General features: G+C 37.4%; 1 long non-coding RNA gene across 2 annotated transcripts; it reads right to left on the minus strand.

Annotated features, from left to right (window-relative positions):
• Window positions 1–3,339: 3,339 nt before the first annotated feature.
• Window positions 3,340–41,033, minus strand: LOC128665173 (uncharacterized). Of its 2 annotated transcripts, none has more exons than XR_008403015.1 (4): window positions 40,994–41,033; window positions 39,203–39,266; window positions 29,934–30,055; window positions 3,340–3,563 (listed from the first exon to the last, which is right to left on the minus strand). It is a non-coding gene; the product is annotated as an uncharacterized LOC128665173 (long non-coding RNA). The 2 variants fall into 2 exon arrangements; XR_008403016.1 differs by lacking the exon at window positions 40,994–41,033 and adding an exon at window positions 40,761–40,993.
• Window positions 41,034–72,089: the final 31,056 nt, after the last annotated feature.

Here is a 72,089-nt window from a genome sequence, read left to right on the forward strand (position 1 = left end):
CCAACCTTGGCCACTTCCATTAAGGCCAGACCTTTTATTATTTTATTTTTATTATCGGTTATTTGTAGAGCACCAACAGATTCCGCAGCTCTAGAGACTTCTATCTCAAGGTCCGTTTTTCCATCAGGATCTCAAATCATTAGATTTGAAGGTATGGAAATTGAACGCTTAGTGCTTAGTCATAGAGGTTTCTCTGACTCAGTGATTAATACTATGTTGCAGGCTCGTAAATCTGTTTCTAAAAAGATTTATTATCAAGTTTGGAAGACTTATATTTCATGGTGTTCTTCTCATAAATTCTCTTGGCATTCTTTTAGAATTCCTAGAATTTTACAGTTTCTTCAGGATGGTTTGGATAAAGGTTTGTCTGCAAGTTCCTTAAAAAGGACAAATTTCTGCTCTTTCTGTTTTATTTCATAGAAAGATTGCTAAACTTCCTGATATTCATTGTTTTGTGCAGGCTTTGGTTCGTATCAAGCCTGACATTAAATCAATCTCTCCTCTTTGGAGTCTTAATTTGGTTTTGAAGGCTTTACAGGCTCCTCCGTTTGAGCCTAAGCATTCTTTGGACATTAAATTACTTTCTTGGAAAGTGTTGTTTCTTTTGGCCATCTCTTCTGCTAGAAGAGTTTCTGAATTATCCGCTCTCTCTTGTGAATCTCCTTTTCTGATTTTTCATGAGGATAAGGCAGTTTTGCGGACTTCATTTAAATTCTTACTTAAGTTGCGAATTCTAACAACATTAATAGAGAAATTGTTGTTCCTTCCTTGTGTCCTAATCCTAAGAATTCTTTGGGGAGATCTTTACATTCTTTGGATGTGGTGAGAGCTCTGAAATATTATGTTGAAGCTACTAAAGATTTCAGGAAGACTTCTAGTCTATTTGTTATCTTTTCTGGTTCCAGGAAAGGTCAGAAGGCTTCTGCTGTTTCCTTGGCCTCGTGGTTAAAACTTTTGATTCATCAAGCCTATTTGGAGAATTACAGCTCATTCTACTAGATTAGTTTCCACTTCCTGGGCTTTTAAGAATGACGCTTCAGTTGATCAGATTTGCAAAGCTGCTACTTGGTCATCTTTGCAAACATTTACTAAATTCTACCATTTTGATGTATTTGCTTCTTCGGAAGTAGTTTTGGTAGAAAAGTTCTTCAGGCAGCTGTTTCAGTTTGATTTCTCTGCTTTTGATTTAAGTTTTTTTTCCTCACATTTATGAGAATTAACTTATATTTTGGGTTGTAGATTAATTTTTTCAGTGGAAAATTGCTGTTTTTATTTTTATCCTTCCCTCTCTAGTGACTCTTGCGTGGAGTTCCACATCTTGGGTATTGCTATCCCATACGTCACTAGCTCATGGACTCTTGCCAATTACATGAAAGAAAACATAATTTATGTAAGAACTTACCTGATAAATTAATTTCTTTCATATTGGCAAGAGTCCATGAGGCCCACCCCCGTTTTTATGGTGGGTATGATTTTTTTGTATAAAGCACAATTATTTCCAAATTCCTTTGTTGATGCTTTTTACTCCTTTCTTTATCACCCCACTTCTTGGCTATTCTTTAAACTGAATTGTGGGTGTGGTGAGGGGTGTATTTATAGGCATTTTGAGGTTTGGGAAACTTTGCACCTCCTGGTAGGATTGTATATCCCATACATCACTAGCTCATGGACTCTTGCCAATATGAAAGAAATTAATTTATCAGGTAAGTTCTTAAAAATCAATTAGTTGCTATGGTAACCTGACCTTACACTATAAAATATACATTTAATGTCTACACTCCTTGCCTGTGATCACCTCTAAAGAGAAACAAAAACAAAGATACCCATATTTATAATACATATTTTTTTAACTATAAACAAATACTATTTTTTATTACAATTCTATTTTCCACTCTATTAATATACTGTATGTAATATGTATTGCTGCCCTAGGCATAGGTCTAGTTTGAATTTTGTAGATTTGTGCTTGCATATATTTTTATATGTAAATACCTACTGTTATTTCTATAAGAACATGAGTGCAACTATTCCTATACATTGGACAGCAATAAATATTACATATTAAAAAAATTATTCTACATTGAAACACTTGCATTATTTGCATGTTTTAAAATTTCAATGGGAAATGGGTCTCAAAAAGCAATTTTTTTCTCTTTTACACCTAGTTGAGCTGGGTGTCATTTCTTTCAATGTATCGACAGCCTTCGGCAGTCTATTAGATGTAGCCACCAATCAGCAAGCACAACCCATGTGCTGAACCAAAAATGGGCCAGCTCCTAAGCTTACAATTCTGCTTTTTCAAATAAAAATACCAAGGGAACAAAGAAAAACTTATTAAAGGAGTAAATTATGAAGTTGCTTTAAACTGCATGCTCTATCTGAATCGTGAAAGAAAGAATTTGGGTTTCATATCCTATTAATATCATCTTTTTAATATTGAAGGTCCATGAGTGGCCTCCTGAGTCCTAACTGGAAGGTTAACTTGTGTACAGGCATTCTAAATTAGTATTTTATACTATATTTATTGCTTATGTTTTAATTTGAAGGCACAAACTGTTGTGAGACCATTATTATTGCTTAATTGTGTATTAATTAATTGTGTATCCTTGTGTTTTGTGCTCTTGATATTTGATAACTGTGCATTTACATACAAGATGTAAACTTATTTATTTTCATTTGCATGTACACCTTTATAGTAACCTATATACAAAATAAAAAATAAATAAGACTTGACTGATATGTTTTTCTAAGTGATGGCGAACCTTGGCATTACAGATGTTCCAGAACTACATTTCCCATGATGGCATATTGGACTTTAGAGTACCTGAGCATCATGGGAAATGTAGTTCTGAAATATCTGGAGTGCCAAGGTTCACCATCACTCTATCAACACAACAGAATTGTCTTGTAATTACAAGGCATGTCCTTCCTATTATGTATTTACACAGTCCACGTAAATACATAATAGGAAGCACATGGGAAAAGAAAACATGATTTATTTGTTCATTATTATTTATTTGTAAATCCTCAAGAAATTCCCTATATCTGCTTAATAAATTGTTTATTATATAAAGTTAAATAAATGTTCTGAGTTATAGCTGTGTAGTTGGATTCAGAGAAAGTGGGACAGGCAGGCTAGAAAGGGAGGAAACAGTTTATTTGTGTGTGTGTGTATATTATATATATATATATATATATATATATATATATATATATATATATATACTGTATGTATATATATATATATATATATATATATATATATATATATATATATATATATATATATACTGTATATATTTGTGATTTAGTTTACAACAGTATAAACACACATACACAACATTTTAAAATATTTTTTATTTAGTTTTATTAAAGAAAATACAAACTGTGAGTTATACAATAGGCAATGTATACAAAGAAACAAAATATACATGTCATTGACACACATGCACGTGTCTTGTTCACTATGTGGCAGCAGTCTTCTCAGCAATGTATCACCTTGCAAACAGTTCTGCCTTATAGACATAAGCCTGCTCATCTAGGATCCTTTGTTGAAAACATACCTAAGGGAACAAAGGAAGTTTGATAATAATAAATAATAAAGTTTTTCTTTGAAATTGCACTTTTATGATTCAGATAGAGTAAGCAATTTTAAGAGTCTTTCCAATTTACTTCTATTTTAACATTTTGTACTGTCTTTCTATATGCACACTTTCCGAAGCACCAGCTCCTAATGAACATGTGCACAGGTTTACAATGTGTACGTATACTAGTCTGTGATTGGCTTATGGGTGTCATATGATACAGAGGGACGGAAAATGGGGGGGATACATTTGTCAGAAAAAAATCCACTGCTTATTTGAAATTCAGAGTAATTGTTATTACATTGCCTTTTTTATTATGCACACATTAATTATGCAATTCTACTGTATTTAAAGGTCCTTTAAACTTAATTTTTATATTTATGCTTCTTTAATTGTCTGTGGAAGGTTGAGAGATGGCATGAGTGAGGGCAGGTTATCTGTGGGGGAAGGAAGGAGGATAAGCAAAGAAATGGGGTTTGTGAGGGTAAGAGACAGACTGAGGGAGATTAAGTAGGGGTCAGGGAAAGGGGAATGGGTCAGAGAGAAAGTGTCTGGAGAGGGTGATTTAAAAACAAGAGTTTCTGAGAGTGTCTGAGAAGAGGGAGCAAAGAGAGAAGAATGTCTAGAGCGAGGGGGGGGGGGGGTGAGAGGGGATCAATGGGAGGAGATCATCAGGATAGGAGGTTGAAAAGAGGGTCAGATAAAGGTGGATGTCAGAGGAGAGGGAGATGGAGAGGGGTCAGAAAAAATAGAGGACAGAATTGGAGAGGGGTTAAGGAAGAAGAGGCAGTGATGAATTTTAATGCATGGGAACGTGGTAGAGAGAAAAGAAAAACAAATATACAAACTGTTTCTAATTTTACACAAACTCCCTCATAAACATAAGCATTATTAACAAAAGGTGTTATTAAACACTCACAAATGTAGTTTGTGCCAAAAAAGATTATTTAAACAAACATCATTTTTACAAGCGTAAAGTTACCAGAAGAAGAGGCTTATAGAAAAATCCGTCTACAAAGGTTGGTAATGTTCATTTAAAACTATCTTTCAACAAGTGGTAGGAATAGCTCTGAAATGAACCTTCTGTGAATTTCCTTGTGAATTGGATATTGCAGACCCAGCAATTCTCAAACACTTAGTTGATTAAATATTTACATTTTAAATTTGTATTTAACAACTTATTTACGTCTATGTCATACTCCTATGTTTTATAAAAATATTTTTCTTCATGTTTTTAATAATTATTTAACCGAATATGTGTTTTACATGTTTTAAACACACTTCACAATTAGAAGTATCCTTTGTAAAGGGTATTTTGAACCTCTGACTGCCAAAACGTTGAGCCCATTAATTGCCACAAATGACAAGCTGAAAGCCGTTTATGTGTTCAGTGTTAACTATGTGCAAATTATATATTTTTTGGCTTCAGTAGACTTGGATGGGAGACAAAACCAAATTTCACAGCCATAGTTCAACAAGCACTAAACAAAAATCCAACAATTGTATGAACTGCAAGGTTGTTGTTTTTTTTGTTTGTTTTTTTGAGAAAAAAAATATAACAATGTTAACTTTTAATGATGGTACAGCAGAGATATAAATAAAATGCACTGCTGGACATCATCATCAATACTTTTCATCATACGTGTGCGCACTTCTTTAATGATTAGAAATATGCACATGAAGCTTAGTCTAAATGTAATTGTGTTTAGAATTCTGTTCACAGGAAAAAACAAAAACAAACTTGCTTATATAGAATTTGAGTTCCTAAATAAACACAAAAAGCTATGAAATTCTGGTCTTTCCATATAACCTTAGGAGATTTTTTATGGTATCAATTACATCATTGATGACTCACACATTCTGTCATGACTGACATCATATATGGAACCATCACATGACCATTTATTTATTAATATTATTACTTTATTATATACTATTAAGCCCATGAAAACTACAGATCAGTTAATATTAAAAAAAAAAGTTGTGGAAAGCGAAAGAGAATAATAATATCATATAAGCAGAGTTAATTCCCCACAAGGCTATTGACATTAGTTAAAAAAAAGAAGAAACAATTGATGTGATCACTGAATACTAATAATGCCTATAACATCATCAATCCTTATTAGTACTGTACTGTATATTGTGAAATATTAAGGCTATTATAATGAATCACTGTGCTACTGATAGAGCATCTAAAACGAATCAGCATGGTGAGAAATATTACGCCGGCCCCCACATGGACACACTTCACCAAATTAACTAATAAAAAGGGGGCTGAACAAAGCAGGCCCACACTTAGCATTGGGCAAGATACATTTGTGGGGCCCCTCAACCCAGCACCCTTATTCCCTTCCCTCTGTAAGCCCCACACTCTGTATGGCTCACCCATTTCCCAACATTCAGTGTACCCTAATATAATACCCATTATAAAATACCTATATGAAGATTAACACTATAAATGACACCTCCTAATACCATAAGCACTTCTTCATAACTAAATACAAGATATACATTGCACCGTCTCCTACCCTCACCCCTGATATTGCAGAACCCTGCATAGGTGCTCCTTTTGCTCTGCCCAAAGGGCAAGCCTGGTACCAGGAAATCCTGGCAAGTTGTGAGCTTACCTCCATAGAAAGTAATGAAGCTCACTAGAATGCAGTTTCTCACAGGGGAGAGGCAATGTGACAGGCAGCACCCGTCATAGTAATATTTTTCCAATTGTCTTTAACCATGCATTTGTTTCTAGGTCCTTGACAATTTGTCCCCTTCGACCATGGCTTGCAAATCATGCACTCATCCTCAGCCCTGGCATAATCCTACCCATGCAGATGTTCCTGCACTGCTATGCAACAAGAGAAAAAGTCTCAATGTATAACTGACTTTCTACAAGTTCATCTTGAACTCCTATTATTCTGCTCTTCAACATATCTACTATTTCTTCAAATGCAAAACACCTGTCCTTCACTTTAAGTACCTTCCTCTGCCCACCCCCACCTTCTATTACCACTTCCCTCTCAGCTCAAGACTTTGCTAGCTGCTTAAAAACAAAATAGATTCCTTCAGAAATTAAATAATCTGTCAACACACTACCAGTCTCCAGCCCCTTCAACTATTTGCAAACATCCAACACTCACATAGCCACAAATTCTGCTTTTCAGCCCTGACCTGAGGATTAACTTCCAAGATCACTACGTGTCTCTGTGATCTCATCCACTAACAACTACTGACCTCCCTCTCTTCTACTCTTACTCCAGTTCTCACACATATCTTCAATCTCTTCCTTAGTACTGTATTTCCTTCATGCATTAGTCACACCTATCCTCAAAAAAAACTCTCAATCCATCCTCCCCCTTCAACTACCACCCTATTTCCCTACTCCCCCTTGCTTCAAAACTTCTGGAAAGGTTAATATATATATATATATATATATATATATACCACTACAGAAATTGATAAAATATTTTCTACGGATAAGTCCAACTATTCATTATCAGCCCTGTTTGAGGAGATGGAAAAACTCCTCATAAGAGAACATAAGCTCCAATGGGATATTTGGACTTTGGAAACATATGTTAAATTGAAAATCATACCACGGGGCTTAAGACTCAATAAGTTCCCAACCTTTGATGTATCTGATGTTGATTTTATATGCACATGGAATGACATTTATCTGACTGTTCTATACGTTTAATGGTTTTACTAACCTCATATAAATCCAATTTGCTTAAAATGATTAGGGATGAAATTGGTATATTACAGACTGAAATGAGCACTAGACTGTTAGATCCTAATTTTCCTAAATTTGACGGGATCTTGAAACTGGGTGTAGCAGAGGTTAAAAATTTAGTGTTGGAAACTAAGCATTCAAAATTTGTTAGAGATCAGTCAGATTACACTAATAACAACAGTGTCTACATTTGGAAATGCTCTGACAAGGCCACGTATAGAAGGAACAATAGAGGTAGATCTAGGAATAGACGTAATAATGGTAATAATAATAACAAGAATAAAGGACAAACACAAAATTCAGATATTAAGAAAGTCACTTATTCCAATAGTGAATTTGAATCGGGAGACGATACAGGGGCATCAGGAAGTGAAGAACCCCCCAGAGGTATACTTAAAAATATACAACAACCACCCCTGGTCCAACAGACACATGCTAGTGCGAGTCAGACACAAGCAGTCAGACACAAGCAGTCAGACCTAAGATTAAACAATCTGGTCCCCCTGTAGTTTCCTCTAAATATGTATATGTTAGTGATACAGTTTATGATGTACACACTGAGGTGTCTAATGATGACCAGAAAAAACTTGAACAGGTTTTTTCCCTTCCCCAACAGCGAACAGGAATAGGACAGGTAACCCAGAGTCAATATCAGTTGAGGGGGAACAGGGGGAGGCAGAAATACAAGTAAACAATGTTGTGAACCTATCCAGTCATACACTTACCAAGTCACAGATTTCCCTTCTTAGTCGAGGTTTACATTTTTCCCCTACACGTCATTTTGATGTATTTAATACCATTCTGGATGTCAATAGGTTAATAAGAAACATGATTTTTCAGCCTCTGGAACCGATCGTCTATCGCCTCCTTCGACTGAAATAAAAATGGGCACCTCTTTTGGGGAGACTTGTGACCTGGTTATTCTTGAACTTTTGGCTGGGGAGGGTAATGCCTCTAGTGGGAATGATACAGTTAATGCCTCAGGGGTCTTTAAAAACCAGTCCCAGTTTTATCCCATCCGTAGTAGGGGTAACACATTAGAGACCTTCTTCAAAAGAGTGGAAAAAGATTTAATCAGCCTCAAATCAACTGTTGGTTATGATACTCCAAATCTGACTAACTCAGAGAGAACTGCACTTAAAGAACATAAAGAGATGAATGACATAGTAATTCACTCTGCAGATAAAGGCTGTTCACTAGTTGTGATGGATAGGATAGATTATACTAATGAAGCACTATGTCAACTGTGTAATACTGATGACTATATTCCGTTATACACTGATAAAAAACACATGTTTTCCGGAGAGAGCTCATGGATATCTTGGACGATGGTTTGGAGGATGGGCACTTTGACCGTATAACCTTTGAGTTCTTAGTTGTGGACCATCCTGTAGTGCCCATCTTCCACCATTTGCCCAAGTTACATATGTCTCTCACTGAAATAAAAGGACGCCCTATAGTGAGCGGTATTAATTCCTTTACTGAGCATGTTTCCCAGTGGGTTGATAGTCTTTTACAACCCCTTGTTCAAAATTTGCATAGTTATATACAGGACACAAAGAGTGTTATATACACCTTAGAAAGCTTTAGTTGGAAAAATAATTGTTTTAAACGGGCCACTATTGATGTAGTGGCCTTGCATTCTTCCATTCCACACAATGAGGGTTTGGAAGCCATAGCTTTCTTTCTTGAGCACTATTCAAATTTTTCCTGTGAGTTTGAAAAATATATACTCAGAGTTTTGAAATATTTACTTACTCACAACTTTTTTTGTTTTGAGGGTGATTTCTATCTCCAGAGGCGTGGGACGCCGATGGGGGCCAAATTTGCCCCCTCCTATGCCAACCTTTTTATGGGTTGGTGGGAGCTGTCCCATGTCTATGGAGATGGAAACCTCTTCAGAAGTTCCATTTATTTTTATGGACGATATATAGATGACTTGCTTTTGATTTGGCAAGGTACAGCATCTGAGTTTACATTATTTGTTGAATATCTGAATCTCAACAAGATCGTATTACAATTTACAAGTGAGCTAAAAGACAATATCATCCATTTTCTAGACATTACCCTAAATGGAACTACTGAGGGGAGGATTTTCCCTGAAATCTATAGAAAACCTATAAGCGGCAATGCATTGCTACATGCGAAGAGCTGCCACCCTAAGCATGTTAGGGTGACCGATCCAGACGTAATAACCTTAGAATTATCGGTCTTCCAGAAGACAGTAACTATCTGGATCTGATGCATTTTGCCACGGTCATTCTCCCCCAGAGCCTTGGAATCAATATTGATATTCCAGTACAGATAGAGAGGGTACATAGAACAGGTCCAGCTCGCTACACGAAAAAAGATAATATCTCTGCTAGGCCCATAGTATTAAAGTTTTTAAAATTCCAGGACAAAGTGCATTTTCTTAGGCAGTATAGGAAAGCATACCCATTTATGATAGATCAGCACAAAATCTTGATTTTTCAAGATTTTTCCAGTGAGACGGCAGCAAGGCGGAAGGAGATGTCTCCATTCTGTTCTAAGTTACTTAATGCAAATTATAATGTCAAGATGATATACCCGGCCAAGCTAGTACTAACAATAGATGGGTCACAGGTTGTTCTAAATACTAGTAATGAGGCCCAGGTTTTTTGTAAGGAGCAGAGTATAGAATGAATAGCGGGCTCCAAGATTCGGTAGTCAGAATCTGTCAGATTTGGTAACATGGGTTCGAAGAAAATGAATATAATTGCATGTTGGATAGATGTATATTTAGGTATATTTGTTATTGGGTCTTATTCCCCTTTTTTTTTTTTTTTTTTTTTTCTTCCTTCTCTCCCTCTTTTTTTTTTTTCTTCCTTCTCTCCCTCTGTTCCTCTCTGTCCTCTCCCTCCGTCTCCCGCCTCTGTGGTAAGGTATTCGGGTTTCCCGTTTTAGTACTATAGCTGCCAAGAAAGAGCTGGATATGAGTCCTTTGAATTTTTTGTCCTGGAATGTAGACGGGACAACTTCGCCAATAAAGAGGAAAGCCATTATCAAACAATTAGGCGTATATAAACCCAACCTTGCAATGCTACAGGAAATTCACTTAAAAGATTCAGAAATAATGAAATTAAAAATGAAGTGGTTGGGAGATGTTATCGCTATTCCCGGGGAGAATAGGAAGAAAGGATTAGCAATTCTGGCTAATAAACAACTAGTTTACAAGATGGTAGGCCTGGAGGAGGACGTGGGAGGTAGATTTCAAATACTTAAAGTAAGAATTAATTCAACTCTATTTGTAATTTGTAATGTATATGGGCCTAATGCAGTAGATAGTCAATTTTGGAATGGAATTACAGATAAGTTGTTGGAATATATTGGACAAAATTTAATAATTGTGGGGGACCTGAATCTCATGCCTTCTCCTAATCTGGATAGAGCTGGGAGGAGGGATTTATATAGGAGGGATAAAAAATCTCGGATATTTCAAAACTTTTGTTCTAAACTCGGGGTGAGAGATATTTGGAGGGTCCAACACCCTGATACCAAGGCATATACATGTATGTCCTCTAGTTATCAGAGTCTATCCAGAATAGACATATTTCTAATAGCAGAGGCTTTGATGGGCTTGGATTGCAAGACTGACATCAAAGAAATTGTCCTGTCAGATCATGCAATTATCTCTCAGGAATTTGGTCGCAATGCATTTAAAAAAGGGGGTAATAATAGGTTATTTTTTCCTAACTACTTGGTAGCAAATAGTCAATTTCAGATCTTTTTAAAGAGTAAATGGGCAGAATATCATAGTCTTAATAAGGGTTATCTGGATAAAACAGAAATTTATTGGGAAGCAGCAAAGGCTGTACTTAGAGGACATATTAAAGCATATTTATGTAGACTAAAGAAAAAAATTAGGCAAAAAGAGCTGCAACTTTCAAATACAGTGAGAAATATGTATAATGCCTATATTGCTTCTAGATCCAGCGGAAATTGGAGTAGATATATCAATGCCAAAACCAAGTGGGATATTTTTTTAAAACAAAAGGCTACACAAGAGGGGTTAAAACAAAAAGCCATATATAGAGGGTTTACTGGAAGGGCTGCCAAATATTTGGCTAGAATCACTAAGCCGAAAGTAATTTAATAGCAGCCATTAGACAGAATGGGAGTAGATTTATGCAAACAGAAGAAATAAAAGAAGTTTTCTACAATTATTTTCAGGGTATATATAATGCAGAATCCTGTAATCATGCAGATAGGGTAGCATTCTGGTCCAAGTTAACGCTACCTAGAATTTCGCAAGAAGATATACAAGATTTAAATCTACCAATTACAGAGCAAGAAATAAATTCGGCTATTAAACAAGCAAAACTCAATAAAGCCTCAGGACCAGATTGTCTCCCTACGGAGTTTTACAGAATTTTGCAGGAAGAGGTGACTCCAACATTATGTAGTCTGTTTAATAAATATTATAGTGCACAAGTAAAATGCTCTAAATATTTCACTGCATCCAATGTGGTGCTTATCATAAAGAAAAAAAAGGACCCAGAGTTGGTAGATTCTTATAGACCTTAAACTCAGACTATCAGACTATAAGTTGTTAACATCAATTATAGCTAATAGATTACAACCGTTGCTCAAAGGTATCATACATGAGAATCAAGTAGGTTTTATGCAGGGGAGAAATCCAGTTAAAAGCCTACGAAAGACCATGATTATTCTGGATTATCTCTGGAATAAATCACGCAAAAAGAACAGGAAAGGGTTGGATGCTGCTATCATATCCTTAGATGCTGAGAAAGCATTTGACTACATAAGTTGGAGTCACTTATTCATGACAATAGAGAGATTTGTCTTTAGAGGGCATTTTAGTAACTTTGTCCAATCAATATATAGCAATCCAGTCTCTGCTCTTATTATAAATAATGCATCTACAGATCTTATTTCCCTGACTAGAGGCACAAGGCAAGGCTGCCCATTATCCCCTCTTTTATTTAATATTTCACTCGAACCATTGGCCATCATGTTACGGGACCAATTAGACGGCATCAATATAGGGGAACATAAGTTTATTCTCTTGTTGTATGCAGATGACCTGTTGTTTTTTTTAAATAACCTAGAAATCAATCTGCCAAAGCTTACAATGATTATGCGACTTTTTGGCTCAGTCTCGGGTTATAAAATTAACTTTACCAAATCCGAGCTATTATGGATAACGAAACCAGAGAAAAGTAGCATGAAACATCCCTTTAAGGAAACCAAATTTATAAATTATCTAGGTATAGTTCTGAGTAGTAACCCACTGGAGTGGTATGATATGAATATTCCAATTTGCCTGAAGGTAATGCAGAAACAATTAGAAAGTTGGACTAACCTCCCGATCTCACTTATATCACGTATCATGCTAATAAAGACAATATTATTTCCTAAAATATTGTATCTCTTACAGAACATTCCTGTGATGCTTAAAAATAAGGATATATTGAAATTTAACCAAATGTGTTCTAAGTTTATATGGAAAGGGGGTAATCCGCGGATTGCTCTGATAAGATTAATGAATGATAATATGGCAGCAGGATTATCATTTCCTAATATCAAATATTATTACTGGGTCTCTCTACTTAAATATGCCATTGACTGTATCACTGGGAAAGAATATGTCACTCTATATCAGTTTGAGTCTAGTATTATTGCCCCATTTAACTTGAATGCTTTGCTACATTGTTCATTGAGGGAATTGCCCTGCAATGTTGACAATCTAATGACGTTTAAGAACGTTGTCTGGGCATGGCAAAAATTCTGTGTTGAAATTCGGGTTAATCCCAAAGCAACTGAATTTTTAACAATTCAGGGAAATCCCGAATTTCAACCAGGATATGATTCTCAAGTCTTCCAGGGTTGGCGGGAGAGGGGTTTAAAATATCTCAAACAGTTATTATTAGCAGACGGTGTAATTGACTCATTTTACTCTATTTGCACCAAGTATGGAATACAAAGTAAGGATGTTTTTGCCTATCTAAAGATTCAGCATTATTTAGCAGATCTGCAAAAACAACACAAACCAAATTGGTCTATGGGCCCATTAGCGGCAGGAATAAAAATATATCAAGCAGGAAGATTCTCAATTTCAACTTTTTTATACGATCCTGAATGCAAATAGCAAACTAACGGCTAGATTTAGAGTTCTGCATTAGCCGTCCAAACCAGCGTTAAGGGGTCCTAATGCTGGTTTTGGCCTCCCGCTGGTATTTAGAGTCAGTCAGGAAAGGGTCTAACGCTCACTTTTCAGCCGTGACTTTTCCATACCGCAGATCCCCTTACGCCAATTGCGTATCCTATCTTTTACATGGGATCTTTCTAACGCTGGTATTTAGAGTCTTGGCTGAAGTGAGCGTTAGAACTCTAATGACAAATCTCCAGCCGCAGAAAAAAGTTAGGAGTTAAGAGCTTTGTGGGCTAACGCCGGTTCATAAAGCTCTTAACTATTGTGCTCTAAAGTACACTAACACCCATAAAATACCTATGTACCCCTAAACCGAGGTCCCCCCACATCTCCGCCACTATAATGACATTTTTTAACCCCTAATCTGCCGACTGCACACCGCCGCAAACTACATTATCCCTATGTACCCCTAATCTGCTGCCCCTAATATCGCCGACACCTACATAATATTTATTAACCCCTAATCTGCCCCCCTCAATGTCGCCGCTACCTACCTACACTTATTAACCCCTAATCTGCCGACTGAACCTCGCCGTCACTATAATAAATGTATTTACCCTAAACTGCCTCACTCCCGCCTCAAAAACCCTATAATAAATAGTATTAACCCCTAATCTGCCCTTCCTAACATTGCCGACACCTAACTTCAAGTATTAACCCCTAATCTGCCGACCAGACCTCGTCGCTACTATAATAAATGTATTAACCCCTAAAGCTAAGTCTGACCCTAACACCCCCTAAATTAAATATAATTTAAATCTAACAAAATAAAATAAATCTTATTAAATAAATGAATCCTATTTAAAGCTAAATACTTACCTGTAAAATAAACCCTAATATAGCTACAATATAACGAATAATTATATTGTAGATATTTTAGGATTTATATTTATTTTACAGGCAACTTTGTATTTATTTTAACAAGGTGCAATAGCTATTAAATAGTTAATAACTATTTAATAGCTACCTAGTTAAAATAATTATAAAATTACCTGTAAAATAAATCCTAACCTAAGTTACAATTAAACCTAACACTACACTATCAATAAATTAATTAAATAAACTACCTAAAATTTTCTACAATTAAATCAACTAAACTAAATTACAAAAACAAACAAACACTAAATTACAAAAAATAAAAAAAGATTACAAGAATTTTAAACTAATTACACCTACTCTAAGCCCCCTAAAAAAATAACAAAGCCCCCCAAAATAAAAAAATGCCCTACCCTATTCTAAAATAAAAAGTTAACAGCTCTTTTACCTTACCAGCCCTTAAAAGGGCCTTTTGCAGGGCATGCCCCAAAGTAAACAGCTCTTTTGCATTTTAAAAAAACATACAATACCCCCCCAACATTACAACCCACCACCCACATACCCCTAATCTAACCCAAACCCCCCTTAAAAAACCTAAAACTAAGCCCCTGAAGATCTCCCTACCTTATCTTCATCCTATCCGGCAAGAAGAGGTCCAGAAGAGGCTCCGAAGTCTTCATCCTATCCGGCAAGAAGAGGACATCCGGACCGGTAGACATGTTCATCCAGGCGGTGTCTTCTATCTTCATCCATCCGGCGCGGAGCGGGACCATCTTGAAGCAGCCGACGCGGATCCATCCTCTTCTTCCGGCGACTCCCGACGAATGAAGGTTCCTTTAAGGGACGTCATCCAAGATGGCGTCCCTTGAATTCCGATTGGCTGATAGGATTCTATCAGCCAATCGGAATTAAGGTAGGAAAATTCTGATTGGCTGATTGAATCAGCCAATCAGATTCAAGTTCAATCCGATTGGCTGATCCAATCAGCCAATCAGATTGAGCTTGCATTCTATTGGCTGATCGGAACAGCCAATAGAATGCGAGCTCAATCTGATTGGCTGATTGATTGGCTGATAGAATCCTATCAGCCAATCGGAATTCGAGGGACGCCATCTTGGATGACGTCCCTTAAAGGAACCTTCATTCATCGGGAGTCGCTGGAAGAATAGGATGGATCCGCGTCGGCTGCTTCAAGATGGTCCCGCTCCGCGCCGGATGGATGAAGATAGAAGACGCCGCCTGGATGAACATGTCTACCGGTCCGGATGTCCTCTTCTTGCAGGATAGGATGAAGACTTCAGAGCCTCTTCTGGACCTCTTCTTGCCGGATAGGATGAAGATTTCGGACCCTATTCTGGACGGATCGGTGATACCCGGCGTGGTGAAGATAATGTAGGGAGATCTTCAGGGGCTTAGTGTTAGGTTTTTTAAGGGAGGTTTGGGTTAGATTAGGGGTATGTGGGTGGTGGGTTGTAATGTTGGGGGGGGTATTATATGTTTTTTTAAAATGCAAAAGAGCTGTTTACTTTGGGGCATGCCCCACAAAAGGCCCTTTTAATGGCTGGTAAGGTAAAAGAGCTGTTAACTTTTTATTTTAGAATAGGGTAGGGCATTATTTTGGGGGGCTTTGTTATTTTTTTTAGGGGGCTTAGAGTAGGTGTAATTAGTTTAAAATTCTTGTAATCTTTTTTATTTTTTGTAATTTAGTGTTTTGTTTTTTTCTGTAATTTAGTTTAGTTGATTTAATTGTAGATAATTGTAGGTAGTTTATTTAATTAATTAATGTATTGATAGTGTAGTGTTAGGTTTAATTGTAACTTAGGTTAGGATTTATTTTACAGGTAATTTTGTAATTATTTTAACTAGGTAGCTGTTAAATAGTTATTAACTATTTAATAGCTATTGTACCTGGTTAAAATAAATACAAAGTTGCCTGTAAAATAAATATAAATCCTAAAATAGCTACAATATAATTATTCGTTATATTGTAGATATATTAGGGTTTATTTTACAGGTAAGTATTTATCTTTAAATAGGATTAATTTATTTAATAAAATTTATTTTATTTTGTTAGATTTAAATTATATTTAATTTAGGGGGGTGTTAGGGTTAGACTTAGCTTTAGGCGTTAATACATTTATTATAGTAGGGGCGAGATCCGGTCAGCAGATTAGGGGTTAATACTTGAAGTTAGGTGTCGGCGATGTTAGGGAGGGCAGATTAGGGGTTAATACTATTTATTATAGGGTTTTTGAGGCGGGAGTGAGGCGGTTTAGGGGTTAATACATTTATTATAGTAGCGGTGAGGTCCGGTCAGCAGATTAGGGGTTAATAAGTGTAGGTAGGTAGCGGCGACGTTGGGGGGGCAGATTAGGGGTTAATAAATAGAATATAAGGGTCGGCGATGTTGTGGGCAGCAGATTAGGGGTACATAGCTATAATGTAGGTTGTGGCGGTGTACGGAGCGGCAGATTAGGGGTTAATAATAAAATGCAGGGGTCAGCGATAGCGGGGACGGCAGATTAGGGGTTAATAAGTGTAAGGTTAGGGGTGTTTAGACTCGGGGTACATGTTAGGGTGTTAGGGGCAGACTTAGGAAGTGTTTCCCCATAAAAAACAATGGGGCTGCGTTAGGAGCTTAACGCTGCTTTTTTGCAGGTGTTAGGTTTTTTTCCAGCTCAAACTGCCCCATTGTTTCCTATGGGGGAATCGTGCATGAGCACGTTTTTGAAGCTGGCCACGTCCGTAAGCAACGCTGGTATTCAGAGTTGAAGTGGCGGTAAATATGCCTGTACGCTCCCTTTTTGGAGCCTAACGCAGCCCTTAAGAGAACTCTAAATACCAGCGTTGTTTAAAAGGTGCGAGGGAAAAAAAACACGCGTAGCTAACTCACCCCTTTGGCCGCAAAACTCTAAAACTCTCAAAAATCTAGCCGTATGAGTCTTGTGGAGCGAGGCAGAGAGTTCCACAAGATGAGAGCCAGTCTGGAGAAGTCCTGTAACGGGAGTGTGATGAGGTAACAAGAGAGGAGAAGAGTAGGAGGTCATGAGCAGAGCGAAGGGGACGGGAGGGAGAGTATCTGGAGACAAGGTCTGAGATATAGGGGGGAGCAGTGCAGTTGAGGGCTTTGTATGTCCTAGTGAGAATTTTGTGTTTGATCCTAGAGGCAAGAGGAAGCCAGGGAAGGTATTGGCAGAGAGGTGCAGCAGATGAAGATCGATGTGTAAGGAAGATGAGCCTGGCAGAGGCATTCATTATGGATTGTAAAGGAGCTAGGCAGCAGGTGGGGAGACCAGAGAGGACAGAGTTGCGGAAGTCGAGGCGGGAAAGGATGAGAGGGTGGAGATTTTGGAAGAAGGGGGGAAAATAAGGACCTCAGTTTTGGAGAGATTTAGCTTGAGGTAGTGAGAGGACATCCAAGAAGATATGTGAGAAAGACAGTTAGTGACACGGGTTAGCAAGGAAGGAGATAGGTCTGGTGCAGAGAAGTAGATTTGGGTGTCGTCGGCATACAAATGATATTGGAAACAGTGGGACTTTATTAGGGAACCTAGTGATGACGTGTAGATTGAGAAGAAAAGGGACGAGAAGGGGACCGAGGACACAGCCTTGTGGTACTCCGACAGAAAGTGGTGACGGGGCAGAGGAGGCCCCAGAGAAGGCTACAATAAAGGTACGGTTTGACAAGTAGGAAGAGAGCCATGAGAGGGCTGTGTCACAGATGCCGAAGGATTGGAGGGTTTGGTGCAAAAGAGGGTGGTCAACAGTGTCAAAGGCTGTGGACAGATCAAGGAGGATAAGCAGAGAGAAGTGGCCTTTTGATTCTGCTGTAAGTAGGTCATTGGTAACCTTAACGATTGCTGATGGGGACGAAATCCAGAGTGCAGTGGGTCAAGGAGGGAGTTTAATGTAAGGAAGTGGGATAGGCATGCATATACTAGTTTTTCGAGAAGCTTTGAGGCAAGAGGGAGTAGGGAAATAGGGCGGTAGTTGGATGGGGAGGTAGGATTAAGGGAAGGTTTTTTGAGGATAGGTGTTACCAGTGCATGTTTCAGAGATGATGGAAATATACCGGTGCTGAGGGAGAGGTTGAAAATGTGTGTGAGTATAGGGCTAAGGGTAGCAAAGAGGGAGGGGAGTAGCTTAGAGGGGATAGGATCAAGGGGACAGGTCGTGAGATGAGAGCGCAGTATAAGTGCTGAAACCTCTTCCTCAGTAACAGGGGAGAATGAGCTAAGTTTAAGGTTATGTGGGTTGTGGTTGATTGAGAGCATTTGAGGGGTGAGAGAATGGAATTATGTTGAGAGCTGATTTCGTTTCTGATGGAGTCGATTTTGTTAATGAAGTGGCTGGCAAAGTCTTGAGCTGACAGAAAAGTTGTATTAGGAGGTGGGGAGGGCAGAGAAGAGTATTGAAAGTGGAGAACAGGCGTTTTGGGTTTGAAGAAAGATTAGAGATAAGAGTAGAGAAGTAGTGTTGCTTATGGAGATTAAGGGCAGAATAGTAGGAGTTCAAGATGAATTTGTAATGAAGAAAATCAGCTGAACTCCGAGATTTTCTCCAGTGCCACTCAGCAGTATGGGAACATCTGCGTAGGTACCGTGTCAGAGGAGTATGGCAGGGCTGAGGATGAGTGTATGATTTCCAAGCTATGGTAAGAGGGGCCAGATTGTCAAGGACGGATGTAAAGGTGGAATTATAGTGGCAGATAGATTGGTCAGGGCAGGAAAAGGAGGAAAAGGATGAGAAGAGAGGTTCGAGGGAATTAGCAAGCTGTTGCTGATCTAATGACATAATGCTTCTGTGAAGTTTGGTGTGAGGAGTATAAGGAGGGAGAGTTGTAGGGAGGGATGATATGTTGCACGTAAGGAGATGGTGGTCAGAAAGAGGGAGTTTGTGAAGGTTGAGAGAGTGCATCGATAGCTAAAGATCAGGTCAAGGGAGTGACCGTCTGTGTGAGTGGGAGAATCAGTCCATTGTGACAAACCGAAAGAGGAAGTGAGTTACAGAAGTTGTTTTGCAGATGAGGCAGTGGGATTGTCAAGGGGCATGTTGAAGTTGCCAGGAATGAGGGCAGGGGTGTCTGAAGAAAGGAAATAAGGTAGCCAGGCAGCCAAGTGATCTAGAAATTGAGTTGAGGAGCCATGGGGTCGGTATATGACTGCAACACGTATAGAGAGAGGAGAGAATAAGCAAATCATGTGGGTTTCGAATGAGGAAAATGTGAGGGAAGAGATGGGTTGTATTTGTTGAAAGGTGCAATGAGAGGAAAGTAAAATACCTACACCACCTCCTTGTCTATTAACAGACTTAGGAGTGTGGCTAAAGTGGAGACCCCCATGTGACAGAGCAGCAGTAGATTCTGTGTCTAGGGGAGAGAGCCAGGTTTCTGGTGGTGCCAGAAGGTTGAGGGAGCGAGAGATAAAGAGGTCATGTATAGAAGTGATCTTGTTGCAAACAGAACAAGAGTTCCAGAGTGCACAAGTGAAAGGGATAGTGGCTTTTGGTGCAAGAGGAATGTGAGTAAGGTTGGCTGAGTTTTGTTTTCTGAGTCTGTGGGATGGTACACATGGATGTGCATGCCTAAGCAGTTGTTGGGGACCAGGATTAGGGGAGATATCACCAGCAGTTAGTAAAAGCAAGAGGGAAAGTGACACGAGATGAGATACAGATTAGCAGTAATGACACTGCTTTTGAGACGAGGTGCATGGGGGAGGGAGAGTGTTTAGGAATAGGTAAAGTTCATGAGTACAAAAGTAAGGTGAGTTTAAGAGAGATGGCCTAATGAACAGTGCAGGTGGAGAGGGAGAAGGAGTAATTGAATAATGTTTTGTTATAGAGACAAGATGCAGCAAAAAGGAATGTGAATATATTGAGCATTTTTACAAAAGTGGGAACCAAGTAAACACATAAGACACAGTATTACAGTAGCAATTGCATAAGGAAACAATGAGATACATAGAACATAATATTACAGAAGTACGTGCCTTGTGTCTTGCCCCTTGCCCAATCCTTGTTAAATTCCTGTATAATTCTATTGTTAATGCCTCACTTATAAAATGTTCACTTTGAAAATGTGAACATATGTTGTTGTAGCAATGCACAGCCCAGTGCAATGCACATCCCAAGCTGATGTTAAAATATATAGGCAGGGAAGTCAGCTGTGTCTACTAAATTACTTGATTGATAAATCAGAGACAAATGAAGGGCCAATTTGAAAGTTAGATTCTGGTCTGGTCAGGGTGAGTTAAGTAAACAGACAATACAATTTGTAGGAGGTTAAAACTATGGCATAAGACAGCTATAAATTTGACAATAATAGCAAGTATTGATAAGGATTGAACATCACATGGCAATTAACAAAACATTAGAAGTAAGACATTGGATAACAGTACAACAAATGTAGGACTAAATTAACAACCTAAAATCATTTGCTCTATGTAAATATACACACACCAAGAGAGAGTAACAGGAAAGGTAAAACACCAGAGTGCAGTGAATACTATGCAGATCGTCAGGGAATATATTCACGTACCAAGAGAGAGTTACAGGAGAGGAAAAACACCAGAGTTCAGTGAATACTTTGCAGATTGACAGGGAATATATTCACGTACCAAGAGAGAGTTACAGGAGAGAAAAACACCAGAGTGCAGTGAATACTTAGGCTGAAAGAAAGTATTTACACCGGACTTAGGAAGATAAGACAGTACTTGCCGACTGACTTGTTCACACTTCTCACCGTTGTGAACAGGGCAAAATGTAAAGGACAAGGGGTAGTCAGTGGCACCTTAGGCTGACTGTCATTTACAAAAACTAATATGAAAATTGCTAATAAAAAATATTAAAGGGTAAGCTGTGAAGGAGTTGTGGGCTAAAATTGGCCAAATGTACAAAGGGTTACAATTATTCGCCAAATTGATACGGCTCAAGGTGAACAAAAATCAATACAACTAGACAGGATTATGGCTAAAAGTTTCTAGTAAATAATGAGCTGATTGAATAAAAACTCAAAAGTGTGCAACATTCATCATTAAAGGATATTTAATAAAGATTAATTAATAAAACAGGTGGTTAATAATGCATATCATAAATACACTGGTATGGACAAAAGTAAATTCATATGAACATCAATATTAAAAATTGCAATATAAAAGACTCAAAAGAGAGTGAAGAGGTTAACGTGTTCAAGTGGATTAAGTATTGAATCCCAATGAACACTGTATCAGCGTCTAAAAAGTTCAACTGTTGGAGCTGTTAAACTTAGTAACAATGTATAATGTTGTTTGCTAACTCGGTATTTGTAAATCTCCACGGTCGTTAGGTGTAATCTGACCAGGAATATGGCAATAGTTCCGTTTGACACAATGTTCACATACAAAAAAGGATATCCTCCAATGGTAAAAGTGAAACAGTTAGTGCAAGTACAAACAAAGATTCGGCTTAGCCGTGTATGTATATCTGTTAGGATCTTCAGTTGTTTGTATAATTTACTGTCTCAAGATTGTGATTTTTACTCACTTATAGCTTTCAGCGTCTTAGCTCTACTCGCTCGTTTCCTCTGTGTGATGATAGATTTGTCGTGTCCAACCAATAGGGACCGTTGGAGTGCGCGCACTTATTTGAAAAACTGATTTCTTGAAGATGAATACTCCTACCGGCTCAGTTTGTGCTATTTGGGCACGTAGAAAGAGTCGGTCCTGGGAGTAACTTTGTATTTCCTTGCAGCAGGAGCAATCTGTGTGGACGTTTATGCGTTTCAGCTGTAAAACCTTTATTGCAGTGAATACTTTGCAGATTGACAGGAAATATATTCACGTACCAATAGAGAGTTACAGGAGAGGAAAAACACCAGAGTGCAGTGAATACTTTGCAGATTGACAGGGAATATATTCACGTACCAAGAGAGAGTTACAGGAGAGGAAAAACACCAGAGTGCAGTGAATACTTTGCAGATTGACAGGGAATATATTCATGTACCAAGAGAGAGTTACAGGAGAGGAAAAACACCAGAGTGCAGTGAATACTATGCAGATTGACAGGGAATATATTCACGTACCAAGAGAGAGTTACAGGAGAGGAAAAACACCAGAGTGCAGGGAATACTTTGCAGATTGACAGGGAATATATTCATGTACCAAGAGAGAGTTACAGGAGAGGAAAAACACCAGAGTGCAGTGAATACTATGCAGATTGACAGGGAATATATTCACATACCAAGAGAGAGTTACAGGAGAGGAAAAACACCAGAGTGCAGTGAATAGTTTGCAGATTGACAGGGAATATATTCATGTACCAAGAGAGAGTCACAGGAGAGGAAAAACACCAGAGTGCAGTGAATACTTTGCAGATTGACAGGGAATATATTCATGTACCAAGAGAGAGTCACAGGAGAGGAAAAACACCAGAGTACAGTGAATACTTTGCAGATACCTTACGTTTTTAGGGAAATAGCAAATGGCATATCATGATCGGAAACACTTTTATTCTATTAATGTGAAGTTTGTCTGTGACATAAACATGCACATAATGAATGTGTTTGCAGCCTTTCTTGGGCAGCAGTTTGAGAGGAGACAATTTCCTAATGGATGGCTAATTGGTGGATACTAGTGCCCATCATCATGCTTGCAACAATTTACAATGTATAGGAGCTTACTGTATTTCTATTTAAAAATAGATCATGCATATATATATATTTACAGATTGTTATTCTGTTGTTTAACTTAAATGTTTCAAATGCTCTCTCTGTGCCTCTCTGTCTCTCTCTTTTACTGTCTGTCTCTCTTTCACCCTCTGTGTCTCTGCATTTCTAGTTATCCTGATAAATACTGCATGTGATGGGCTTTATGAGATCTCACAGTATGTTTAAAGGCACAGTGTATAAAAAACAGGAACCTACAGCCCCAAGTTATTAAAGTCTGGTGGACCTGATCCGACAGTGCGGATCAGGTCTGCCAGACTTCACTGAATATGGTGAGCAATATGCTCGCCGTTTTCAGCATTGCACCAGCAGCTCACAAGAGCTGCTGGTGCAACGCTGCCCCCTGCAGACTCGCGGCCAATGGGCCGCCAGCAGGGGGGTGTCAATCAACCCGATCGTACTCGATCGGGTTGATTTCCGGCGATGTGTGTCCGCCTGCTCAGAGCAGGCGGAAAGGTTATGGAGCAGCGGTCTTTGTGACCACTGCTTCATAACTGCTTGATACATATGCCCCTATGTGTTCAGATTTTGCTATACTCTTTCATATTTGATGTCTTGTAATATTTAATTTGTATTGGTCAATTATAATAATCATTCCTATTCAAACTTAATTGCCCTTGATGTGTTTAAATTGACTATCCATATAATAACAGAATTAAATAGCCTTGCATTGTTGTCAAATTTTTAATTTTGAAATATCTGACATTTCAAAAATAAAAAATCATTAAAGTAATAGTAAATCCTAGCATTTGTTAAATGCTAGTATTTACCATTGGAACAAATAAAGGGGACTTTTTTTCATGAAAGCTCCTTTATTTGTTTGCAGCGTTCGCTGTACTGAGCTGCTAAGGCAGCCCACGGCAGAAACGCTATTTGGCTGAGAGGTGACATTTCCACCTCTTAGCCAATAGCCATGTGGGAAATACAGCTTGGCGCCGCAACAGTCAAGAAACCGTTTGGGCTTCTGAAGATGTGTTTCAGGTGTCTGGATCAGTCTGGGGGAGCCCTACAGTATAGCACTGAGGAGGTAGTGAAGATTGTCATCTCCTGCAGGGTCTTTCACAACATATTACAGCAAAGAGGATTGCAGCAGAACCTCCAGGTTTCTGAGCATTTCATTGAAATAGATGATGATGAAAATAAAGGGCTAGGCCTGGAGGAAGGAGCCAACCACATTAATTCACAATTACTTTACATGAACATATTATTGTATCATGTAGTGTGTTGGTCTAATGTTTTTTTTTGTTGCAAATCAAATTGTAGACATTTTCTTGTTGTCCTCTCTTATGTTAAAAAATAATGAATATTAAAAAAAATGAACATATGTGCATCTTTTTACAATTCACAGATAAATATTCAAAACAGTACTCCGTCATTGTCACTTTTTACCTCAGTGATTACCATGTATCTAAGCCTCTGTAGACTGCCCCTTATCTCAGTGCTTTTTACAAACTTGCATTTCAGCCAATTAGTTGCACTTTGTAAATCAACTCTCATAAAGGTGATCTACAAACAGCTGGGCTCATAGGCTTACATGCTAAGGGGTTCAAGGGGATGACAAAAGGAGGAGGAGAGGAATTGAGGTAATAAAGGTTCACATATTTTGTATGCATTCTTGAATAGTACAGTCTTTAAGGAATGCTTAAGGAACACTTAACACTTTCAAACCTAGGGGAGAGTCTTGTGGAGCGAGGCAGAGAGTTTCACAAAATAGGGGATATTGTGAAAAAGTCCTGTAGACAGGAATGTGAAGAGGTTACAAGAGAGGAGGATATCAGGAGTTTATGAGCAGAAAAACAAGGGGACCGGAGGCAGAGTATTTGGAGACCAGGGTCGGCTCCAAGGGGGGGTATTGGGGGCAATGCCCACCCAAATGGAATGCTGTGCCCTCTCAAAAAATATTCATATGATCATACACTTTAAAAATAATAAATAAAATAATGAATTGTTATGTAATGCTGCATGCTGGGGGCGGAGTTAGCTGCCGAACTGTGAGGTTCGCATCACGCAACTGCAAGGAGCTCAGTGTCTTAACCTCTTATTTGGAATTGGAAGTTAAATAGAGATTTTTTCGACTTGTCTTTAACCCTATTCATTTTACCTAACTATCGTGAGTTACTCATTTTCTTAAACAATAGACCATGATAAGAATATGATTGTATCATATAAATATGTCTATAAATTGCTACCGTTAGGCCGGGCCTAAGATCATAGTGCACTTTTGAGGCTTAGATAGAAGCCGGTAGCCATTTATAGACTTCAATTTTATGATACAATCATATTCTTATAGGTTCACAGTACATAAGTTGTATTAAGTAGCCTGATATCCGTTAGTTATTGTGAAACAGGTATAGCTAAATCTAATCTACAAAATTATCAGTACCTGAAAACCTAGTATCCTCACTGCTATTGCAAACAAAGGGGTTAATTGCATAGGGGGGGTTTGGGCGCATGGCTGTTTAGGGGACATGATTGAGATTTGAGAATGAGTTTAAGGGTTTTGGATCATGGTGTTTAAGGGGTGAATTGTTTTTAAGGAGCTATTGCACTGGGGGTCTCAAGTTTAATGGCTCTGTTTTAGTGCTCTGCATAGGATTTAGACTTCATTATTTTATCTAGTGATTTAGCACATATTCTCCAAATGTTAATAGTGGGCAATAAGCCAGCCAGAAGCTACACTTTCCTGCAGAATATGGAGGTCTGCTCTTATTTTGACTCTCATACATGCTTTGTAAATGCGTGCCCCCTTGTGAAAAAAATGCCCCCCCATTTCATTCGCTCTGGAGCCGACCCTGCTGGAGACGAGGTCTGCGATATGGGGGGAACAGTGTTATGAGGGCCTTAAATGTCACAGTCGGGATTTTGTGTTTTATTCTGAAGCCATTGGAGGGATTGGCAGAGCGGTACTGCAGATGAAGACTGATGTGCAAGGAAGATCAACCTGACAGATGGCGTTAGTTCATTTAAATGGACTGTTTTCAATGAGCAAAACAGTTATTTCATAAACAAAATGAAAACCTAAATAATACATTTCAAATAGATTTTAGACTCTGAAGCTGGTATAATAATTTGAAATACATTCACAGGGAACCACTTTGACAGTACACTGACTGTCCCTTTAGGTAAGCTGCTTATTGGTGGAATATGTAATTTAATTTTTTAGCCAATTAGAATCTTCCTTGATAAGTGGCATTTTTGCAACAAAGGTGGCAATATTTACCTGTCCTATAGTAAATAATTTCTACAGCACTGACAAATCTCTGTACAATCTGTAAATCTAGCACTGTTTTTTTTAACAAAACTTTTAATGAGAGTCCACTGCACTCTCACAAGCCAACTACAACCATGCAAAATGCGAGGATCATTGTCCCAATTAGTTAAATAATGAATTAAAATGAACAGTGCTTGGAAAAAAAATAAGATAAAGCCATATTCTTGGTTTTCCATGTTTTTCACTTGAGTAAAATACTCATATACTGATATAAATTTTTGGTTATTCACAGATACACAGCAGACATTAGTGACAGCAATACACAAAGAACAAAAGAAGGGCGCCCGCTAGTGTGGACAATAAAAACAAACTCCTATCTAGAAATTGTGGCAGTTATACTCACAATTCTTAAAGGCATAAACTTTGCCCAAATCCCCAGCTGAGATCTCACAGTGTCCCAGCTCACTGAACTCCTGCACTCACTTAGCTGCTCCTTTGGAACTCCGAACTGGAAACAAACTCTAGGTAAGACACAAACAAACACCTAGATTTAGAGTTTTGCGTTAGCCTTAAAAAGCAGTGTTAAGGGGTCCTAACGCTGCTTTTTAACGCCCGCTGGTATGTAGAGTTTGGCAGGTACAGGTATACCGCTCACTTTTTTTCCGCGACTTGAGGCTACCGCAAATCCCCTTACGTCAATTGCGTATCCTATCTTTTCTATGGGATTTGCCTAACTTATGAGTCTTGGAAGAAGTGAGCGGTACAGCCTCTACCTCCAAGACTCCTACCGCATAAAAAAGTCAGTAGTTAAGAGTTTTATGGGCTTACGCCGGAACATAAAGCTCTTAACTACAGTGCTACAAAGTACACTAACACCCATAAACTACCTATGAACCCCTAAACCGAGGCCCCCCACATCGCAAGCCCTATAATAAAATTATTTAACCCCTAATCTGCCGCCCGGACACCGCCGCCACCTACATTATAGCTATGAACCCCTAATCTGCTGCCCCTAACATCCCGACACCTATATTATATTTATTAACCCCTAATCTGCCCCCCCCATGTCGCGCGCCACCTACCTACACTTATTAACCCCTAATCTGTCGACCGGACATCGCCGCCACTATAATAAATGTATTAACCCCTAAACCGCAGCACTCCCGCCTTGCAAACACTATAATAAATTTTATTAACCCCTAATCTGCCCTCCCTAACATCGCCGCCACCTACCTACAATTATTAACCCCTAATCTCCCGCCCCCAATGTCGCCGCTACTATAATAAAGTTATTAACCCCTAAACCTAAGTCTAACCCTAACCCTAACACCCCCCTAAATTAAATATAATTGAAATAAAACGAAATAAATTTACTATAATTAAATAAATTATTCCTATTTAAAAATAAATACTTACCTATAAAATAAACCCTAATATAGCTACAATATAACTAATAGTTACATTATAGCTATTTTAGGATTTATATTTATTTTACAGGCAACTTTGTATTTATTTTAACTAGGTACAATAGCTATTAAATAGTTAATAACTATTTAATAGCTACCTAGTTAAAATAATTACAAAATTACCTGTAAAATAAATCCTAACCTAAGTTACAAATACACCTAACACTACACTATCAATAAATTAATTAAATAAATTACCTACAATTATCTAAAATAAAATACAATTAAATAAACTAAACTATAGTACAAAAAAAACAAACACTAAATTACAAAAAATAAAAAAATATTACAAGAATTTTAATCTAATTACACCTAATCTAAGCCCCCTAATAAAATAAAAAAGCCCCCTCTTCTGATGACGGCTAACACTGATTGAAGGTTCCTTTAAATGACGTCATCCAAGATGGCGTCCCTCGAATTCTGATTGGCTGATAGGACTCTATCAGCCAATCGGAATTAAGGTAGGAAAAATCAGATTGGTTGATTTAATCAGCCAATCAGATTGAAGTTCAATCCGATTGAATGATTGGATCAGCTAATAGAATAGACCTCGCATTCTATTGGCTGATCCAATCAGCCAATCGGATTGAACAAAGTTGCCTGTAAAATAAATATAAATCCTAAAATAGCTACAATGTAATTATTAGTTATATTGTAGCTATATTAGGGTTTATTTTATAGGTAAGTATTTAGTTTTAAATAGGATTAATTTATTTAATTGTAGTAATTTTATTTAGATTTATTTAAATTATATTTAACTTAGGGGGGTGTTAGGGTTAGACTTAGGTTTAGGGGTTAATAACTTTATTATAGTAGCGGCGACGTTGGGGGTGGCAGATTAGGGGTTAATAATTGTAGGTAGGTGGCGGCGATGTCCAGTCGGCAGATTAGGGGTTAATAAGTGTAGGTAGGTGGTGGCGACATTAGGGGGGGACAGATTAGGGGTTAATAAATATAATATAGGTGTCGGCAATGTTAGGGACAGCAGATTAGGGGTTCATAGCTATAATGTAGGTGGCGGCGGTGTCCGGTCGGCAGATTAGGGGTTAATAATATAATGTAGGTGTCAGCGATAGCGGGGACGGCAGATTAGGGGTTAATAAATGTAAGATTAGGGTTGTTTAGACTCAGGGTTCATGTTAGGGTGTTAGGTGTAGACTTAGAAAGTGTTTCCCCATAGGAAACAATGGGGCTGCGTTAGGAGCAATGGGGCTACGTTAGGAGCTGAACGCTGCTTTTTTGCAGGTGTTAGTTGTTTTTTTTAGCCAGCTCAGCCCCATTGTTTCCTATGGGGAAATCATGCACAAGCACGTTTTTTCCAGCTTACCGCTACTGTAAGCAACGCTGGTATTGAGGATTGAAGTGGAGCTAAATTTGGCTCAACGCTCACTTTTCTGAGGCTAACGCCGGCTTGAAGAAAACTCGTAATCCCAGCGTTGTCTTAAGGGTGCGCTGGAATAAAAAGGCTCGTTAGCACCACAGGTCTTTACCGACAAAACTCCAAATCTAGCCGATAGTGCGCTTCCTAGTGCAGATATCTGTGGCAAAAATTCCCACCAATATGCAAAAGAGATAAGTATACTCACAATGTTGTTGGCACAACCAAAAAAATTGTGCTATATGGGCATGCTGGGGTATCACAGTGTCCCAGTTCACTATACTTTGCAATCTCCTTACGAAGAGACTTGACAGATGTGATAAGACTCCAAAAAGTTATTGTTACTATTTTTGTTTTTATTGCATTGTATTTTAATTTAAAATGGATTGGCTTTTACTTTTTGGAGTCTTATCACATCTGTCAAGTCTCTTCATAAGGAGATTGTCAAGTATGTTGTATGTCTAGGCAAAACATTGTAACACGTTTGCTAGGGGCCGTAGGATAATAAAACATTCCAAGGCAGTCTGATTAACTTTGTATTGTACATCATACTTTTTTATTATAAGCGACTTGATTTTATATTCATATATAACAATATCTATTATTTACTGTGACCATAAAATTAAGATGAACTGCCCAAGTGATTTAACAATATATACATCTATAATCATACAATGTTGAAAGATAGATGAACAGCCTCACATACCTATTATTATATGCTGCATCTTTATCTTCCAATTACATAACATAAGTTATTAGAATAAATCTATAAAGTAATGCAATCCTGTCTATCCAATAGTAATAACATTACGTTCCCCAAGAGTTTACAGTCAAAAAGCTGTTCAATGTTCAATTACCAACATCCAACATGGGTGCTTTCATTCAAGAGCGAGTCCAAGGACACACGTCAATATTAATGATGGATGCCTTAGTGCACTTTAGATCCTCTTCACATCTGCATACAAAGATGGGTTGTTGCCTTTTAATAAGAGAAAAATCCATTAACCTTTATTATTTCCCATCAATGGATGACAGTAGTTACCTGGGAGGAGGTTAGTAACACTACATGGATTTGAATTCAACAAAATAAACTTCTTGCAACAGATTTTAAACAGGAATTATAAAAAGTTACTTTTTTACCCTGTTGTTTCACTAAGGGTAGTATACTGCATTTATTCTGCATTTTGGTATTGGAAAAATATGCATACATTACAAAAGTGCATAATGAAAATCGTAATTTAAAAATCATACAAATGAATACTCAGGAAAAAATTGTATTGGTAAGGTGCATCAAAAATCATAACAAAATTGTTCAACAAAAATCGTATTTTGTAACATTTGTATGTAAATTACACAGACATAAAAGGTATTAAATATGCACAGTGTAAATAGAAATTTAAGTAGGCTGGATGTGCATTTTTAAATGATCTGAACATGGGTATTCCATGGGCATATACTGTATAAAATTGTCTCTCAAATCCCAGGTTAATTCTGTAAATAATTCTGCCCTACAGACCTCAGGTTTTTTCCGCAACTTAAAAGGTGGCGAGGTTTTCTCAAACTACTCGAAACACTGTGCATATGAAAATAACAGCAAATTAAAGTTACAGTGCATTAAAAACAATCAACCAGATTACGAGTTTTGCGTTATGAGCGGCTCAGTAATAACTTGCAAGTTATTTTTCTACCGCTCACCATTAATAGCGCTGCTATTACAGGTTTGCAAAAACCTGGCGTTAGCAGGCAATATCGCAGCGTTGAGCTCCATACCGCACACAAATACCAGCGCTGCTTTGATCTGGTTTTACGTGCTCATGCACGATTACCCCATAGACATCAATGGGGAGAGCCGGCTAAAAAAAAGCCTAACACCAGCAAACAAGGGCCTAGATTTAGAGTTTGGCGTTAGCCGTCAAAACCAGCGTTAGAGGCTCCTAATGCTGGTTTTGGGCTACCGCTGGTATTTAGAGTCGTGTAGGTAAGGGTCTAACGCTCACTTTCCAGCCGCGACTTTTCCATACCGCAGATCCCCTTACGTCAATGGCGTATCCTATCTTTTCAATGGGATCTTTCTAACGCCGGTATTTAGAGTCGTGGCTGAAGTGAGCGTTAGAAATCTAACGACAAAACTCCAGCCGCAGAGAAAAGCCAGGAGTTAAGAGCTTTCTGGGCTAACGCCGGTTCATAAAGCTCTTAACTACTGTGCTCTAAAGTACACTAACACCCATAAACTACCTATGTACCCCTAAACCGAGGCCCCCCCCACATCGCCGCCACTCTATTAAAAATTTTTAACCCCTAATCTGCCGACCGCACACCGCCGCCACTTACATTATCCCTATGTACCCCTAATCTGCTGCCCCTAACACCGCCGACCCCTATATTATATTTATTAACCCCTAATCTGCCGCCCCCAACGTTGCCTCCACCTACCTACAATTATTAACCGCTAATCTGCCGACCGGACCTCACCGCCACTATAATAAATGTATTAACCCCTAATCCGCCTCACTCCCGCCTCAATAACCCTATAATAAATAGTATTAACCCCTAATCTGCCCTCCCTAACATCGCCGACACCTAACTTCAAGTATTAACCCCTAATCTGCCGACTGGACCTCACCGCTACTCTAATACATTTATTAACCCCTAAAGCTAAGTCTAACCCTAACCCTAACACCCCCCTAAATTAAATATAATTTAAATCTAATGAAATAAATTAACTCTTATTAAATAAATTATTCCTATTTAAAGCTAAATACTTACCTGTAAAATAAACCCTAATATAGCTACAATATAAATTATAATTATATTGTAGCTATTTTAGGGTTTATATTTATTTTACAGGCAACTTTGTATTTATTTTAACCAGGTACACTAGCTATTAAATAGTTAAGAACTATTTAATAGCTACCTAGTTAAAATAATAAAAAAATTACCTGTAAAATAAATCCTAACCTAAGTTACAATTAAATCTAACACTACACTAGCAATACATTAATTAAATAAAATACCTACAATTATCTACAATTAAACCTAACACTACACTATCAATAAATAAATTAAATAAAATACCTACAAATAAATACAATTAAATAAACTTACTAAAGTACAAAAAATAAAAAAAGCTAAGTTACAAAAAATAAAAAAATTAATTACAAACATAATAAAAATATTACAACAATTTTTAACTAATTACACCTACTCTAAGCCCCCTAATAAAATAACAAAGCCCCCCAAAATAAAAAAATGCCCTACCCTATTCTAAAATTAAAATAGAAAAGCTCTTTTACCTTACCAGCCCTTAAAAGGGCCTTTTGCGGGGCATACCCCAAAGAATTCAGCTCTTTTTCCTGTAAAAAAAACCATACAATACCCCCCCAACACTACAACCCACCACCCACATACCCCTAATCTAACCCCAACCCCCCTTAAATAAACCTAACACTAAGCCCCTGAAGATCTTCCTACCTTGTCTTCACCATGCCAGGTATCACCGATCGCTCCAGGCTCCGAAGTCTTCATCCAAGCCCAAGCGGGGGCTGGCGATCCATCATCCGGCTGAAGTCTTCTATCAAGCGGCGGCTGAAGAGGTCCAGAAGAGGCTCCAAAGTCTTCCTCCTATCCGGGCAGAAGAGTAGATCCGGACCGGCAACCATCTTCTTCCAAGCGGTCACAAGCGGCTCCATCTTGAAGACCTCCGGCGCGGATCCATCCTCTTCTTGCGACGTCCTAAGTCCGAATGAAGGTTCCTTTAAATGACGTCATCCAAGATGGCGTCCCTCGAATTCCGATTGGCTGATAGGATTCTATCAGCCAATCGGAATTAAGGTAGGGAAAATCTGATTGGCTGATTGAATCAGCCAATCAGATTGAGCTCGCATTCTATTGGCTGTTCCGATCAGCCAATAGAATGCGAGCTCAATCTGATTGGCTGATTGGATCAGCCAATCGGATTGAACTTGAATCTGATTGGCTGATTCCATCAGCCAATCAGATTTTTCCTACCTTAATTCCGATTGGCTGATAGAATCCTATCAGCCAATCGGAATTCGAGGGACGCAATCTTGGATGACGTCATTTAAAGGAACCTTCATTCGGACTTAGGACGTCGCAAGAAGAGGATGTATCCGCGCCGGAGGTCTTCAAGATGGAGCCGCTTGTCACCGCTTCGAAGAAGATGGTTGCCGGTCCGGATCTACTCTTCTGCCCGGATAGAAGGAAGACTTTGGAGCCTCTTCTGGACCTCTTCAGCCGCCGCTTGATAGAAGACTTCAGCCGGATGATGGATCGCCAGCCCCCGCTTGGGCTTGGATGAAGACTTCGGAGCCTGGAGCGATCAGTGATACCTGGCATGGTGAAGACAAGGGAGGAAGATCTTCAGGGGCTTAGTGTTAGGTTTATTTAAGGGGGGTTTGGGTTAGATTAGGGGTATGTGGGTGGTGGGTTGCAATGTTGGGGGGGGATATTGTATGGGGTTTTTTACAGGCAAAAGAGCTGAATTCTTTGGGGTATGCACCGCAAAAGGCCCTTTTAAGTGCTGGTAAGGTAAAAGAGCTTTTCTATTTTAATTTTAGAATAGGGTAGGGCATTTTTTTATTTTGGGGGGCTTTGTTATTTTATTAGGGGGCTTAGAGTAGGTGTAATTAGCTTACAATTGTTGTAATATTTTTATTATGTTTGTAATTAATTTTTTTATTTTTTGTAACTTAGCTTTTTTTATTTTTTGTACTTTAGTTAGTTTATTTAATTGTATTTATTTGTAGGTATTTTATTTAATTTATTTATTGATAGTGTAGTGTTAGGTTTAATTGTAGATAATTGTAGGTATTTTATTTAATTAATTTATTGCTAGTGTAGTGTTAGGTTTAATTGTAACTTAGGTTAGGATTTATTTTACAGGTAATTTTGTAATTATTTTAACTAGGTAGCTATTAAATAGTTATTAACTATTTAATAGCTATTGTACCTAGTTAAAATAAATACAAAGTTGCCTGTAAAATAAATATTAATCCTAAAATAGCTACAATATAATTATAATTTATATTGTAGCTATATTAGGGTTTATTTTACAGGTAAGTATTTAGCTTTAAATAGGAATAATTTATTTAATAAGAGTTAATTTATTTCATTAGATTTAAATTATATTTAACTTGGGGGAGTGTTAGTGTTAGGGTTAGACTTAGCTTTAGGGGTTAATAAATTTATTAGAGTAGCGGCGAGGTCCGGTCGGCAGATTAGGGGTTAATACTTGAAGTTAGGTGTCAGCGATGTTAGGGAGGGCAGATTAGGGGTTCATACTATTTATTATAGGGTTAGTGAGGCGGATTAGGGGTTAATACATTTATTATAGTAGCGGTGAGGTCAGGTCGGCAGATTAGGGGTTAATAATTGTAGGTAGGTGGAGGCGACGTTGGGGGCGGCAGATTATGGGTTAATAAATATAATATAGGGGTCGGTGGTGTTAGAGGCAGCAGATTAGGGGTACATAGGGATAATGTAGGTTGCGGCGGTGTACGGAGCGGCAGATTAGGGTTTAAAAAAAATATGCAGGTGTCAGCGATAGCGGGGGCGGCAGATTAGGGGTTAATAAGTGTAATGCTAGGGATGTTTAGACTCGGGGTACGTGTTAGGTGCAGACTTAGGAAGTGTTTCCCCATAGGAAACAATGGGGCTGCGTTAGGAGCTTAACGCTGCTTTTTTGCAGGTGTTAGGTTTTTTTTCAGCTCAAACTGCCCCATTGTTTTCTATGGGTGAATCGTGCACGAGCACGTTTTTGAAGCTGGCCGCGTCCGTAAGCACTGCTGTTATCGAGAGTTGCAGTGGCGGTAAATTATGCTCTACGCTCCTTTTTTGGAGCTTAACGCAGCCATTCTGTGAACTCTAAATACCAGCGGTATTTAAAAGGTGCGGGGAAAAAAAGCATGGGTTAGCTACGCGGGTCGTTACCGACAAAACACTAAATCTAGGCGAAGGAGCGTAAAGCTCCCTAACGCAGTCCCATTGATTCCTATGGGGAAAGAAAATTTATGTTTACACCTAACACCCTAACATAAACCCTAAGTCTAAACACCCCTAATCTGCCACCCCCGACATCGCCGACACCTACATTATACTTATTAACCCCTAATCTGCCATCCCCGACATCGCCGAACCTACATTATACTTATTAACCCCTAATCTGCCACCCCCAATGTCGCCGCCACCTACATAAATTTATTAACCCCTAATCTGCCGCCCCCAACGTCGCCGCCACTATACTAAAGTTATTAACCCCTAAACCTCTGGCCTCCCACATCACTAACACTAAATAAATATATTAACCCCTAAACCTAAGTCTAACCCTAACCCTTACACCTCTAAATTTAATATAATTAAAATAAATCTAAATAAAACCTACTATTATTACCTAAATAATACATATTTAAGACTAAATACTTACACTCGTAATCTAGCCGAATGTAATTTAATTTGTATTAGAGTAATATTAACGTTTAAACATACTCTGGGTTCTCCCTCTGAGAGCTCTTATTATTTCTATGGGAGACAGCTTGCCAGTTTGCAGGGACAGACCCTTTTTGTTTTAATTCCATGAGGGCTGCCCCTGCGAGTGTCAGCGTGGAAACCCATGTCTAGACTGGTGGATTTTATAGAATCTGCCTTGGTTATAATTTATTATCAACCTTTTTATTATTATTAACAGTTATTTGTAGAGTGCCAACAGATTCCGCAATGCTAAAAACATGGGTCTAAAATGCAAGGTAGCATATATAGAAGACAAGGGGATAGAGGGCCTTGCCAAGAGTTTCACTGTTGTAAATCAAGTCTTATGAAGGTGATCTACAAAGCAGCTAGGCTCATAGGCTCACATGCTAAGGGGGTTAATGGGGATAACTAAAGGAGGAGATAACCTAAGATAAGAAAATGATAGTGTATATTATATGCATCCCTGAACAGTAGAGTCTTTATGGTACCACTTGAAAGTTTGAAAACTAGGGGGAGTCTTGTAGATGGAAATGTGAGGAAGAGACAGGAGGAAAGAAGGAGGTGACCAGCAGAGCGAAGGGAATAGGAGGGAGAGTATCAAAGGACTAGGTTGGAGATATAGGTTGGAGCAGTCTTATTGAGAGCTTTAGTCAGGATTTTGTGTTTAGTTAGAGGAGGTTAGAGGAAGCCAGTGAAGGGACTGGCAGAGAGCTGCAGGAAATTAGAAGTGACTTGTAAGGAAGATCAGCCTGACAGAGGTATTTATTATGGATTGTAATGGAGATAAACGGCAGATAGGGAGGCAGGAAAGAATGGGGTTACAATAATCAAGACGGGAAATGATGAGAGAGTGAATTAAAGTCTTAGTTGTGTCTTGTGTGAGGAAGTGGCAAATTTTGGAGATGTTTTTAAGGCGGAGGCTGCAGAAATTGCCCAACCGGGCATGCAGAGTTGGTGTAATGATGTTATTATCAACAGGTAGACAAAATTGGAGGCTAGGGATTTTGGAAGAAGGTGGGGGGGGGGGGGGAATAAGGAGCTCAGTTTTGGAGATATTTAGCTTAAGGTAATGAGAAGACAACCAGGATGAAATATTAGAAAGACAGTTAGTGACACAAGTTAGTAAGGAAGGGGGAAGGTCTAGTGCAGAGATGTAGATTTGGGTATAATCAGCATACAAATTGTATTGAACCCCATGAGAATTTATTAAGGAATCTAAGGATGATGTATAAATTGAGAAGAGAAGGGGACCAAGGACAGAGCCTTGTGGTACTCCAAAAGAAAGTGGTAAAGGGTCAGAGGATGTGCCAAGGAAGGTTACACTAAAGGTTGGGTTAGACATGTAAGAGAATAGCCACAAGAGTGCTATGTTGAAGATGTCGAAGGATTGGAGGCTTTTGAGCAAGAGAGTGTGGTCAATAGTGTCAAAGGCTGCAGACAGATCAAGACAGATTAACAGAGAAAAGTGGCCTTCTGCTTTTGCTATAATTAGGTCATTAGTAAACTTAATAATGCAGTTTCTGTGGAGTGTTGGGGGCAAAATCCAGATTGCAATGGACAAAGGAGGGAGTTTAATGTGAAGAAATGTGATAAATGTGTATGTACGAGCCTTTCCAAAAGTTTTGAGGCAAAGGGAGTAGGGAAATAGGGCAGTAGCTGGATGAGGATGATGGATCGAGAGAACATTTTTTGAGGATAGGTGTGATTAGTGCATGTTTAAGGGATGAGGGAAATATACCAGTGCTGAGGAAGAGATTAAAAATATGTTTGCAGATAGGGTTAAAAGTAGGAGAGAGGGAGGGCAGTAGTTGTGAACCTGTTTCAAAACATTAATAACAAGGGTAGTACTGATGACAGCAGTTCTTTACTTGTATGGGCAAAGGGGAGAGTAAAGCACTTGATTTAAAGGGATATGAAACCCAAAATTGTTCTTTCATGATTCAAATAGAACATGCAATTTTAAACAACTTTCTAATTTACTTCTATTATCAATTTTTCATCAGTTTCTTGGTATCTTTTGTTGAAAAGCAGGGATGTATATTTAGAAGCCTGCCTATTTCTGGAGCACTATATGGCAGCGGTTTTGCAAGAATTTGATCTGTTTGCTTGTGCACTAGATGGCAGCACTATTTCCTGCTATGAAGTGCTTCTGGTGCTTACCTAGGTATCTCTTCAAAACAGAATATCATGGGAATGAAGCAAATTTTATAATAGAAGTAAGTTGGAAACTTTTTAAAAAAATTGTGTGCTCTGTCTGAATCACAAATAACATTTTTGGGGTTTCATATCCCATGGTGTCTATTGTGGGGGTATACCTGATAATACAACAATAAGAAGAGTGGGAGGTCTTAGTTTTTAAGACACCCCACAACAATTCTGATGGCATTATCTAATAATAGGATGGAACCCAACACAAGACCAATTGACAATAAGATGACTATAATGGACCTTGTTTCTTCCTATGAAACAGGTTGGAAATAGCTGCAATAGGGATTATGGGATGACATTCTAAGGGGTCTTCAATTTATTTTAAATGTATAGCTTTTTATTGGTTGAAAAGGCATACTTTAGTGCTGAGGGTCCAAGGTTTTTAGAGGGATGTTCCTGGGTGTTTGGAGAGGTCATGCAGTGAGGTCCTTTTGTGTTGGGGTTTAAAGAGGTGTAGGTCATATAGCATGGCTGGTGGAGAGCAGTTGAGCATGTTTGGGTAGGGTTAATTGCGTTTGGGAACTGGAGTATTGAGTTAATTGTAGATGATGACCATTACAGGTAGCATTAACTGAAGTTGTGGAATGTCACTGATAGAAACAAGAAAATGTCAGTAGGGGGTTGGGTAGTAGTTAGGAATAATTGCTGTGGAGGGCTGGGTTGTGGGTAAGGTTGACAGTGGGGCTGGATTAATTGTGATGAGTATCAGGAATAGTGAAGGGTCTAATGTTACCTGGCAGAAATAATAATACCTATACTGTTATATTATTGGTACCAATACTGTTATATTAGTCTCTTTGATAACAAGGTTCAAATAATAGACAAAGACAAAACTTAAAGGGACAGTCAACTTCAATTTTTTTATTTTAAAAAGATAGATAATCCCTTTATTACCCATTCCCCAGTTTTGCACATGGTTATATTAATATACTTTTAACCTCTTTGATTACCTTGTATCTAAACCTCTTTTGACAGCCCCCTGATCACATGTCTATTTATTTATTATCTATTGACTTGCATTTTAGCCCATTAGTGCCGTATCTGCCACAACCCACGGGTGTGAGCACAATGTTATCTATATGGCACACATGAACTAGCAGTCTCTTGTTGTGAAAAGCAAATAAAAAAGCATGTGATAAGAGGCTGTCTGTAGTTACTTAGAAATAGGCAGACATTTAGAGGTTTAAATGTTATAAAGTATATTAATACAACAATGTTTGTTGTGCAAAGCTGGGAAATGGATAGTAAAGGCGTTATCTATCTTTTTAAATTATAAGAATTTTGGTGTTGACTTTCCCTTTAATAAAGGAATATTTATTATAAACAAAAATAGTCATAGTGCATTGATATAAAAAAAGAATTAACAAACAAACTTACATAAAATGAACAGTTAAAAATAAAAAGGAGAAAATAGCAGAACCTATAACTTTACCAGGATAGTCTCTGTCCCAAGAGAAATTGGAAGGAAAGATGGTCATTTACATTGTAGCAGCTTCCTGTGAAAAAAAAAGACAATATTGCTTATCTAACTTCAATACTATATACAAATTAAATACACATTACATTAACTACAAATTAAATTTGGGCTGAGGTTAGGTGTGTGGCCAGGCTGTACAATGTATACACTATTATCACTCACATCATGGAACCATGTTGATTATTTTGATACCAAAGATGACGTCTGTCATATTTGGTCACCCAGTAACATAAACATGATTAAAACATATCCTGAGATATCCTATGGGGTCTGGAATGCTGTTAGGGGTGCATATTTCATAATTCCTTTTGACCATCAAACACCTGACATGTTTATAACAGGTATCTTAGAAAATAAAGTGCCTCTTATCAATAAAAATTACTGAAGCATGATTTTAAATTTTCACTAGAGTTTACTAAAATAATTGATGTCTGCTTCAGTGACTTAAAGTAATTGTCTTTAATAAACCAACAACATCCTAGATACTATTTACCTTAGGATATATACTTTAGAGGTTTAAATGTTGTAAAGTATATTAATATAACAATGTTGGTCGTGCAAAACTGGGAAATGGGCAGCAAAGGCACCATCCATCCCTTCAAACTACAACAATTCTGGTGTTAAATGTCCCTTTAAATGAAGGTATTTAGATCTAGAATTTATTTTTTACTAAGTTTGCATTGATGGAAACATTATGACATTTATGATATCAGGACATGTAATATATATTGTTATTATTTATATAGAACATACTGGATGTTGGGACAGGAATGGACTATACAGGGACAGGCTATATAGAGGGAAAGGAATAAGGGGACTGGGCTGAAGAGCCCTACACATGTGTATTGCCCAAGGCCCCATAAATGCTATGGGTGGCCCTGAGTACAGGTAAACAAAATATTTTGGTAGGAAACCAATCAAGCGCAATACAACCCCACATTAAGAAGGAGGGCTTCCAATGTCAGGTTGAATCTCCCCTTAAAGGGACAGTCTACACTAAAATTGTTATTGTTTAAAAAGAGACTTAATGTCTTTACTACTCATTCCCCAGCTTTGCACAACCAACATTGATATATTAATATACTTTATAACCTTTAAACCTCTAAATTTCTGACTTTTTCTAAGCCACTATAGACAGCCTCTTATCACATGCTTTTGTATTTGCTTTTCACAACAGGAGACTGCTAGTTCATGTGGGCCATATAGATAAAACTGTGTTCATGCACGAGGAGTTATTTAAGATTTAGCACAACACAGTACTAAATGCAAGTCAATAGATAATACATTTAAAGTCATGTGATCAGGGGGCTGTCAGAAGATGCTTAGATACAGGGTAATCACAGAGGTAAAAAGTGTATTAATATAACTGTGTTGGTTATGCAAAACTTGGGAATGGATAATAAAGGGATTATCTATCTTTTAAAACAATAAAAAATATATTGTAGACTGTCCCTTTAAGTAATGTAGTGGCTGAGACATAGGCCCCTGTGCATTACTAGTAGTGAGGAAGTACCTTTACTTCTGGGTCCTTCCTCTTCCTGCTTAATCTTTCCCTCCTGTAGACATACAGCAAACTGCCTCTGTACAAGAGGACAAAATAAGAAAATAGAAACTGTTGGTAATTCTAGGTAATAATCCCAGTGATACAAAAGACCCCTTTAAAAAAGACTAAAACACTAAAAACTAAATAGATTCCTTTCTCACGAGGCTTAGTAAACGTGAATGGAGAAAAGTCTTCATACATACTGTAACATCTGACAGTGTAATTCATCAGGAAATATTCAATATTATCCTCTCCAAACCACATATTTACAATAAACCACTTTGAACTTTAGCCCAAGGGCGCTACATAAAAAATGTGTTCAGAATCATATTATATTGTATTTATGGTATTGCACATTTACAGTTTCCCTGCCAGTTTTGTTGCATTTGTCAAATAACATCTCTGATCTGGACAGTCATTCATTCCTTTTTTTTTTTTTAAAGCATTCAAGTAAATATTTCAAGTATGTACCAGCAACTAAACACAGAAATAAAAAAAAAATCTGCATGTCAAACAAGGCATATTAGAGTAGGATAGGGCACTTCTGACCACACCCACTACAACACTGGTGCCTATATTGCATACATAAAAAGTGTTACAGACCTTTAACCCTAACTGTAACATCCCTCTGCCCTCAATCTTATCCACTGCTAACCCAGTACCACAAACTACAATTAACCCCTAACCATCACAATTAACCCTTACAGCACTGCTGTAGAAATACATAGGCAGTGTGGGGAATCACCTGTTGGCTGCACCAGATGTTTTTCAATTAATAGAAGAAAATAACATTACAGGGAGGCAGCAAGGGCACTGATAAGAGGCAAAGGAAAACAGGCAAGTAGAAAAAAGGTGTCTATAAAAATGATGTGCTACATGTATTTTATTAATATAATCTTTCATAATTAAATATTAAGATCTTTTATTTATCATCACTTTAATGTCTATCTATCTATCTATCTATCTATCTATCTATCTATCTATCTATCTATCTATCTATCTATCATCTAACATCTATCTATCATCTATCTATCTATCTATCTATCTATCATCTATCTATCTATCTAACTATCTATCTATCTATCTATCTATTACCCCAGTTAGGGGATTAGTGCCTCTATAGTATTAGTACGTCCTCAAAATATTATCTTGTATTAACGTTGAATAAATTTAAACCCGCATTTAAAAGCAATAAATAAATAATTAAAAACACTACACCCATGCTGTTGTCAATGTTGTAATCAATTACATAACAAATTATTTAAAATTAATATAGTTTGCTTAGCATGCATATGGAAATTCGGAGTTGTTGCTTGATCATAAGAGGATGGGTGATTGGATGTGTGTTTCCACCCATGAACAGTATTTTAATTTGAAGTTACAAGGTACAGAAAGATAAAGAGCTCTCTTTAATGAAGCTAAACTAAACATTTTTTAACTACATAAGCAATCAATATAGTGTTTGGTGGTTACTTATGGAATCATGGGGTTTGTTTGGAGTTGTTTAAGGGGGGCTTATATAAGGGGTAATATGGGGTGTTTAGAGTTTAGAGAGGGTGGAAGAATCACAGTTATGTTGGTGTACTTATTAAATATTTTACCAGGAAGGATACATTAAGATTTCTCTCATTTTCAAGTATGTCCTGGGTCCACAAAATATTGCATTGATACAATAGGGTACAACAAAATACAAAAACAATATTAATACATAATATATGCAACATTTAACATAGCAGTTGCCAACCACTAAATGTTGTATACCCTATAATTATGAATATTAATAATTAATATTTAATCCTTTGTTCTTGATCAGTTATCTTTATAGACACCTTGGATTATATTTATGTAGAAAATAGTTTATGAATCAATTATACACGTTTATTCTATTACAATTTTCCATACAAAATAGATCATAAAATATACCTCTAAAAATTAACCTTACTCACAATAAATTACTTATTAAAGTCACACCTGAATTATACCAGGCCAATTTGTAAATAGCCAGCAACCTTGGCTTGATACCACAAATGAGAATACCAGAACAGCCTATAATTAGCCAACAATTCTAATTTACTGTCACTACATAAGCCTATAAGTTATCATGCTGAACTTATAACAATCAGAGAAATTGTATATTATTAACACCATAACCATTTTATATGCAATTTCTAAGATTTTTCACAATAAATAAGACTGGCTTATAAATATAAAACAATTTATAAAACCTTTTCCCAGCAATAAAATTATTTAGCACCAATATAATTATTTCTAAGCTACACAGGCCGATGGGACATACATTTAAAGTGTGAAATACACTTTTAAATCACAGCTACAATTTAACTATAGTTATAGAATACCTTTGATTTAAATGTTAAATATACTTAACAATATCCAAATATGTCTATTTTCATACTTTTTGGGGGAATTATGCACAATTGGAAGAGAATTAATCCTGATAATCTCTTATCCATAAAGTCTAACGCCTAGATTTAGAGTTTGGCGGTAGCCGTCAAAACCAGCGTTAGAGGCTCCTAACGCTGGTTTTTACCGCCCGCTGGTATTTAGAGTCGTGTAGGTAAGGGTCTAACGCTCACTTTCCAGCCGCGACTTTTCCATACCGCAGATCCCCCTATGCCAATTGCGTATCCTATCTTTTCAATGGGATCTTTCTAACGCCGGTATTTAGAGTCGTGGCTGAAGTGAGCGTTAGAAATCTAACAACAAAACTCTAGCCGCAGAAAAAAGTCAGGAGTTAAGAGCTTTCTGGGCTAACTCCGGTTCATAAAGCTCTTAACTACTGTGCTCTAAAGTACACTAACACCCATAAACTACCTATGTACCCCTAAACCGAGGTCCCCCCACATCGCCGCCACTCTATTACATTTTGTTAACCCCTAATCTGCCGACCGCACACCGCCGCCACCTACGTTATCCCTATGTACCCCTAATCTGCTGCCCCTAACACTGCCGACACCTACATAATATTTATTAACCCCTAATCTGCCGCCCCCAACGTCACCTCCACCTACCTACACTTATAAACCCCTAATCTGCCGACCGCACACCGCCGCTACTATAATAAATGTATTAACCCCTAATCCGCCCCACTCCCGCCTCAATAACCCTATAATAAATAGTATTAACCCCTAATCTTCCCTCCCTAACATCGTCGCCACCTAACTCAAGTATTAACCCATAATCTGCCGACCGGACCTCACCGCTTCTCTAATACATTTTTTAACCCCTAAAGCTAATTCTAACCCTAACCCTAACACCCCCCTAAGTTAAATATAATTTTTATCTAACGAAATAAATTAACTCTTATTAAATAAATTCCTATTTAAAGCTAAATACTTAACTGTAAAATAAACCCTAATATAGCTACAATATAAATTATAATTATATTGTAGCTATTTTAGGATTAATATTTATTTTACAAGCAACTTTGTATTTATTTTAACCAGGTACAATAGCTATTAAATAGTTAATAACTATTTAATAGCTACCTAGTTAAAATAATTACAAAATTACCTGTAAAATAAATCCTAACCTAAGTTACAATTAAACTTAACACTACACTATCAATAAATTAATTAAATACAATACCTACAAATAAATACAATGAAATAAACTAACTAAAGTACAAAAAATAAAAAATTTTATACAAACATTAGAAAAATATTACAATTTTAAACTAATTACACCTACTCTAAGCCCCCTAATAAAATAACAAAGACCCCCAAAATAAAAAAAATGCCCTACCCTATTCTAAAATTAAAATAGAAAAGCTCTTTTACCTTACCAGCCCTTAAAAGGGCCCTTTGCGGGGCATGCCCCAAAGAATTCAGCTCTTTTGCCTGTAAAAAAAACCCATACAATATCCCCCAACATTACAACCCACCACCCACATACCCCTAATCTAACCCAAACCCCCCTTAAATAAACCTAACACTAAGCCCCTGAAGATCTCCCTACCTTGTCTTCACCACGCCGGGTTCACTGATCGATCCAGAAGAGCCTCCGATGTCTTGATCCAAGCCCAAGCGGGGGGCTGAAGATGTCCATGATCCGACTGAAGTCTTCATCCAAGCGGGAGCTGAAGAGGTCCATGATCGGGCTGAAGTCTTCTATCAAGCGGCATCTTCAATCTTCTTTCTTCCGGATCCATGGTCATCCCGCCGACGCGGAACATCCATCTTCACCGACGACTTCCCGACGAATGACGGTTCCTTTAAGGGACGTCATCCAAGATGGCGTCCCTCGAATTCCGATTGGCTGATAGGATTCTATCAGCCAATCGGAATTAAGGTAGGAAAATTCTGATTGGCTGATGGAATCAGCCAATCAGATTCAAGTTCAATCCGATTGGCTGATCCGATCAGCCAATCAGATTGAGCTCGCATTCTATTGGCTGATCGGAACAGCCAATCGGATTGAACTTGAATCTGATTGGCTGATTCCATCAGCCAATCAGAATTTTCCAACCTTAATTCCGATTGGCTGATAGAATCCTATCAGCCAATCAGAATTCGAGGGACGCCATCTTGGATGATGTCCCTTAAAGGAACCGTCATTCGTCGGGAAGTCAACGGTGAAGATGGATGTTCCACCACGGCGGAATGACCATGGATCCGGAAGAAAGAAGATTGAAGATGCCGCTTGATAGAAGACTTCAGCCCGATCATGGACCTCTTCAGCTCCCGCTTGGATGAAGACTTCAGTCGGATCATTGACATCTTCAGCGACCCGCTTGGGCTTGGATCAAGACATCGGAGGCTCTTCTGGATCGATCGTGAACCCGGCATGGTGAAGACGAGGTAGGGAGATCTTCAGGGGCTTAGTGTTAGGTTTATTTAAGGGGGGTTTGGGTTAGATTAGGGGTATGTGGGTGGTGGGTTGTTTTTTTTTTTTACAAGCAAAAGAGCTGAATTCTTTGGGGCATGCCCCGCAAAGGGCCCTTTTCAGGGCTGGTAAGGTAAAAGAGCTTTTCTATTTCAATTTTATAAAAGGGTAGGGCATTTTTTTATTTTGGGGGTCTTTGTTATTTTATTAGGGGGCTTAGAGTAGGTGTAATTAGTTTAAAATTGTTGTAATATTTTTCTAATGTTTGTAAATATTTTTTTATTTTTTGTAACTTAGTTCTTTTTTATTTTTTGTACTTTAGTTAGTTTATTTCATTGTATTTATTTGTAGGTATTGTATTTAATTAATTTATTGATAGTGTAGTGTTAGGTTTAATTGTAGGTAATTGTAGGTATTTTATTTAATTAATTTATTGATAGTGTAGTGTTAGGTTTAATTGTAACTTAGGTTAGGATTTATTTTACAGGTAATTTTGTAATTATTTTAACTAGGTAACTATTAAATAGTTATTAACTATTTAATAGCTATTGTACCTGGTTAAAATAATTACAAAGTTGCCTGTAAAATAAATATTAATCCTAAAATAGCTACAATATAATTATAATTTATATTGTAGCTATATTAGGGTTTATTTTACAGGTAAGTATTTAGCTTTAAATAGGATTAATTTATTTAATAAGAGTTAATTTATTTTGTTAGATTTAAATTATATTTAACTTAGGGGGGTGTTAGGGTTCGGGTTAGAGTTAGCTTTAGGGGTTAATACATTTATTATAGTAGCGGTGAGGTCCGGTCGGCAGATTAGGGGTTAATTATTGTAGGTAGGTGGAGGTGACGTTGGGGACGGCATATTATGGGTTAATAAATATAATATAGGGGTTGGCGGTGTTAGGGTCAGCAGATTAGGGGTACATAGGGATAACGTAGGTTGCGGCGGTGTACGGAGCGGCAGATTAGGGGTTAAAAAAAATATGCAGGTGTCAGCGATAGCAGGGGCGGCAAATTAGGGGTTAATAAGTGTAAGGTTAGGGGTCTTTAGACTCGGGGTACATGTTAGAGTGTTAGGTGCAGACTTAGGAAACAATGGGGCTGCGTTAGGAGCTGAACGCTGCTTTTTTGCAGGTGTTAGGTTTTTTTCAGCTCAAACTGTCCCATTGTTTCCTATTGGGGAATCGTGCACAAGCACGTTTTTGAAGCTGGCCGCGTCCGTAAGCACCGCTGGTATCGAGAGTTGCAGTGGCGGTAAATTATGCTCTACGCTCCCTTTTTGGAGCCTAACACACTGAAAACGCAGCCATTCAGTGAACTCTAAATACCAGCGGCATTTAAAAGGTGCGGTGAAAAAAAAGCATGCGTTAGCTATGCGGGTCGTTACCGACAAAACTCTAAATCTAGCCATAAATGTCTAAATGAATTTGTCTTACAGAAAACTGTGTTTGCACACTCTGTAAGAAAAAATAGCAGCAAACAGGATTACAACAGTCACCAAGAAAATTTCCAGCAAAAAAAAGGGGCCCATTCTCTTTGTGGAAGAAGTTTTTGTCTGAGACTAAACTCCTCCCCATTTCTTAATCATTTAATAGATTTGGATACACGCTTAATCAAAGCTTGTCTCTAATTGGTTATTTTAAAACGCCTCTCTGAAAAACCCAAATACCTTAGCTGCAATACCAGTTTTATTACATTGGGGGCAGCTTACATAGAAAAACAGTTTCATTATTAATACTGCTACATAAATATAGAAATACAGATATTCTTATATATTTTTATCAAATGCCTATTTTTATACACTTATAATCTCCTAGTTTTAATAAACTATATGTCCCATATGTATGGGGTCATTTAATATTATTTAATCTGAGTATTTCAAGACTAAATATGAGGTATTTGAAGAAACTGCATTTAAAAATCACATTTTCCATGAAATGATTTAAAAGGATTACAATACTTTCAGTATGGATCCAACTATTTTCTTAGTTTACAATTTCCATCTTAATATCACATACATACCTTGTGAGTGGCAGTCTGGTGTAATTTAATATAGCTATATTTACTTTTGATTATTATCCCATATTAATATAAATATTTCATATCTGTGGATATTATTTTAATATTTAGTGTATACACTATATGATATGATTCAGGGCACACATTATATAGGCATTCATATATTAGTATCTACTAGTCATATCTGGAACCTAGCAAAGACCTGTTGAAGACACTAACGTGTCCAACTCTAGGGGGCGCTCAACTGAAAAAAACTAATAGTGAAGTAAATGTGAACACATATGATATTGGGTCTATTAACATTAAATATACAGAACCTTAAATATAAGTCCACAGGTCTATATATACAGAGAATGATCAGTACAACTATGGTACAGTAATCAGTAGACAAAGTCTTATCTGAGTCCTCAATAGGAATAGCTATGTTGGAGGAAATAGTCCCAATATGGTCTTCTGTACTGAAGGGATTATACTCCAGCAGCGGATAAATAATCGTGGTCCCGGCAGCTCTTCTCCTTACAAAACAGCAAATCCAGAGTATCTGTGAATGAAGATCACAAAAGAAGATGCCTCCTAGTGTAATACTGCAAGTGGAACCAACGATATCATACCATGAAGTGGAAATATACTCACAAGCAAAGCAGCACCAAATGTGCTAAGTGGCGCAAGCTGCTCAACTGCAAACTGATCCTCAGGAGGATGTAGAGGTCCAGGTGTGCCAAGGATAGGTCCAATAAAGCTCAGGCTTCCATGATATTCAGCATAACTTTTATAAAACAAATATTAAAAACCAATGAGTATGTGAATTACCCAAAGTGATTAAATGATATAGGCAACAGATTGCAACCTAGCTGTTTCATCAGGCATCTGTTGGTAACATGGAAACACTGGCTTTTATACCTCTCCTACATACTCCCTTACTTAGCACCTCCCACTTCCTCCACACAGGTGTAATAATCAAAAAAGTCTGATGTAATTTCATATAGCTATATTTACATTTGATTATTATCCCATATTAATATAAATATTTAAAATATGTGGATATTATTTTAATATTTAGTGTATACACTATATGATATGATTCAGGGCACACATTGTATAGGCATTCATATATTAGTATCTACTAGTCATATCTGGAACCTAGTTTGTATATCAGATGTCTGAAAAATTTATTTATTTTTAAATAAATTGGTTAAACATTTTTTTAAATATGTGGTTATTTATTTAACACTGCAGACATGTATCCAGTAGTATAATTAGGCATTTCTCTCAGATCCATTTATTTATACATACTATTTGGACAGTCTGAGGCACATATTAAATATTTGAAAATCAGACACAAGAAATTAGGTTTTAAAGTTTCAATCTTATGCTTTCAACCATACATGTTTCAAAGTAGATTTCTTAGCTATTCCATGGAGACGTAACATCTGAACTTTGTGTATTTGAACTCAGTATGAGAAAATTTAACACCTAGATGATAAGAGCTACATCCCCTGAGAATGTTTATATATATTCCATTATCCTTGCAGACAGACCGTTGGCTCCTTCAGATAGGAAAACTCCTTATAAAGGCTTCCTTTGAAGTATATAATTGAGTCATCCTGGCCTGTAATGTGTATCTAGTCACAGCAGGTAGTCTGTGTATTGAGTGTAGAGGGTTTTGGGCTGACAATTCTGATTTTAGAATTTAACTTACATTAGCCAGAGTTTCATCTACAAATGAATTATTTATCATATATACTGTAGGTATGTGTGTATATATATATATATATATATATATATATATATATATATATATATAGATAGATATTATCAAATGTCACTCAGCAATAGCCTGACATAAAATCCCCCTTTCAATTTTAATATATGTAGGAAACATGTATTGGAATTGACTTAAAATCCAGTGGTGAGTGTACTGACAGTGTGCATCATAGACAGTCTTACTATGAAGAGAGTCTGTTATTTTTCCATCCTCATATTTATGCTCTTTAGCTAGGCATCTTTAAATTGCAATACTTCTTTAGTGCTTTTTGGGATATGACACTTCATTCTCCCTCTATGACTTGTAGTCGGGATCTAGGATGGCACGCTCACAACTGGTTAATATGGACCCATTTATACATAAAGCTATCATTTTTAGGTATCTTAATTTTATAGGCAACTGGAGATTTTTTGTCAGTAATGACAAAAGGACCCTTCCATAATGGAAGAAACTTCTTCTCCTTAACCTGATCTCTTCCAAAGTTATAAAGATAAACTTTATCATTGATTTCATATTTCTTTTTGGAAGTTTTAAGATCATAATACGTTTAAGCGGCAGTTGCAGCCTTCTCTATGTTCTTTTGAGCAAATGCAAAAGCATATTGCAGATGCTTCCTTAAAGGGACAGTTTACTCAAAAAATTTCTCCCCTTTAATTTGTTCCCAATGATCCACTTTACCTGCTGGAGTGTATTAAATTGTTTACAAGTAGCTCCTTTACCCTGATATTGGCATTTGAAATTGTTGATTTAGCATGTGGTATCCCCACCTATTCTGAAAGTTTGTGGCCGCGCGTACCAGCTATAGATGAGCTTTGTAAACACAGCCCCAGCAGAAGAAATTACACTCCCAGTGTGATATAGCAGAGATAAGGTAATACAATGTTGATTTTCCATTGTTCTCTCAAAGTATTGGTGATTGTTTTAAGGACAGATATAAGATAAAGAAGCAGGTATATTTGCACAATGTGATACAGTAATGAGATCGGATTATATCTACAAGCTCAACCCATTTTATTAGGTTGTGGCTTCAAAACACAAAATCAGAGCTTTAATATACACAAATAAGCCTTAAAAAGCTAATTTTCATACATTTTTTACTCTGCAGTTGGTAAAAAAAGCAATTGTAAACACATTAAGGGAAAACTATTTTACAGTATACTGTCCCTTTAAGTTCTCCACTTATTGATGTGTATTGGCAGCATTTATCAAGTTATGGTCTGATGTACGGTACAGTAGATGTTGAGGAAGAACCATTCTTCTACCAGTCATCAATTCAAAAGGTGACATCTAAGTAGCACTACTTGGAGTTGCTCTTAATGCCATTAGGACTAGAGGTAATTTTATATCCAAGTCTTTACCTGTTTCACTCCCAAACTTTTTAAGGATTTTCACAATGGACTGGTTGTAACGCTCTACACCACCATTAGAGGCAGCTCTATATGCAATATAGAGCTTTCTTTTGACCCCTAGTATTTTCCACATCTTGGTCATCACTTCACTATTGAAGTGGGTTCCCCGATCGGATTCGATTCTCTGGGGTAAACCAAATCCGGAAAACAGGTGGTTGATGAGCAATTCTGCGCTTGTTTTAGCACTATTGTTAGGTGCAGTGATGCACTCCATTTGGTGAATAGGCATGTCACTGTTAACATGTATCTGCTACCTCTAGATGACCTTGTTACTGGACCAATAAAATCAATTTATATATCTGACCATGGCATTACCATCCCCCTTTTCTGTAATGGTGCTCTATGCATTGGTTCAGTAGGTTGGAACTGTGGACATATTAAACAACCTTGACAGTAGGTTTGAACATCTTTCAACATATGCGGCCAAAAGGCGTAATCAGGCAATATTTCATATGTTAATTTGGTGCCACGATGACCTGATGTGGGAGCATCATGGGCATGTTGAAGCATGAGACCTCTGAGCTTTGTAGGTACCACCCATTGGTGGATGCCTGTTTTGGAGGTTCTAATTAACAAACCATCCTGTAATTTGAATTGTGACTTGAACTTCATTAAGATTCTAAGATCTTCTTTGCCAATACCGTCATCTTTTGAGATGGGGTTGTTTTCAGGATCTTCCACATGTTTATAGAAGATAACTATCATCTTGATAAAGCCATGTTATATGGTGAAACGCGTTGATGGACCTAGATGAATAATCACAAAGTGACAATACATTACTATCTACAAGGATTGCAAAGGATTAGTTGGGACTACTTGATCCACTTCTAATAATACTCTGCGCAGAGTTTCTCATCCAGACCGGACCTACATTTGACACGCATCCAGCGTTCCTGACGTCACCAGCTGTAGTGAGCCGCGCCGGACACCTGTGCCGTACCTTGACGGAGGATTCAGCTCGAGAAAAGAGCAGGTAGGCACCATAGAGGTGTAGCGGCCCTGCAGCGTGGTTGTCAGAGGTTATTCCTGAAAGAAGGTATCATCTTATTATCACAGAAACTGCTAATAACGGAACTACCAATATCTCCATACGGGGTTTTAACACCTGTTTACTCCTATAACGGAGCTATAACATTACCTCATCCCTAGGTAGAAATTTTTATATCTACCTCTTTCCAAACGGAACTTTAACTGTTACTTAATCTCATATGAGCCAAGATTCCATAGGTGGATTTACTCTTTTATATAGGGCAACCATCCCAATATCTTTTTAGACCTAGTTGCACCAATATTCAGCTACTTTTAGCTATTTTTAGCTTATTTTACATATTTTTAGCATAATGTTTGTAACTATATATGATCGGTCATATTATCAGTAGACAATATTTCCATGTTATTTTAAATAAGATAAATAAATTTTATTTTGATATACATATTGCTTTGATATTTGATTTATTTCAGTTGCTTTGATATTTGATTTATTACTAGTTGCTCAGGTACACTCTGTAACACCCACACTATATTTGTATGCCACATAAAGTGATTTCATAATATATATCTTCATAATATATATCTTTAAATATACTATTATATATTTATAGAATATTTTTTATCCCCATAGCTGTTTAGCGCATACACACACCTCTCTTTTTTCTTTGTACCAGTTCTTTTATTATCTGCTTTATGGGAGCAGATTAGTGTGTATTGCAAGGGGCAGATTTGCGCACCATATACCCACCACTTTTCTATAGAAGATAACTATAATGGGGTCTTCTCTTTGACTAGTGATCAAGTCCTCACTAGGAGAATCTTGACTCCATTGTACTAGGTTAGGCTCATTTTTTTGTTTAGCCTGGTTTCTGGTAATGGCTTCTACCTCAATTGCACCCATTAAGTGCATTAAGTGGTCAATATTCTCCAGTTATGGCTTCTTGTTTGGCTAATGAATCTGCAAGATCATTGCTTTCCTTATCAGAACCTAGAATCCTGGAATGACCCTTGGTCTTTTTTCAGTGTATGGTTAACCCATTGGACACCACAGCTTATCAATTTTCACAATCTTCCCCATGATCTTTAGCAGTACATGTATGGAGCTCAGCAAGCCCCTGTGCGACTGCATTCTTTTTATTTTGCTTGTAGCGAATTTCTAAAGGCCAGCCTTGTAAGGAAAGAGTCCAAGCTGTTATGCGGCTTCCCTTCTCTTATTCTCTCACTTTGCAGATATAGCAAAGACTGGTGGGCCATTTCTGCAATAATTTTCTCACCTTGTATATAGCTGCGGAAATTTTGTAGAGCCCATACAGTAGATAAGAAGGCTTTTTCGCAATCACTAAATTTAATTTCTACTGGGGATAAAGTTTTGCTCGCATAAACAATAACTTTGCTTAAATTATCATGCTTTTGGTATAAAACAACACTCATGCTTATATCTGTGTAACCTGTCTCTAAGTAGTAAGGTTTACCACCTTCAGAGTATGCTAAGCAAGGTGCTTGAGTACGTTTTCTCTTCAGCCCTCTGATGGCTGTCTCTTGAGCCTCACTCCAGTGCCATTTCACATCCTTCTTTAGAAGAAGTAGCAGTGGTTTAGCTAACTCTGCATAATTATGAATTAATTTGCGAGAATAATTTGTCATACCCAGGAATGATCTCAATTCCTTTAAGTTAGTTGAGTTCCTAGAATTTATTATAGCTTCCACCTTTTACTTCTGAGGATTTAACCCTTTAGAAGTAACTTCATGTCCTAAGAAGTTTACACGAGTGTGGTACCATTGAGCTTTTCGTAGGGATAATATGACACCTGTCCTTTTAAGTTGGTCCAATATCCCTGTGCACAATCAATGGCAGTGAATATTTAGCATCCCTGAATCTGCTCTAGGCACTGGCCAATGTATGGCACAGGCCAGCCAGACATGTACACTCCGTTGTTTAGCTGTCTTAAGTCAGCACACAAACACCATTGTCCATTGGGCTTAAGAACACCTAGAATTGGATTGTTATAAGAGCTGTGCACCTGTCTGATGATACCCCTTTCTTCCAGGTTCCTTATGATTTCTGCAAGAGAATCATATGAGTCTAAGGGAAGTCGGTATTGTTTAACAAACACAGGTGGTGCATTGGGATCTGTTTGGATTCTTGCAATGTGCATGTCTGTAGTCCCACAGTCATAAGAATCCCTAGCAAAAATATCCTTCTACTCCATCAGGAGTTCTCGTGGCTGTCGGCATTCATCATCACTGGAACAGCCATTAGCTAAGGAGATTTGTTTTTCGACTGTTTGCTGAAATCCTGGAAAGATTTCAGGCTGTCCTATCTCATAGGCTTCTTCCAACCTAGAGGTGAGATCCCCTTGATTATAATTTACATTGTCCCTATGATTCTGGGTATTGGGGTATTCTTGCTCTTTGATCGGCTGATCAAATTCTAGGCTTCTTCAATTTTACAGATGCCTTCCTCTGAGCTGAAGAGATAAATAGACTGAATTATAAACAATCCCTCTGGCATAGAAGCAAAGGAGTGTTCTATTAACTGTTCTTCAGTTAAGTATCCTTCGGGTATTAGTCCAATTATATTATTCTGGAATCCAAAAGTGTTTATTAGCTGGATTCTAGAGCATATCCAATGGTAGTTCCCTTGGACAAGGTGATAGCCTGTGGGGTCATGTTAGGTACAATAACATGTATTGGAATAGTTCCTATATTTACCATAGGATTATGGGTCATTGTTATACCCAGATTTTACATTCTATGGGAAATGCATATTAGTGTTTCAGAAGTTTTTAATTTCTGACCCCATTTTTACCTATAAGGATAAGAAGAATTTATCAGACTCAGAAGGGATTATGATATCACTAGACACCTGCATATTCACAGCATATGGCATTTGCTGATTTTATTTCAGGGCAGATTTTTCATCTTGAAATACTTCAGAGGCAAAGGTTAATCAAATCTATTTGTATGGCATATCTATGTAAGAGGTAGTTGCCAATATATATTTAATTATGGGGATTACTTAAAACTAAAAACAGGTGTTTCACTGATTTTTTACCTATGGAGATAGACAATAAACATTTAGCTGTGTCGTTATAGATTTTAGACCTGTCATCCAGGCCATGGACCCAGAGATCTTGGGGAGAAAGATATTTAATTACCTTAGGTTCAGCTATCTGTGCTAATAAGCCTTTGCTTATATAGCTAGCTTCCTGTTTTAAATTCAATTTGGCATACTTGATTTTTCCAAGGTCATGCACTTGCATAGGAATAAATAGATCATCTTTAACAACCTCAATTTCTGCAATCTCTTGTGGAGAGATATGGTTAATACATCACCGTCTAGGGAAATATTGGCTATCTTTCCAGGCGAAATTTTAAAAGTATTACCATCAGAGCCACTTAGGGGAGTCTGATCATCTATTTCTAGGGTAGTTATCTCAGGTGCAGAGCTATTCCTGAAATTAATCTCCACAGCATCTGGCTTCTCTTCCACCACGTGGCAGTTATGTCTGGTGTGAGGTATGCTGGACCGCTCATAATTAATTGGTCTTTTTACTTGTGACCAAATTACATTATTTATGCAATCAGTTATGGTACTTAATCGCTTAAGAAGGTGAATACTAGTGATTAAACGATCAGTCGGCAGATCCACTATAAAGACTCTTCTTATGTCTTATTACCCTGTTCCCCAGCTTTAGCTCTAACCATGCCGTAGACTTTGAGAGAGTCACCACCAACACCTATTAATGAATCATCAAATTCCTTTAGTTTAGGTTTGTGGGATGTTATCTCATTTAGCTGTGTGTAGTACCTGTGGGATAAAATAGTTGCCTGAGATCCAGTATCAATTAATCCCATGATAGGGTTGGAAACAGAATACTGGAGCTCAGCTAATACATAATATCTCCCTGCAGTTTCTACCATTTCACACATAAAATTTGCATGTTTACACATTTGTGGGCTTTGCCACGTTTTACATGTATCAACCACTTTACCTGATGCAGAAGAATTTTCACTCTTACTGGTCACTTCCTCTATAATTGGTATGACTGGGTTCCTGTGTACTGCATCTGTGGGAATAAGGTTTTGAGACAACTGCAAAAGAAGAGATTTGTTAGAGCTTCCAGGCTGAGGCTGCTTGTCATCACAGCTAGGCCATCTGTTTCTGGGCTGTAGGGAGAGAACATGATTAGTATCATTATTTACATTTATCATTTCATTTGGTATATCTCTCCCCTCTCTCTCAGGCAATACCTGGGTATTTATGACTGTGAGACAAATTTGGAATCCTGGGAGGGATCCAAACAATTGGGGTGCGCTAGAAAATGTGTAAATCAGTCAGTGCACAAACCGTCAATAAGATGATTAGATAGATAATGCCAAATGGCTCCTGTGAGACGAGAAGAATGGAGTGAATGCAGTTCCGTGGTGGCTGCTGTTCCGTGATGGCAGCTCCTCTGATCCTCGGTGTGGGGATTCTGTAGAATTAGAGTTGAAAAAGAGGGCGCCACATAGCGTAATAAAGTTTGAACAAAATGCAAGTTGAAATGAATCAAAAATGCTTACCAAATGAATATGCACCGTACTGTGACCGGTGCTGACAAGTCGACTAACACTCACAGTGGTTAGTACACTGGTGTCTGTAGTATACTGCGTCTGGATGAAGGTCGAGTGATTCTGTCTGACTCCGTCTTGGGTCAATCACTTTCTTTACCAGCGTGATATTGCTATGTTAGATTCACACTGCAAGCAATGTGACAGACTTTGACCCTTGCAACTTGAAGATAAAAGCAAAGGACAACTTCTGTGAAAGTAAAAATATATTTATTCCATACAAGTACCGCTACGCGTTTCTCGACCGTAACTGGTCGTTTCCTCAGGCATGAAATAATGGATACAATTGATACAAAGTAAAAGTCTTATATGTATTTTAAAAACGGAAGTTGTCAAAGAACCTAAAATAACCAATGATAGCTTAGTCGACACGGTGAGTATAATTACCCCTGATTACAGATTCAACTGTGAGTTAACCCGTAAAACTGTTAAAAAGGTCTAATATGACTGTTTAATCTGACATCAAAAAAGAAAAAAACATGGTATTTTGTTATCCATATTGATCGTGTCTGTGTTAGAGTAAAAACTACTAAAAAGAAAAAAAATAAGAAAGCAAATAATGCTGGTTAAAAAGGAGAAAGAGTGTTAATGGTTTTGGTTTGAATCTGTAAAGTTTTTTTGAGAAAAACCGAGAGATGTATTGTTGCAATTAATGTATTGGGTATGTATGGCTAAAAGTGTGTAAATTACAAGAGAGGTGGGATTACCCGGCCCTAGGAGAAAAAGAAAGAGGGCGCCACATAGCGTAATGCCGATTTTAAAAAAAATATATAATGTATTAATTTTATAAACTTGTATAATATATAAAAAATGTTCTAATCTCAAATTTGCTGGATGTGTGAGGGAGGTATAAGTTTGATAGGAATTCTTCTTTGAAAAAAATGTGTGTTAGTGACTTAATTTTAATAGATCACTATGGAGTCCCTATGATACTAAGGCATGATGAATGAAATAAAATCATGGTGCCTGCGGACTTTTATTTGATTTGATGAATACCCTGTATGTGTTGGGACATGTGAGAATGAATGTTAATGCAGTCCTATGTGACCGCTGTTTTTATGACTGTGCCTGTGGTCTACTGCTGGCCACTGGCTGTACCCCTAAAAAAGGATTATTAGGGTGCAAAGCCGTCAAAGCTTGACTCATATTAGTGAATAGTGTAAATAATTGATTTAACTGCGTACTAAGTTGGCCCACTTGACTGTACAAGCTATTTCTACCTCTGGCCTATCTTTTGAGTAGTAATTCCTGGACCGTTGGGAACCCTTCGAATCATAGCTATCATTTCTATTTTGATGTGGTTGTCCTTGGGGTTCAACTTGTTCAGCGTTAATATCTTGGTGAGCACTATTTTTTAGGGGTGTCTGGTTACCCTGAGAGTATTTTCGCCACTTTTGGAATCTATTTTTACAGGGATACCGATTAGCTTGTGGGTGTTCATCTCTTTGGGGATAACTATTTGTCTGGGTATGCCCCCCATTTTGAGTATATTCTCTCTGCACCTCAGCCCTTGGTGGGGGAGGGGCAGAGTTAAAACTTTGTGGGGAAGGCCTGTTTTCTCTGACCACTTCCGCATATGTTTTCTTTTTGGACTCTAAATTGAGGGGGCTAGGTGACACCCTAGTTTCTGCCACAATTTTAGGGCTGGGCCTTGGTTCCCTTTTAACCCCCTGTTCACCAGACGGCTGAATGGAGTATAACTTTGTACTCTCTTTGATCAGCCAGTCCAATGAGCAGTTCTCATCAAAATCTCTAGCCAAATTAATTTTGATGTGCGTGGGCAATGCTTCATAAAATAAATTCACAAATTCTGAGCTTTCAAATATGGGGTAGTCTTCGGCCATACTGTACACATTAATGTAGTTCACACTGTGTACATTGTTGCTTTGTTTCACTCCAGGAATGAATATTCATATTCTTTAGTGAAGAAAAGAATTTGTGATGTTTGCCTTCAAATACCCAGGGCAGAAATTTAATTTTTGACTACTCACTATTAACATTCATTATGGATAAAGCATTTTCATAGGCCTCTAAGTGGTCAATTATGGAAGTGGTCCCTTCTTTGGAAAATTTAGGTACTGCACCACTTAATAAAGCAATTATTTTAGGGTGTCATATACCTTATTAGATGTATCTTGGGCCTTCCTAGGGACCTTATTTTTGGGGCTGGAGCACCCCCTTTCTGCCCTACTTTTACTATGGGGAGACCCCTTACATATATTAGTATTATATGGGCTATCTGGGTAGCTGGCTCTGCCCTCTGACTCGCTATTAGAGCTGCCCTCCCCCTCTGAAGTATAGCAGTTCCTTGAATTTAAAACATGAGGTGACTGTCTATGTGGAAAGTTTAACTCTGACCCAATAGGGGTCCTTTGTTTAAATTCTTCCCTAATACTCTGCAGTTCATTTCTTATAAATTCTTTTAGGGTTTCCATAATCTCATTATTTTTATTGCTGATAGAGAGGGTTTCATTATGGCGATACTGCCTTTTTAATTCACTTAACTCTTTCTGTTGCTGGTTTTTGGCCTGACGATATTTCTCTCTTAATAAGAAATTTTCTTCCTGGCTCCCTGCAAGTTGTTTATTTAAACCTTGTATTTGGGCTACTAAATTTTGGTTATACTTTTGTAAGGTGGCCACATTTTGGGCAAACTCATCAATTTTATCCTGGACTCATTCTGCCTCTTCCTCATCTAGTCTTAAGGAATAATTTTCACCCCTCAGTTGCTCCAATTGTGGGTTTTGTCTTTCAATCTTATTGGACATTTAATCGTTCACATAGAGGAGGAGACCCCAAGTTTTGAAAATTATTTTGTTGCAGTTTTTTTGTTTCTGAGGTTGGCCAAATTTTAACAGTCTTTGAAATATTTCACTTTCACCACACCATATATTATTTAATATTTTTCGCCTTAGTCTTAAGCATCGTCATGTAAGTGTCTAATTCTCCCTTAATACTTACATTTTTAAGGTGAGTAATGACTTTTGTTTTAAGCGTTTCTGCCTTACTAATGGGCGATTTTGGGGAACATATTTCAATACTATGTATAGATTCAATTGATTCACTTCTAGTAACAGACATTATTATTTTGGCTTAGTATTTGGGTAAATTAAAAAGCTAATACAATTTTGACCAACGAGAATTTTTTTTTTAAATATTAAAAAATGAAAATAAAAATGTTTTCTAGATAATATATATTTTTTATTTACTACAAAATATGTTATATCAATGTAATAAAGATAATAATCTTTCAGCTGTGCCTCGAATAAAATGTTGGTGTACTTATCTTAGCAGTTGCCAACCAATACATGTTGTATATCCTATAATTATGAATATTAATAATTAATATTTAATCCTTTGTTCTTGATCAGTTATCTTTATAGACACCTTGAATTATATTTATGTAGAAACTAGAATATGAATCAATTATACACACTTATTCTATTACAATTTTCTATAAAAAAACAGATCATAAAATATATCTCTAAAAATTAACCTTACTCACAATGAATTGCTTATTAAAGACACACCTGCATTATACCAGGCCAATTTGTAAATAGCCAGCAACCTTGGCTTAACAGGACACTGAACCCAATTGTTTTCTTTTGTGATTCAGATAGAGCATGACATTTTAAGCAACTTTCTAATTTACTCCTAAATTCAAATTTTATTAATTCTCTTGGTATCTTTATTTAAAATGCAAGAATGTAAATTTAGACGCCTGCCCATTTTTGGTGAACAACTTGAGTTGTTCTTGTTGACTGGTGGATAGATTCATCCACCAATAAAAAAGTGCTGTCCAGAGTACTTAACCAAAAAAAGCTTAGATGACTTCTTTTTGAAATAAAGATAGCAAGAGAACAAAGAAAAATTGACATTAGGAGTAAATTAGAAAGTTGCTTAAAATGTTATGCTCTATCTGAATCACAAAAGAAAAAAAATTGGGTTCAGTGTCCCTCTAATACCACAAATGAGAATACCAGAATAGCCTATAATTAGCCACCAATTCTAATTTACTGCCACTACATAGGCCTATAAGTTATAATGCTGAACTTATAACAATCAGAGAAATTGTATATTATTAACACAATAACCAATTTATATGCAATTTCTAAGATTTTTAACCATAAATAAGACTGGCTTATAAATATAAATAAATTATAAAACCTTTTCCTAGCAATAAAATTATTTAGCACCAATATAATTATTTCTAAGCTACATAGGCCAATGGAACATAAATTTAAAGTACAAAATGCCCTTTTAAATCACAGCTACAATTTAACTATAGTTATAGAGCACTTTTTATTTAAATGTTAAATATACTTAACAATCGCGTATACTTTACCAGCTCTACCAGCTCCAGGTGAGGGTTTAATATCCAAATATGTCTAGTGTCATACTTTTAGGGGAATTATGCACAATTGGCAGAGAATTAATCCTGATCATCTCTTTTCCACAAAGAGTGTCCCAATAAATTTGTCTTACAAATCTCGTACACTCTTGTCTCTCTGTAAGCAAAAATGGCAGCAAACAGGATTGCAACAGTCACCAAGAAAATTTCCAGCAAAAAAGGGTCTCATTCTCTTTGTGCAAGGAGTTTTTTCCGAGACCAAACTCCTCCCTATTTCTTAATCATTCAATAGATTTGGATACGTACTTAATCAAAGCTTTTCTCTAATTGGTTATTTGGAAACGCCTCTCTGAACAACCAAATACCTTAGCTGCAATACCAGTTTTATTCCATTGGGGGGCAGCAGACATAGAAAAACAGTTTCATTATCAATACTGCTACAGAAAATACAGATATTCTTATATATTTTTTATCAAATGCCTATTTTTATACACTTATAATCTCCTAGTTTTAATAAACTATATGTCCCATATTTATGGGATCATTTAATATGATTTAATCTGAGTATTTCAAGACTTAATATTAGGTATTTAAAAATCAAATTTTCTATGAAAGGATTTATAAGGATTACAATACTTTCATCATGAATCCAACTATTTTCTTAGTTTACAATTTCCATCTTAATATCACATACATACCTTGTGAGTCTGATGTAATTTCATATACCTATATTTACATTTGATTATTATCCTATATTAATATAAATATTTCATATCTGTGGATACTATTTTAATATTTAGTGTATACACTATATGATATGATTCAGGGCACACATTGTATAGGCATTCATATATTAGTATCTACTAGTCATATCTGGAACCTAGTTTGTATATCAGATGTCTGAAAAACAAAATAATGTTATTAATTTTTAAATAAATTGGTTAAACATTTTTAAATATGTGGTTATTTATTTAACACAGCAGACATTTATCCAGTATAGTATAATTTGGCATTTCTCTCGGATTCATTTATTCATACATATTATTTGGACAGTCTGAAGCACATATTAAATATTTGAAAATCAGACACAAGAAATTAAGTTTTAAAGTTTCAATCTTATGCTTTTAACCATACATATGTTTCAAAGTAGATTTCTTTGCTATTCCATGGAGAAGTAACTTCTGAACTTCATGTATTTTAATTCAGCATGGGACAATTTAACACCTAGATGATAAGAGCTACATCCCTGAGAATGTTTATATATTCCATTATCCTTGCAGACAGACCGTCCACTCCTTCAGATAGGAAAACTCCTTATAAAGACTTCCTTTGAAGTGGATAATTGAGTCATCCTGGCCTGTAATGTGTATCTGGTCACAGCAGACAGTCTGTGTATTGAGTGCAGAGGGTTTTCGGGCTGAAAATTCTGATTTTAGAATTTAACTTACATTAGCCAGAGTTTCATCTACAAATTAATTATTTTATCTTATCATATATAGGTATGTATGTATATATATATATATATATATATATATATATATATATATATATATAGATAGATAGATAGATAGATAGATAGATATTATCTAATGTCACTCAGCAATAGCCTGACGGTTAGGTCAGTAGTAATGGTAGGTAGGTGGTCAGCTGTTAGCATTTTTTTGTAGTAGGTGGAACGTGGAGGTGGAAGTTTGGTCAGCTATGGATATTTGTTATGGGGAGAGGCCATGGCTAGCAGTGGGGTGATAAGGAATATTTGCTATGGGATAAGTTGTGATTAGAGTTCATTGTTGTGATGTGGGAATTCTTAGTTATGGTTAATTGCAATATAGGGATTGGGTAAATCATTAGGGTTTTTGAGGTGGTGAGCCAGGATTGCAGTTAAAGTTATTAGCAGTGGGAGACCAAGTTTTAAATTACAGTGTTAGTCATCGGGTGGGGGGGTTTGAACAGTCACGTTTAGGTTTTGTTGCAGTGGGCATGAAAAAATGTGTTGTTGGGGGGAACTTCCGGGTGGTGGCCATGATAGGTCGCATCTCTTAGAGCTGGAGAACATCTTACACTTAATCCACCAAATATCATCTGCTATCTGAGACATCTAGCATCTACTCTGATGGATAAAGCTTTGTGATCCTCTGAGAATTCAGAATAATACTTTCTTTTTGTAATCTAGCACCAGAGTTCTGGAATATTTGAGGAATTTGCTGAAGGTTGAGAAGGCTTCGATCTAACCCCCCTCGGCAGAAACACTCCTGAACCTGCTGAGTGAGCAGTGCTATCTTACCTGTCACTGCATCACCACCTACCCTGTTTACTATATGCAACATGGAGGACATTAGCATATTTATCTTGACGGCATTACAAGACCTTTTGCCTACATACCTAGATGGGACCAGTGGCGTTGATAATTTTTCTGCCACAGCTAAAGCTGAGAACACACCTAATATCACTGCAAGAAACCTATACCTGTTACCTCAAGGTCATGCTTTTTGTGAAACCTCATTAACTGTGGCCATAGGACATATACCAGAACTCACCATGAATGGGCAAGGAAAACTCTTACCGCCAGGACCTCCAGCGGCTGGGGCCTCAGCTGAAATGGTCACTGATGATTTTTCTCTCTCTCTCCCAGGGGCTGACAAGTTCTGGGGGCTATGGCGCACACATCACCACTTGCAGCCGATTCATCAACCGCCCTGTCTTCATTCCACTCTCCCTCCAGGACCCGGGAATTAAGGGAACTTGTTTTGCTTCTATTCTGGTCAAAAGTCATTGCAGGCTACCAAGAAACACTTATCGCAACACCACATCTGGCTAGTACACCTGCCTTCACCATGTTGACAGTTTACTCTATAACAAGCAGTGTTTTTCCATGCTTAGGAATAGGCTGAGAATCCTGTAACATTATTTCGGCCAGATTACGAGTTTTGCGTTAGAGGCTATGTGGTGCTAATGAGCAGTTTTCTCTCACCGCTCACTTATCTGCAGCGCTGGTATTACAGGTTTTTACAAACCCAGCTTTAAAAGGCAAAAAGTGAGCATTGAGAAAAAATTTGCTCCTTTCCGCACTCCAATACCAGAGCTGCTTAAGTCAGCGGTGAGCTGGTCGTAAGTGCTTGTGCGCAATTTCCCCATAGGAATCAACGGGGAGATCCGGCTGAGAAAAAGTCTAACACCTGCCAAAAAGCAGCGTAAAACTCAGTAACGCAGCCCTATTGATTCCTATGGGGAAACACATTTATGTTTACACCTAAAACCCTAACATGAACCCCGAGTCTAAACACCCCTAATCTTACGAGAAAAAATTCAAGGGGGTAAAGAAACCTCCTATCCAAGCATACACATGTAGCACTCAGGAAGTTCACAGATTAATATATTCTAGAATGAGATCACTGAATGTGATCACAACATGTAAAAATTGTCCAATCTTAAACCAAAGATAAGAGGATGGGAATGAATAATATAAAATTTAACTTTTAATAGAATTTATATATTAGAATAAGGAAAACAATAAATTAAAAACACACACTCAGAACTATTGGTGCTACACTTTATAGGTTCGAAATATTGACTAGTGTGTGGCAGTATAATCACATAGAGGGTCGAATGAGTATCAGATGACCAAATAGATCACCTTGAAAAGTGAATACTATCACTACAAGCAGGGCCGCCATCAGGGGGTGACAGGGGTGACTCCTGTCAGGGGCCCAATGAGCCAGGGGGGCCCCATGAGGCAAGAACTAAAAAAAAAAAAAAAAAAAAATTTTTTTTTTTTTTTTTTTTAAATTTTGGCAGCCACCAGTGGGTACTACAGCAGAGTGCTAATTGATCATGGGAAATGTTATTACAAGTAGTAAAGTATTAGCATTTGAGAGGATTTCTTAGTTTGCACTAAACCACTATGCTCAGTGTGAGACAGACTTGGCACTTTGTACAGTGTGTGCCTGAGTCAGACGGCAGATCACTTTCATTTGAAGAGGAGGTAGGACTTACTTAGCAAATGTTTTTTATTTCTTTGTGTAATTTTGGATTGTAACTTCAGTGTGGTAGTAGTTGTATGGTGGGGCCAGGGGTCCATAAAAACATTTTTTTTTTTTAACAGCAGTGTATTTATGATTATTTGACAATGCTGTAGAAATTCTATATTTAAAACCATGCAGAAATGTTTCCTCCTCAATACACAAATGGTGGATGCCCTTTTGGCAGATATGCATTTTATATATATATATATATATATATATATATATATATATATATATATATATATATATATATATATATATATAACATTCCAGTTTACTGCCCCTTTATGCAAGGACTTTCCAGATGCAAGGAGGCATTTTATCTAAGATTTTTACATCTGCATAAAATTTTATACTCTCAGACTAAGATTGCTCAGTGTTTGAAATGAGACAGGTTAACTTAAAACTGTTCAGTTTACACTACAGCTGACTTAGTTTTGAAATACATACCAACAAGCCTAAATCCTGCATTTAACCAGATCTAATGGTATGAGTACCACAGCTTATGGTCCCACCAAGACCATATAGAGTACAGCATTTTCAAAATCCATAAGTACAACTGACAGATGGGAAAATTTGTACACTATATTTGAAGTGGTGCTCTTGGTTGGGGAAAATGGGAAAAAAACAAACAAACATATGTCAACCTTTTAAAGGTACTTTTCTTCATCTAGCCATCTACCCAGCTCATGTACAATTTTGAATTCACAGAATTATTTTTGTTTGCACATTTACAAATATGATTCTTTAAAAAGTGATCTCTTAATTTCTGCATTTTTTTTTATCATGCATGTCACACACTGTTGATTTAGGGGATGCAAGGTGCATAAATGTTTCCTCCTGTGAGTGTTTCTGTGGGTATATGTGTTTATGTCTTTGTGCTTTGGTTTGTGTCTCTATGTGTATGTATTTTTTTATCTGTGGGTCCCTCTGTGAGGGTGGGTGTGTATGTCTTTGTGCATTTTCTGTGGATGTCTGTGAGGGTGTGTGCATATGTCTGAGCTTTTTTTATGGGTGTTTCTGTGAGGGTGTTTGTGTGTATGTATGTATGTCTGTGTTTTCTGTGGATGTCTCAGTGAGGGTGTGTGTATGTATGTCTTTCTGTGTGTGTGTGTGTGTGTGTGTGTATGTCTTTGTGTGTTTTCTGTGGGTGTCTCTGTGTGTGTATGTGTGCATATGTCTTTGTGTGTTTTCTGAGGCTGTCTCTGACAGTGTTTCCTTGGGTGTATGTGCAAGTTTGAGTTTGTGTGTGTGTGTCCATTGTCTGTTCCCTTTTAGGACATTTTGACCTTACTACTAATTATTCACATCTTTCTACAGACTTTGAGACTAACAAGACCTTTCCGGAAGTAACCACTCCACCATTTAACCTTTAAATTATTGTTTAGGCAGTTCAGGGACCTTCCTTTCAGCCACTGCATGCTGTTGTCATAATTTAGTTGTCATCTTCCTTTACAAAAAGATAATCAGAACTCCATATTTTGTTTTCTAAATCTCCTTTTTTTACAAAACTGTAGTTTACCTCATTACTTGTCAGTTCAATGTAAACAAGTGCTAAGTGTCTGTTTGGGTTTCTTTGTGTGTCTGCTAGAGTGTCTATATGTGAATCCTTATGTGTGAGTGTGTTTGTGTGTTTCAGTGTATGAGTGTGTCTGTGTGTGTGTATGTTACAACCTTTACAACATTTCCAAGTTTAAATAGACAATTAAGAATAAAGTGCATATACGTTTTAGTCACTTGGTCAAAAATTGCACATGTCAAAGGAGGGGGGGGGGGCCCTGATCAATGGTTGAGTCAGGGGCCCCAAAATTTCTAGTGGCGGCCCTGACTACAAGGCTGTTACTGTTTCATTACTTGAATGGTTTAGAGGTGATAAATGTGGTTCATTTATGACAGAATAAATCTCTGCTTATTCAATTGTTGATGGCAATAATATTGGTGAATGGCAATAACTGTCACTATTGTAGTATATATAAAATTGAAAGTAGAGACAAAATGTGTTATCTATAACATATATTCATGAATTGAATATACAGGCTTATAGTGCCTTTTGATATCCTATACTGCTACTGTTTTTTTGAGTAAATATGTCAAAGGTAATTAATGTAGTTCACTTGTAACAGAATAGATCTCTACTTGTTCAATTATTGGTAACAATATTATTGATAAATGACAGTTGCTTGCAGTGGGTTAATTTTATAATTCATTGGTGTCAGTGGGATATTAATATGAATCCCACTGACACCAATTAATTATTACATAATTAAACCACTGTAAAAGAGGGAGGGGAGAGAGAGAGAGAAAGAGGGAGGAGAGAGAGAAAGAGGGAGGAGAGAGAGAGAGAGAGAGAGAGAGAGAGGACAGAGAAAGAGAGGGAGGAGAGAGAAAGAGAGGGAGGCGAGAGAAAGAGGGAGGAGGAGAGAGAGAAAGAGAGGGGGGAGGAGAGAGAGAAAGAAAGTGGGGAGGAGAGAGAGAAAGAGAGGGGGAGGAGAGAGAGAGAAAGAGAGGGGGGAGGAGAGAGAGAGGGGGGAGGAGAGAGAGAGAGAGAGAGAGAGAGAAAGAGAGAGAGGGGAGGAGAGAAAGAGACTGTGTGTGTGTGTGTGTATATATATATATATATATATAGATAGATAGAGAGAGAGAGAGAGATAGATAGATAGATAGATAGATAGATAGATAGATAGAGAGATAGATAGATAGATAGATAGATATATAGATATACAGTATATAGATATACAGTACATATATAGATAGATAGATCTTCCAAACCTACTGCAACCCCGATGCTTACCGGGCCCTGGACCGGTCCGGCTAAAACTTACCGGGCCTTGAGGTCACTTAGGTTGAGAACCACTGGTCTATAACATATATTGTGAATTGAATATACAGGCTTATGGTGCCTTCTGATATCTTATGTAAATATCTTATTTGAAATTAGGTTTTGAGTTATTTTCAATTCGAAAATGATCTCATAAATATATAACATTAATTATATTTGCATGACAAAGATCACCATTGACCTGGTCTTAAATTATGTAGTAATTATGTAGGTATAATGCCAGTTGCAATATATAAGCTAGTCCGTTGTTTATTGGTTGCTAAGTTTATGCAACATGTATACCTTCAAAATGCTTGTTGTACTTGTAGATTAAGAATCAGACTCTATGGTGTTTGTTTTGAATACACTGTATTATCGTTGTAATAGTTTGGTAGTGTCTATTACACCACTTAATTTTTGAGACTAATGTATCTTCATTGGTCTCACTGGTGTCTTGTCCAACTTTATAGGTGTTTGAGTAAAATATATTGCCGTTGTACTATATTGATGGTATCAATGTCACCACTTAATTTTGAGACTATTGTAAATTCTGCGGGCTCACTGATGTTCGTGTAAATAACAGTGACTAAATTTGCAGTAAATAAGTCTGCAATAACATCTATAAAATTGATGGTAAAAAGGATTATCACTGTAAATCACAATGCTGTTAAATAATAGCAAAAAGATATCACCAAGAATACAGTTTCAGAGAGTTTTGCTGTTTATAATTGAAAATAGTGTCTTTGAATTGTATACAGCATGTGTTAGCAAGCTTGTAGTGCTTGCTTTATTATGTTATGATGCTCGTTATTTGTTGTATATGAATTCACAGTCTCATAATATCAATATAGATATTATACTGGTTCTGATGTGCACTATCTATTAGTTGTTTTTTTTAAATTAACGTAATTTGTTGTTAAGATGATTATTGTTGCTCATCAGCCTGTGGAATAATTTATAAAGTAGTACACAGCATCGCCTCTCTGTTCATTAACCACTGATATGTATAGATATATTCGGATTATCAACCTAGGATACGTGTCCCTGCGTTTAGATTCAAAAAATATATCTTTCTATCACACAGTTAAGATTTACTTTGATTATCATATTATGAGAACACACAATTCTGAATTGTGTTAAATCAATCCGGTTCTAAGCCCACACTGGTCCGTGTAAGGTTAGCCCAGATTGTCAGTTAAACTACTGAGTAACAGCTTGCTGCCGTCTCACAAATGGCCCTCTATGCTAGTGGCTCAATGGCCGACTAAGCTACTGGTACACTAGGTACACAAATTGTTATTATGACGTAGCAACAAATAGATCCGGTGGCGGTTAAAACATAGGAGTTTCCATTAACTCCTCAACAGGTCCCTTACACTTATTAACCCCTAATCTGCCGTCCTCGACATCGTCGCCACCTACATTATATTTCTTAACCCCTAATCTACCGCTCCGGACACCGCCGCTACCTTCATTATACATATGAACCCCTAATCTGCTGCCCCCAACATCGCCGACACCTACATTATATTAACCCCTAATCTGCTGCCCCCAATGTCGTCACAACCTACCTACACTTATTAACCCCTAATCTGCTGCCCCCAACGTCGCTGCCACTATAATAAACATATTAACCCCTAAACAGCCGCACTCTCACCTTGCAAACATTAGTTAAATATTATTAACCCCTAATCTGCCATCCCTAAAATTGTCGCCACCTACCTACATTTATTAACCCGTAATCTGCCGCCCCCCACTATACTAAATGTATTAACCCCTAAACATAAGTCTAAACCTAACACCCCCTAAGTTAAATATAATTAAAATAAATCTAACTAAAAATTCCTATCGTTACCTAAATTATTCCTATTTAAAACTAAATACCTATAAAATAAACCCTAAGATAGCTACAATATAATTAATAGTTACATTGTAGCTATCTTAGGTGTTATTTTTATTTTACAGGTAAGTTTTATTTTTAGCATACAAAGAGAGAAGCGCTCTACCAGGAACGAACAACAGCTCAGTGGCTTGTTCTATGGCGATAGACCAGTGTGCTTTTCACAGAAGAAAACTTTCCTGAAGTATATCAGTCTGATCCCGCCAAGTAAGGTCAGTCCAGCCCCGAAATACCAGGCAATTCTCCTCTGAACAAGGAACATGACAACCCCAGACGATTGTTTCGGCCTCCTATGGGCCTCGTCAGTGAGGTGCAGCCACATTCCTCTAAGCACACTGGGCAAGGAGTCCATGTCTGGTTTCCCCCATCACCCATAGGGAGACTTCCCCAGGGTCATAATAATTTGCATACAAAGAGAGAAGCGCTCTACCAGGAATGAACAACAGCTCAGTGGCTTGTTCTATGGCGATTTACCACCCGGAGGCAGCCTCTTTTAGACCAGTGTGCTTTTCACAGAAGAAAACTTTCCTGAAGTATATCAGTCTGATCCCTCCAAGTAAGGTCAGTCCAGCCCCGAAATACCAGGCAATTCTCCTCTGAACAAGGAACATGACAACCCCAGACGATCGTTTCGGCCTCCTATGGGCCTCGTCAGTGAGGTGCAGCCACATTCCTCTAAGCACACTGGGCAAGGAGTCCACGTCTGGTTTCCCCCATCACCCATAGGGAGACTTCCCCAGGGTCATAATAATTTGCATACAAAGAGAGAAGCGCTCTACCAGGAACGAACAACAGCTCAGTGGCTTGTTCTATGGTGATTTACCACCCGGAGGCAGCCTCTTTTAGACCAGTGTACTTTTCACAGAAGAAAACTTTCCTGAAGTATATCAGTCTGATCCCGCCAAGTAAGGTCAGTCCAGCCCCGAAATACCAGGCAATTCTCCTCTGAACAAGGAACATGACAACCCCAGACGATCGTTTCGGCCTCCTATGGGCCTCGTCAGTGAGGTGCAGCCACATTCCTCTAAGCACACTGGGCAAGGAGTCCACGTCTGGTTTCCCCCATCACCCATAGGGAGACTTCCCCAGGGTCATAATAATTTGCATACAAAGAGAGAAGCGCTCTACCAGGAACGAACAACCCCTAAACATAAGTCTAAACCTAACACCCCCTAAGTTAAATATAATTAAAATAAATCTAACTAACAATTCCTATCGTTACCTAACTTATTCCTATTTAAAACTAAATACCTATAAAATAAACCCTAAGATAGCTACAATATAATTAATAGTTACATTGTAGCTATCTTAGGTGTTATTTTTATTTTACAGGTAAGTTTTATTTTTAGGTTAGGGTTTGGGCTTGCAAAAGAGCCGACTGCCCTTTTAAGGGCAATGCCCATCCAAATGCCCTTTTCAGGGCAATGGGGAGCTTAGGTTTTTTTAGATAGTATTTTATTTAAGGGGTTGGTTGTGTGGGTGGTGGGTTTTACTGGGGGGTTGTTTGTATATTTTTTCCAGGTAAAAGAGCTGATTACTTTGGGGCAATGCCCCGCAAAAGGCCCTTTTAAGGGCTATTGGTAGTTTAGTTTAGGCTAGGGTTTTTTTTTTTATTAGTTTTTTTTATTTTGATAGGACTATTAGATTAGGTGTAATTAGTTTAAATATCTTGTAATTTGTTTATTATTTTCTGTAATTTAGTGTTTGTTTTTTTTTTTTATTTATTTAATTGTTGTTAATTTAGTTAATTTATTTAATTATATTGTAGTGTTAGGTGTTAATGTAACTTAGGTTAGGTTTTATTTTACAGGTACTTTTGTATTTATTTTAGCTAGGTAGTTATTAAATAGTTAATAACTATTTAATAACTATTCTACCTAGTTAAAATAAATACAAACTTGCCTATAAAATAAAAATAAATCCTAAGCTAGCTACAATGTAACTATTAGTTATATTGTAGCTAGCTTAGGGTTTATTTTATAGGTAAGTATTTAGTTTTAAATAGGAATAATGTAGTTAATGATAGTAATTTTTTTCATATTTATTTAATTTATATTTAAGTTAGGGGTTAATACATTTAGTATAGTGGTTGGCGACGTTGGGGCATCAGATTAGGGGTTAATAATATTTAGCTAATGTTTTCGAGGCGGGAGTGCGGCGGTTTAGGGGTTGCGGCGACATTGGGGCAGCAGATTAGGGGTTAATAAATATAATGTAGGTGTCGGCGATGTTGGGGTCAGCAGATTAGGGGTTCATAAGTATAATGTAGGTGGTGGCGGTGTCCGGAGTAGCAGATTAGGGGTTAATAAGTATAATGTAAATGTCAGCGATGTCAGTGGCGGCAGATTAGGGGTTAATAAGTGTAAGATTAGGGGTGTTTAGACTCGGGGTTCATGTTACGGTGTTAGGTGTAAACATAAATTTTATTTCCCCATAGGAATCAATGGGGCTGCATTACTGAGTTTTACGCTGCTTTTTTGCAGGTGTTTGACTTTTTCTCAGCCGGCTCTCCCCGTTGATTCCTATGGGGAAATCGTGCACGAGCACGTACAACCAGCCC

Source organism: Bombina bombina, chromosome 6, assembly GCF_027579735.1.
Source record: "Bombina bombina isolate aBomBom1 chromosome 6, aBomBom1.pri, whole genome shotgun sequence".
NCBI lineage: Eukaryota > Metazoa > Chordata > Amphibia > Anura > Bombinatoridae > Bombina > Bombina bombina.